The sequence below is a fragment of the Canis aureus genome, chromosome 10 (genome assembly GCF_053574225.1).
Source record: "Canis aureus isolate CA01 chromosome 10, VMU_Caureus_v.1.0, whole genome shotgun sequence".
Taxonomy (NCBI): Eukaryota; Metazoa; Chordata; class Mammalia; order Carnivora; family Canidae; genus Canis; species Canis aureus.
Window position 1 is genome coordinate 23775065 of NC_135620.1, and position 60948 is coordinate 23836012.

At 50.6% G+C, this 60948-nt stretch overlaps 2 protein-coding genes across 3 annotated transcripts; one reads left to right on the forward strand and one right to left on the reverse strand.

Annotated features, from left to right (window-relative positions):
• Window positions 1-3025: 3025 nt before the first annotated feature.
• TCF7 (transcription factor 7) lies at window positions 3026-36169 on the forward strand. Its single transcript, XM_077911674.1, is given in 13 exon segments — window positions 3026-3288; window positions 3409-3475; window positions 3979-4103; window positions 26055-26166; window positions 26971-27061; window positions 30046-30165; window positions 30585-30747; window positions 30863-30970; window positions 31445-31493; window positions 32461-32533; window positions 33654-33822; window positions 33824-33877; window positions 33879-36169. Coding segments are annotated over 13 exon segments (1500 nt in total). The 5' UTR covers window positions 3026-3036; the 3' UTR covers window positions 33996-36169.
• Window positions 36170-41900: 5731 nt separating this feature from the next.
• On the reverse strand, window positions 41901-57288 carry SKP1 (S-phase kinase associated protein 1). 2 transcript variants are annotated; one of them, XM_077911676.1, is made up of 7 exons: window positions 57129-57278; window positions 56374-56515; window positions 53844-53940; window positions 48895-48968; window positions 45372-45515; window positions 43486-43626; window positions 41901-42791 (listed from the first exon to the last, which is right to left on the reverse strand). In XM_077911676.1, the coding sequence occupies exons 3-7, from the start codon at window positions 53938-53940 to the stop codon at window positions 42756-42758; spliced, it is 492 nt and encodes a 163-aa protein (XP_077767802.1). In that variant the 5' UTR covers window positions 56374-56515; window positions 57129-57278; the 3' UTR covers window positions 41901-42755. The 2 variants fall into 2 exon arrangements, with proteins under 2 accessions (XP_077767802.1, XP_077767801.1); XM_077911675.1 differs by lacking the exon at window positions 56374-56515 and having other exon boundaries at window positions 57129-57288.
• Window positions 57289-60948: the final 3660 nt, after the last annotated feature.

Below are 60948 nucleotides of genomic sequence, written 5' to 3' on the forward strand. Positions count from 1 at the left end.
CTGCAGGGCCATGCCTGCCTTTTGTGGACAAGCCCAAGCTCCTTTTCCTATTTCTCCAAGCCGTCCAGAGGCTTCCAGGTCCAGACGAAGTTTGCCTCCTCCAGGAAGCCCATCTGACCACTCCAGCCACATTCATCTACCATATCTGAGCTCCTTCTGCCCATGGTCTGAATACATTAATAACTAACAAATATAGCTCTAATAACCTCTCTGCTTCTCAAGCAGACAATACCTCCTGGGGAAGAGGAACCCCACCACTGCCTCTCCCCTCTCTACAGCCTGAGTCAAGGGTTAAGTACGCAGTAGATTCTCCCTAGCAGGTATTCAAGCTGATTTCAGTGTGGCTATAGATGTCTGATACACAGCTTGATTCTCCCTCCCTTATTGCTCCTCCTCACATCCCTGTTCTCCTTGCTTCACCTGCCTCCTCCCCTGGTTCCACCCAGCAGGGCTTGATCCTGTAGGGTAGTGGTTCCCAGACTTTGAGATTTCACAGCCCTATAAAATGTGCAAAGAGATTTGGGAGTGGGGGAGTGAGTAGAATGGCCAACTTTTTCTTTTGCCAAATAAGAACATTTTAAAAAAATCCATTTCCACCATTACTTTAGTAAAGAAAGGCTGTTTTTATACCAATAAAGCAGAAAATCCATAATCTCTGATTATAAGCTAATACTTTAGGCTGAAAAAAATCCAACTTTATTGAGAAAAACAAACCACCTCACTGTTGCCCTGACTTCTCTGCTTTCTCCATGGACTGGAGAACACAACCCCCACTGTCCTGTGTCTACTCATGGGTGTAGGGACCTTTATCCTGGAGGAGGCTCCTTGTAAGCTGGGATCACCCAGGATCACAAGGGGACCCCCAAAGCCTATGAGTTAGGCAGATCATCTTCCCATTCAGCTTTCCCAGAAGAGGTTCATCCCAAGTCAGATCTTTATTTTTTTTAAAGATTTACTCTTATTTATTTATGATAGGCAGAGAGAGAGAGAGAGAGAGAGAGAGAGAGAGAGAGAGAGGCAGAGACACAGGCAGAGGGAGAAACAGGCTCCATGCCGGGAGCCCAACGCGGGACTCGATCCCCGGACCCCAGGATCGTGCCCTGGGCCAAAGGCAGGCGCGAAACCGCTGAGCCACCCAGGGATCCCCCCCAAGTCAGATCTTATAACCTCAGGGCTGAGGAGGAGGGGGGCATGGGCCCCTCCTCGTGTACCCTCTCCCCTCTCTACTGGGCTAAGATTTGCTGGATTCGCCCCACCACACCCCCCTCCACACACACACACCCACTGTCCAGTGGGGATCAAGTGAGACTCAGCTCACACCCAGAAAAGGAGACTGGGGGAACCTAAGGTGCAGGATCTTCTCCACTTCTCCATCGCCAGACTGAGCACTAGTAGCCCTCATCCCCCTTCCCAGCCCCCGGAAGGGAGGAAAAGTGGGCACTCCAGCCGTGAGGTAGGAGGCCGAGCCGCCCCGCTGCGCGGGCGCAGATAGGATCTGAACGCGCAGAAGGACGGCCCTGGCTCTTTGATCCGCAGCCAGCCGGGCTGGGCCTGGACCCGGAGGGGCGGCGCGGCCCTCTTCCGGCCCGGATTTGCGCCGCTGCCAGGGGTCCCTTGGGGCTCTGGGCCGGAGCGGCGTCCAAGACACTCTCCTTTCCAAATACCCTCTGTCCCTGTGCTCTCCGGAGAGATGGGAAAGTCTACAGTGACTCCAACCCTGAAACCTGCTGGGGGCTGCTGCGGCTCACTGCACCGCGCTTCTAAAGGACCTGTGTCTTTCCCAGATGCAGTGCTAGAGTCGAGGCCAAGCGTGCTGCGGAGGCCTGCGTGGACACGACTCCGGGTGCCTTGTAAAGGCGATGGAAGCCGGCTCAGGTTCCCGCGCGCTCCTCTGGCTCTAATAGCGCCGGCAGCCTGGATCTTGCCGGAGTCCGCGGGTGTCAGGCTCAGCGTCAGTTGGCTCCATGCGAATGCGACTTCCCGTGTAGAGTTGCTTCTGACGACCCACCCCTCGTCGGAATCCCGCGGCCCACGTGGCTGCCCAAAGGCTCGCATCCCTGGGCCGCATGTTCTAGGCGTAGAACTGAGTTGGGAGGGTGCGGAGGGTGGTAGAGGATGCGTGGGTGGCTGAAGGGTGGGATCCCTCTTTTCGCGCCCTGGAGATGCCACACGGCCGAGAGGCACGTCACAGACGTGTGATGCATGAGCCCCGCATGCAAACGGGCGCTCAGTAAATGTGTGAGGGCAATATGCTTGGGTTGGCGCTGCACGAGGGCAGCCTGGAAGGAGGTCCCAGGCCAGCCTAGGGTTGGAGAACTGAGCGGAGAATGGGGATTTGAGGAGTCCTAACCCTGCCAGCCGGGGTTCGCGAACAGCCTCCAACCTCTAAGAAGTCCCCAGTCTCAAGCCCTCGATGTACTAATGGCCCGGGGCGCCGGCGCATTTACACCTCGGCTTGCCTTCCAGTGCCCTCCTCCCCCGCCCCGCCCCGCCCCGCCCCGGGGCCTAGGGGACCCGCTCCCTGTGCACTCGGGGGAGAAGCCTGGACGCAGAGCGGAGTCTCTTATTGTAGGGGAGGAAGCGGGGCCAGGGGTCTCGTTTATTGGCCCCACATTTCAGAAGAAGGGTGATGCTTTTCAAGCTGGTCGGACGCCTCGCAGTAACGCCGCGGAGAGCGAGCCCTTTAAGACTGTGCGCGCGGCCCTCGCCCCAGCCCCAGCCCCAGCCCCGCGGCGGAGAGGCGGAGGGGGCGGGGCGGCCAGGCCACGCCCCCGCCGGGCCCGCCCCCGCGCCCCCGCCCCGCCCCCCGCACTCGGCCGGCGGCGCCTTTGATGTTCGGACCCGCCAGCTCCCGGAGCCGCGCAGCCTGGCGCCCGCGCCCCGCGCCCCGCGCCCGCAGCCCGCCCAGGCGGAGTCGGCCCGCGCTCCGCCCGCCGCGCTTCGGGCTCGGAGGTCCGGACTCCGGGCTCGCCGCCTGCCGGGCCGGCCCCGCGCCCCGCACTCCCGCGCCCCGCGCCCCGGCGGGCCGAGCGCACCATGCCGCAGCTGGACGCGGGCGGGGGCGGCGCGGGCGGGGGCGACGACCTCGGCGCGCCCGACGAGCTGCTGGCCTTCCAGGACGAGGGCGAGGAGCAGGACGACAAGAGCCGCGACAGCGCCGCGGGCCCCGAGCGCGACCTGGCCGAGCTCAAGTCCTCGCTGGTCAATGAGTCCGAGGGCGCGGCGGGCGGCGCGGGGGTCCCGGGGGCCGGCGCCGGGGCCCGCGGCGCAGCGGAGGTCGGGGCCGAGGTGAGCGCCGGCCCGCGCCCCGCGCCTCTCCCGGGCCCCCGGGGCCCCCGCCCCCGCGACCCCCCCCGCCCCGGGCCGCCAGCCCGGCGCCCCTCACGGCCCCTCTGGGTCTCTCCGCAGGCGCTCGGGCGGGAGCACGCTTCGCAGAGACTTTTCCCCGACAAACTTCCAGAGTCCCTGGAGGACGGTGAGTCTCGCCCGGCGCGCCTGGCCCCGCTGAGGGCCGGTGGCGGGTGGGGGGGGGGTGGGGTGGGGGCCTCCCCCCGCCCCCCCTGCCCCCCTCCCCCCCGCCCCCCCGCCTCCCGAGGCTGCAGGAGGCGGCAAAGCCCGGGCGGGGGGAGCGGGGGGCGGGTTTCCCGGGCGCCGCCGGCCCGAGTCACTTCCGGTGCCCTGACCTTTATAGGAGTAAACAGACCCCCGCCATCTCCGCCTCCCCTCCTGCCCAGGTGACTGACTAATCCCCGGTCCTAGAGGAGAAGGCGTTGGCCCAGGTCCCTTGGCCGCAGGGCGGGCTGGGGGTCACGCAGGGGCCGCCGAGGGGAGGCCTGGACCCGGGGTCCTTCACCCGAGCTGAGGCACCCCGGCCCGTGCCTTCCCGGCCACACGCTCGAGCGGGACCCCTGGGCAACTCTTCCTCCCCTGGGGAGCCACCGGCCGGGCGGCGCGGCTGACCCAGCTGTGGTTTTTCAGGCCTGAAGGCCCCGGAGTGCGCCAGCGGCATGTACAAAGACACGGTCTACTCCGCCTTCAATCTGCTCATGCACTACCCACCCCCGTCGGGAGCAGGGCAGCACCCCCAGCCTCAGCCTCCGCTGGTAAGTGGCCCCGGCACCCGGCACCCGGCGGCCTTGGGCCTGCCACCTCCTTGACCAGGTAGGGGAGGCGTGGGCAACGAGTGGCTTTCGCCTACAACAAGATAGATACTGGCGTCTTCCCCCACCCCCCCCCCCCCCACATACCCAATGGGATCTGAACCAGGAGAACTTTGCTGAAGGCAGGAGAGAGGGCCCCAGGCACCACTCCTTTCCTCCAGCTGTTGGCTTTTGTCTTCCTAGCTGGCCCACAAGCAGGTGCAGGCCCTGTCCTGGTGCTAGGGAATGCCAGGGTACAGTCTGTTACCAGAGTTTTTTGAGCTGACACCATCCGCTCCCTTCCTAAGGATGCTGTTCGCAGTGTGGTCTGAGCTGTGAAGCTTTGCAGTTAGCCTTCACCCCAAGCCTAGGTGTTTGGAGGAAAGGGCAGAGACACTAGTGTGCTTCAGAGCTCCTGGGTGTGGGGGAGAAACCGGCTCTACTTTATTCTTATTGGCACCAGTGCACTCTTGCCAGAGAAAGACCCCAAAAGCAATGTGTAGAGAGTAGGTTTTTCTGAGGCTGGTTTGCTCTCACATGCACCAGGAAGGGTTTGCAGAGGTGTTTGAAATCAGCGGTGTGGGTAAGGGGCCCGTTTAATCATTTTGCTAATTAAATATGTTCAGGCACTTTGAAAAGATCCCTCGGTCTTTATAAACCCTGCTTTTCTCCCTCATTGGCACAGATGATCTAAAGGGCGAAGAGTCTATTCTGAGTGCATTGGGGCAGTACAGCTGCACTTAGAAAAAATTGAGATTAGTGTTTCAGACTGTCCTCAGGTGGCCTAAATCAAGGGGGACTTCAGAGCTCTTAGAGTACACGAAGTGTTTGAAGAACTCTGATGGCTCCAAATGGAGGCCCAGTGCAAGAGAGGCCAGCAGGTAGACGGTTCACGTGGCTAGTTGGGGAGTCTCCCCGAGGGAGGATGGTAACTGCCAGGCTGTCTCAGACCAGGAGTGAGGGGAGTTGGTTCTGAAAGCTGTTTTCATACTGAAGCCGGTGGGAGGTGAGAAGACAGATTGAGGCTTCTCTCTAGAAACCTCAGAATGGAAAACCTGGTAAACTGTTGACTATAGAAATGAGCCCCTTGTCCCTTGGACTCCTCATTTCCTCATAGACAGAAGGAGCATGTTGGTTGAGTAGTTTTTCTGCTCTAGGGTGGCTCCATCTATGAGGTGTTTGCTTCTTTCAAGGCTGTGGGTCAGGGGGCTTGCCCTCTGGCCTGGCCACCTGGTGCAACGCCTCTACCTCTCCCCAGAGACCTCTGCCCTGCAGTAGCAGATGCTTAACACAGATGCTTTTTGGTCCAACTTGGCATAACCCTACACTTTCAAACTGCTGGCAGGTGAGCTGCTTGCACGGAACGCTGGGGTCACTGTGACAGTCAGGACTTGACAAAAGGCCCAGGCCCAAGAACAGTCCCAGGAGGGCAGGCTTCCCTCCATCCTCTTGTGATCTTCACAGTGGTGCAGGGAAAAGGCAGGGTTTCTGCATTCCTTCATGGCCCAGAGAGAATGCCCAGAGTGGGAGGGCCTCGTTCTCTTTAAGGGTGTGGTGATGGGACCATTTGGTGTCCTTAAGCTCACACTGGTCAGAGTGTAGGCGAACGGCTGGCTGGCCAACTCCAGCCATCAGCATTGGGGGTAGGGGCTGAGGGCAGGCACACCATTGTTCCCCATGGCCTGGGTCGTTTGTTTTTTCAACTTCGGCATCTTTCTCAAGCTACTGTATGTCACACCCTCTCCTATAGAGGTAACCCCCCTTGTCCTACTCCCCACCCAGCTGCAGCCTCCCACTGCCTGGCTTCTGGGAACACAGGAGGAGGAAGGACCAGTTCTGGAGCTGATGTTCGGTGTGCTGGAACCAGCTGTTCTGCAGGGCTGGGGACAGAGACAAAGGCAAGGGCCTAATTTGGGGTGACAGTGGGTGAGGAAGATGTACATGAATATAGAGGAGCCTCTTTTAAGCAAACCTGATAGTTAAAAATGAATAGCATAGGAGTAATTGCTGTTGCGTGGATATTAAAAAATACAGTTGGTTTTAAAAAGCAAAATTGGTTGACTCCAAGTTTTGGGACCACATTTCATTAGAAAAGAAACTCACAGTGGGTCAGGAGTCCATTGTAGGGGCTCTGAGGATAAACTCCTTTTGGAGGTTTCCTCCCAAGCTCTGCTTTCCTGAGCCCATCTTCAGGGGACAGAAGACATGCTGCCCAGTTGCTGCCCACAGGCCTTAGAACTAGCCCGCCTGCCCCCACTGCCCTCTGAGAGAATCTAGGCGGTCAACAGTTGTGCTGAAGAGCTTTTAAGGCCAGTCGCTTAACTTCCCCCAGACAGCAGGGAAGGCGCATGTTGGGATCCTCCTCTGCCCACATGTGGGTGGAATGCCCATGTGGCTATCATGTTGGATGCCTCAAAGCAGGCCGACTCAAACCTTGCCAGGGTCAGTGGACCAAATGACCACCTCACAGCCATCTGCCAGGGGATAGAGGGAGATTTTTTTCCCCCCATAAGGGTGCTTCTTTTTGGTACATGGCTTCTAGTGAACTCTGTTTTGGGAAGGAAGAATTAGGTCAAAGTTTATCTTTGATGTTTGTGAGGCATCTAATATACGCTTGCAGGTAGTTCCTGGCCTGGGCCAGTAGCCACTGCTTATCTCTTGTTTTGTTTGCTCTGTTCTGCTCTGAGTTGGGGGTGAGGGTTAGGGTGGAAGGGCCAGTGAGCTGGTCCTGGGCCTGACTTTGAGGAAATTCTGGGATGAATAAGGCATTGCTCCCTAGGGAAACTCAAATTCTTGGATGTGCTCTAGTGGCCCCTTCTGTGGGTTCCACTTGGAGTCTTTGGCCTAGAAGGTTGCTGTGCTTTTTGCCATTTAGATGAACTGTGCAGAATAGGCAAATCTATGGAGAGGGAATATAGATGAGCAGTTGCCAGGGGCTAAGAGAAGAGGGGAATGGGGAGTGATTGCTAATGGGTATGGGGCTTCTTTTTGGGGTGATGGATGTGTTCTGGAACCAGGCAGCGGTGATGGTTGTACAATCTCGTGAATATACTAAAGCCGCTGAATTGTATACTTTGTAATAGTGAATTTTATGATGTGCAAATTACATCTCAATTGAAAAAAATAAAAAGGCTGAGCCTTTTGGCTCTTGCAGGGACTTGGGGCCGTTCCCCAGTGCCTGACCTCCACAACCGTCCTGGTGTGTGTGCATGCCCTCAAGCCAGGGCCCAGGCATCAGTTTCAATGTGGGGGATCCCAATTAAGGCAGTGGACCCTTGCTTGAGCTCACATTCCTGGACTCCAAGGTCTGAGATAGATGAGGGCTGTGCTAATGAGCTCTGTGGGAGGCAGGAGGTACAGGTATGAGCAAGACTTGAGCAGAGGAAGGAAGTGCTGCTGACACACGGCCACCATGTCCAGGGAAGCTCTGCAGAGATGCATCCACCCAGCCCTCTGTAGCTTCAGAGAGAGGGAGCAGCCAGGGCTTGCTGGGGAGGGTTAGTGAGGGTTGATCACCAGCCCTGCTTGGAGGGGTCTGGCACCAGGCTGGGCACTGGACAGAGCATGACCAGTCTCTGCCTCTGGGAGTGCCTAGCTGAGTGGAGGAGACAAATGAACAGGCTGGAACCAGGTCCTGGTTGGACAAGTGCAGTCACAGCAGGCCCTGCTGGGGCGTCCTGGTTGGAGCTGGCCCCCATGTGGGCTATGGAGGAGGGTCCACCGAGCAGCTTCTTGAAGGTACAGAGTTGGCCAGCAGATGAGGACAAAGAGTACCAGAGCTCCCCTGCACACATGCCACATCTCCCACTTCTCTACGTCTAAAGCCCAGGCCTCCGCCATCCCTCACCCAGAAGGTAGTAAGGGCCGCCTCTAGGCTCCCTTTTGGCTGCCTTCTTGGCCCCTACCTGAACCCCTGCTCTGACCCCCGATCCAGACTCCACATAGCAGCCCAGCATCAATCAGATCTCTTCTCTTGTGTGCTGAAACCCTGCAGTGGCTTCCCCTTGCTCTTGGAGTAAGCTCCAAACCACTCACCACAGCCCAAGAGCCTGGGTGGCCGGCCCCTGCTGACAGCCCCTCCTCGTCTGTACCATCCTCTTCCTCTCTCCCTGAATAGCAGCTACTGCAGTGTCCCTATCTGTTTTACACTCATCCCATTCTTTTCCACCTCAGGACCTTTGCACTTGTTCTTTCAGTTTGGAATTCTCTTCCCCAGCTCTCATATAGCTGACACCTTCTCCTTTGTCATTTAGTGCTTTATATTATTTTTTTAAAGATTTTATTTATTCATTTATGAGAGAGAGAGAGAGGCAGAGACCCAGGCAGAGAGAGAAGCAGGTTCCATGCAGGGAGCCTGATGTGGGACTCGATCCCAGGTCTCCAGGATCACGCCGTGGGCTGAAGGCAGCGCTAAACTGCTGAGCCACCGGGGCTGCCCTCATTCAGTGCTTTATTAAAATATCACTTCCCCCCCCCAAAAAAAAATAAAAATAAAAAAAAAAATAAAAAAAATAAAAATTAAAAATTAAAAAAATATATCACTTCCCCAGAGACACCTCCTGTGAACATCCAAGTGTGGCCCTCTGTCATTCCCCCAGACCTCTGCTGCCTCACCCACCTTGGTGGCTCTCACCACGGTGGGTGGCACTGCTTTATGATGCACTCACTATACTGAGACCAGAGGCTGCCCGTCTGTCAAAAGTATCTCTCTACCTTAGTCTCCTCATTTGTTTATCCAAGTGGTAAGCACCCCCCTACCAGAGTTGGGAGTGTGGATGAGAGGCAGCAGTGCCAGCGAGGTGCCCAGGAAGGTGCCAGCTTGTCCTGGGCTTGGGAGGTGGGGGGTTGGCCATAATTGATCCCTTCTCCCTTGTTCTGGCTTTTTTGAGGCTGGTGGTGGCTCAGTGGTAGACCCCACGTAGACTCCCATCTGGAGGGTTGTGTCTCTGCTTTGGGCAACCGGAGTCTGGAGGTCTGAACCCTGGGGGCCAGCTCTGGGGCAGGGACACAAGTGTACAGGCCCCTTCCCCCCCTCCTTTTTTTTTTTTTTTTTTAAGATTTATTTATTCTCAGAGGCAGAGCAAGCAAAAGAGCAGGGGAGAAGGAGGGAGAATCTCAAGCAGACTTCCCACTGAGTGGGGAGCCCAGACGGGGCTTGATCCCAAGACCCCGAGTTTATGACCCAAGCCGAAATCAAGAGTCAGACACTCAGCCGTCTGAGCCACCAGGTGCCCCCACCCCCACCACCCCCAGTGGCTCCTTTCTTGCTGCTGGACTTCACCTAGGGATTCTTGGGAGGGGAAGTACTATACTTAGAGCCAGGATGGGAGCCCTCACTATTCACTCCATCCTACCACCCCCAAAGATTTATCTGAAAGAAGTCCCCCTTCCCTAGCCATGTAGAAGCCCTTTATGTAAGAAGTGTGGGGCTGAAGCTGTTTTGTAAGAAAAGCTAGGGAAAAGACCCATTTGGTTGTTGGCTTCCATACCATTCTCAGACCTTTGCTCACATGGTCACCCCATGCATGCACCCCATTGTGCCTTGCCCTGGTTCTTCCCCTGCCGTGGAGGTGCATGTTTGCAGGCCCCGAGACGGTGCCCACATAAAGCCTCTTTATTCTCTCTCATATAGCTTCTAGTTTGCTCATGGGTTGCCTTCGTTGCCAGTGGGAGTGATGCTATGTACAAATGACTCCTCAGGTTCCTTTTCGATTATTTTCTTGGAGCAATATGCTTGAGGAGAATTACGAGGTTAAAAGAAAGAATCAGGAGTGCTTGGCTGGCTCATTCAGTAGAGCGTGCAACTCTTGATCTTGGGGTGGTGAGTTCGAGCGCCATACTGGGGGTGGAGACTACATTAAAAAAAAATCTTTTTTTTTTTTTTTTTTAAGATTTTATTTATTTATTCCCGAGAGACACACACAGAGAGAGAGGCAGAGACAAAGGCAGAGGGAGAAGCAGGCTCCATGCAGGGAGCCCAATGTGGGACTCGATCCTGGGACTGCAGGATCATTCCCTGGGCTGAAGGCAGACACTCAACCGCTGAGCCACCCAGGCGTCCCACAAAAATAAAATCTTAAAATAGTAGGAAGAATCATAGCATTTTGCTCCCCTGTGAGCCCTGTTTACTGCGGGTTCCTTGCATGCAAACTCCAACATGGAGTTTCTTTTTGGTTCATTTAATAGGTTCATGGTGGGAAATAGGACTTAAAAGTTATTTTGACTTGCATTCCTTCCTGACTTAGAAGGCTGTGTGGCATTGGCTGTGGTATTTGGAAAATCTGTGGCCCCCAAGGTGCATCTTAACCTTCAGACTATCCTCTTGCTGCCTTTCAGGGCCAGGGAAATACCAAAAGGAGGCTCATCCTGCCGGTCCTGCCCCACCCTGTCCCCAGGGGCTGCAGTTCCAGGACCCCTGCCCATTCCTCTAGCTCAGTGGGCTGAGGTCACCAAGGGCCAGGTGTTCCTCCCTCAAATGTATCAGGGTTTCACCGGACCAGCTTCCATAGCTCTATCCATCTCCCCAGGTACCCTGAGACTGAGTAGGGTTGAAGAGGAGAGAGCTTGGTGGTTACTTCCCGAAGCTGCCAGCAGCCCATGGCCTCCTGGGTTTCTTGAGGCTACCCCCCACGCCTTGCCCCGGCAGCAAAGGAGGTGTAGCTGAGCTATGAGAATGGGCTCTGGGGGCCTGGGTTTCTAGTCGTGACTGCTGAGGTCAGGCTGGATTAGGGTAGGTCTGGCTGCAGGGAGGGGCAGGTGGTGCCGTGGCCTCCTCTTCCCCGTGAGCCTCCTCAGGGGCCTGTGGTCCTGGAGCCGTAAAGTCACACTCCCTCATGCCTGTGACTGGCTGCTTCCTGCCACTGTGTACAAACAAGACTCTGGTGGAGGAAACAGGTGTTTTATCAGGTCACAGGGCCTCCCTTCCTCAGCAGTACAGTGCATAGATCTTTGGGTAATCACCTTCCTTCCACCAGTGGGGACAGGAAGGCCAGGTCAGGGAAGGGACCTTTCCAAAGCCCCTTCGAGGCACGGAAAGGGAGGAAGATCCACCCTCGAATACCGTATCTGTCTTTCCTTGGCTGAGAGGCCTCGAGTGAGTTCCTTAACTGCTGGGAGGCTGTTTTCTCATCTAGAAATGAGAAGGAGGACTCCGACCTCTTTGGGTTCCTGGGGCATGGAAGGAGGCAGTGTGTCTGGGGTCCATGGTCCACGGCACATGCTGTGAGTGCAAGCACTGGGGGCGGGTTGCTAACACTAGGGTGAAAGAGCTCCTTCAGAGGGTGGTTGGGTGCTCCTGAAGCTGGACTGAGATACGACCACGACACCTGTTCCTCCTCAGCTCCGCAGCCGGCTCCCCTCAGCGGCGTGGAGCCAAGCTGGCCAGCCTGCCTGGCCCCAGGGCCTCACGTGGCTGGTGACAGAGTGGCTGCTGTATCTAGAACCCTGGTTCCAGGCCCCTACTGGCATTTTCTAGCTTAGCCTTGGCTCAGCACAGAGGGGTGGTAGTCACTGCCTCCCGGAGCTCAGTTCTCTTGATGCAAAGACTCCTGGGGGCTCACAGTTAGCTTTGAGGTTCTGCCCAAGTTGGTGAAGGGCAGTAAGGAAGGAGAGGCCAGTGGCGGGCAGCCAGAAAAGCTTCCTGAAAGGACCAGCTGGAACCCTGCACAGGTGAAATGGGGGAACGCTCTGAGGGGGCAGGGGCAGTTTGAGCAGAGAAAAGCAGAAATGAGTATGTTCTTGGTCACTAGAAGGGCAGCCCGAAGCCCAGGGCCGGCAAGGAGTACCAGGTGAGGCTGGGGAAGAGCCAGCAGGGAGGGCCCAGCACGTGACCTTGATAGGCCGGTGGCACTAGTCCTAGAGCCTGGCAGTGGCTGGCGAGCACACGAAAGACCAGGTGGTGACTATTGGCAGATGGTTTGAGTTGGACACGGAGGGAGAGGCAGACAGGGCCAGCAGCTGGAGCAGGGTGGATGCTGGGAGGCCCAGAGCTGGTGGGAGGAGCACGAGCAAGGCTGAGGGAGGGGGTGGACTTTGGGCAGGGGAGACCCTGGTGTGTAGGCACAGGCCAGGCAAGAGAGCTTCAGAGGTGGAGGTTTGCATCTCCATGTTATTTGATGCTCAGTCTGTCTCTAGGGTCATGCATTTAGGGTCTGTTTACTGAAAGGAACTGCACCCCCAGAGGTTGAGTCCCTCGGCCCAGCAGTGATTTAGTCAGGGCCTCTTACCAGCACTGTCTTCAGCAGGACTGGAGTCTGGGGAGAGTCTCTGAGAACCTAGGACATTGTTAGCTTCTTCCTTCAGGCAGTTTGGGGCCTCCTCTTACAGATCTGTGATGCTTGGGGTTTGGTCTGGGCACCACCACCCCGCCTTACAAAGATGTGGCCTTAGCATGCAAAGTCTCTCAGGGGTGTCCCAGGTGGGTTTGTCTTGGTCATAGGGTTTGGCCTATTCTGGTCCTGCTAGAACCTTGGGCTCCCCATGCCGCAGTCCCCTTGTGCATGGGTCCCTGCTGGGTAGGGGCCATGGCTTGGGGTACGGCCAACATGGGTGTGAGTTGGGCCCCCTCCTGTGGGGAGGCTGCCCACGTAGCTTGTCCCATGGAGCCTGACTGCCTGGTTTTTGCCAACAGACATGGCTTTTGTGCCATAGCCAACTCCAGAGCCAGAGCTCCCTGGAGGTCAGAGGAGGCAGACGTTCTGCCAAATAAGCTTCCCCTACCTCTCTCATTAAAATGATCAGTTGTTTCCCTCTCTAGAGACAGGAGAGTTGTCAGAGCATTACACTATGTGCTTCTAAATGATGAGTGTATGGCTAAGGCACAGACAGGCAGGACGCGGTCCACCCCAGGAACTTGGGCTTTGGGGATTTGCATAGTTAGAGGGCCCCCTCCCCACAGTATCTGGGCTGGCCTAGCCAGGGTTGGCATGAAATAGCCCACTAGGCCCATGAGGGCAGGGAGCTGTGATGGAGAAGGAAGCCAGAGGGCAGGGCCACTTTCTTCCCTGGCTATGCGATCTCTAGCAAATCTGTTAACCTCTCTGGGGCTTGGTTTCCTTCACTAAATTGGCAGTGGGGAATCCCTGGCCAGGGAGGATTTCTGAGGTTCAGGTAAGTGTTGGCTGGAGACACCTGCAGCTCCTGTGGGCCTCAGGTGGCTCTTGTTGGGCATTGCCAGGACTGCTCCAGGGCCAGCCTCCCCATCAGGCAAGGGAGATGGGATGGAGGGACAGGTGATGGGAATCCAGGCAGAGGGCATTCTGACTAACTCTGACCTGGCTCTGGTGGCAGAGGCCCAGCCTCCCGGTCTGCTGGGCCGCCATCTGAAACGCATTACTGATGCTTTGTAAATTCCACATCATTTGGCCACATGAAAGCCTAGAATCTAAAAATAGCCACTCCCAGAGGACGCCCCGCATTGGCGGGGCTCAGCTGACCTCTGCACGCACACCCACCACCAGGCCACCTCCCTTGATGGGGAGCCCCGACTGGCAGGGCCACACCCACCCACCCTCCCAGTGTGGGCAGCCACTGCCTGGAGTCACTTTATCTGGGCACAGATCTCATCCAGCTGGTCAAAGCTTCAGGCCGCAAGGCTTTCCCCGGAGCAGAATGTCTGAAGGAACCAGGCGGGAGGCAGCTCAGGGTGTGTCGGTGGTCCCAGGACCACTTTCCCAGCTCCATACATGTCTGGAGTGTCTGTGGGACACGGATTGGGAGGCTAGTGGAACCATTTTACAGATGAGAAGACTGGGGCCCTGTAGGGGGGCAGCTGGCCACTGGCTGATGTGGTGGCCTGAGAAGGGCAGGGGGCCTGCCCAGGGCCCCACGGTGTTGGTGGAATGCCAGCCCTGGCAGGAAGGCAGGGCAGCTGTGCATCTCCAGGCTGCTGGGGTTGACTCTTTGCCCTGCTTTTCTGTGGGTTCCCTCTCCCTATGGTCTGTATGACCAACTGCAAACCACTCTTTTCCCTAAAAATAAACATGCTTATGGGATTGGGGGAAGCTTTGTAGCTATCAAAGGAAATAATAGGGTGTTTAAGAAAATTACATTGCGTTTTAAATAACCAGCATGAAAGTCATTAAGTTTGAAGTTTCATTCAAATCAGATGGCTCTGTGGCTGGCCCAGTGGCCAGGCGGGCAGAGGGTGGGTGGGCCCTCGGGGACACCGAGGGACAGCCTGCAGAGAGCTCTGTGGCAGCAGCAGCGATGTCACTGCTGGTACAGCCGGGGTCCAGGCAGGGCGGCTGCTTAGTGTGTGCCAGGCTGTGGCAGCCGCCCCACAGCTTGCTGGCCAGCTTGAAGCAGTGTGCTGGCGGGAACCGCCCAGCTGTGGTGGGTAGCTCCAGGGGTGGGGCTTGGGGGCGACCCCAGTCTGCAGGGTGTAGGGGCAGATGAGGCCAGGATTGCCAAGGCCACAAGGGTTGATGGCTGTGTTGAGGTAGGTTTTCAGGGCTGGTGGTTTGGGTTAGAAAGGGCTGGAGGAGACCTATGGGGCCAGGGCCACATCTGTCCTCTTCACTGCTGGCATCTTAGTGCCCCGCACAGCCCTGCAGAGCAGGTGCTCAGCAAACCGTTGTTGAAAGAGTGACAGCAGGGGCGCCTGGGTGGCTCAGTGGGGTAGGCGTCTGCCATCAGCTCAGGTCAATCCCAGGGTCCTGGGATGGAGCCCCACATCCAGCTCCAGGCTCAGCGAGGAGAAAGAAAGAAAGAGAGAAAGAGAGAGAGAAAGAAAAGAAAGAGAGAGAAGGAAAAGAAAGAGAAAGAAAAGAAAAAGAGAAAGAAAGAAAAGAAAAAGAGAATGAAAGAAAGAATGAATAACAGCAGCTTTAGTGGTGGATGTGTCGAGAGCTTCCCAAGTGCCAGGACTGTGCCCGGAACTTGGAGTCCCAGAGTTGGGATCCTTATAGGACGCTGAGAAAGTGGTTACTGTTACTGCTCTCATTTTACAGATGAGGAAGCTGAGGCTCAGAGAGGTGAAGAATGTGCTAGGACCTGGAAGAGTAGGGCTTGCACTGAGGTTTCTTTTGTCCCAAGATCCATGCTCCTTGTGGCTCTGCCCCTTAGTTCTTAAGTGTGTGGAGGCCTTAATGCTGAGTGGTACCTTCACGCCTGTTGGGTTTGTGAGCTGGAACCAGCTGGGTGCTCTGGGCCCGAGGACACTCTTGACCCTCAATGCCCCTCCTGGACATGACCTCACAGCTCTGGGCCTAGGTCAGGGCTGGATACTTTCCTCCCTGGACATCTGACAAGTCAGGGTTGTGTTTTGTGGTTGGAAGCAGGAGCTCAGGGTTTCCAGAATAAATGTTGCCCTGGAACATGTTTCCAAATAACGTTTAAGATAGATCAGGGCTGGCGGCTGACGGAAGCATGGTCTGTTAGTGGACCCTTTGCTCTTTCTAGCTCTGGTCGTGGTTTGGCTTCGAGCTCAGTGTGGGGCCTCTCTGGAGCAGGTGCCCTCCTCTGTGTGCTGTGGGGCTGGGCTGGAGGTTGTCCTATGCCCCGAGTCACTGGGAATGGCCGTGTCCCCAGGCATGGTGTATCATGTCTGTTGGCATTGTGTCGCTCCCCTCCCCCGTGGGCAAGTCCGGCTGGGGCATTTTGAGAACAGCGTTTCCTTATACCGCTGCCCTCCTTTGCCTCCCATCCCCTGGCTCTGGTCACTGAAGGCCGGTCAGGAGCTTGGCCGTCGGGCCTGATAGCAGTCAGGCAGGAGTCCAAAGGAAAAATCAAGGGCCAGTGGACCTAGCCTGACCCAAAATCCGGCTTTCCTGAAAAGCCTGGTTTAGGGACGGGCTTGCTTTTGTCTTCTTTTTTTCCCTTTTATTTTGTTCTTCATTAATTTAACCCCAACATCAACCTCCTGAGATATTGACAGTCATACCTGGATTGGGAGCCCAACAAGGCTTGGGGAGACCTATACCTTCCAAATGCTGGAGGAGTGATTTGAACCCAAGCCTCTGTGTTTCCTGCCCTTACCACCAAGCTTCCTGGCCTCAGACAACATGCCTATATACTCCTTATTAAAAACGTGGGTTTTGTAGCCCCAGCTGGGTCCCCCTGGGAACCCCTTCCACCTCCGTCCCCACTCCTTACCCCCCAAGAGTTTGGGATTTCCCCCTCTCCCTTGTGTTTTTATACTGGTAAACCTAGGTGAGTATCTGTCTGCAACAGCTGTCTGGTGTGGTTTTTGGAACCCCCTAACTCAGCTTCCTCAGGGGGCTCTCTTTGGAGGGCCCCTGTGGCAGGTGGAGCAGCCCTGCGCTCCTCTCTCTGTGGACATCGAGTCTGAAGGGCTTGGTGAGGGCGCTGAAGCCTGGGTCGGCTCCTTTCCGCTCTGTGCCCTGCCTGCCTTGGTGTAAACTGCTGGGCTCAGTCCACGCAGAGCCCCGGGGCCTCAAGTGGCGGGAGCTATGAAGGTGAGACCCAAGTGAGTTTCCTGACCACGGCCCCAGGGAGGAATGGTCCTTCTGGGTCTAGTACAGACAGCTTACCAGAGACACCCGTCTTGTCTTCGCTTCTCAGAAGTTGGCTCAGATTAATCAGGGCAGAAGTGCAGTGCTGAGATCTCCAGGTGTCCCCCGCCCGGCCCCAGGGGTCCCATCAGCCCCCCTGCCTTTCTAGGCTCTGCCTGGGCTCTCTGGGCTCTCCTTCCTAGGCAGCCTGCTTACTCGTCTAGACAGGCCCCAGTGAAAGCCACCCCTGTTGCTGGCTGCTGTCCCGAGCCCTCGTCGCCTGCGAAGGGGTGAGCACAGGCCAGACCCCATGGGAAGGATGACCCATCACGTTTCCTTTAGTCATTGATGATGGAGAAACTGAGTCACTTGTGAGGACAGGGCGAAGGCACACTGCTGGTCAGTCAGAAAGGTGCTCAACAGGGGTCATTGGCCAAGTCAGGGGTCCTGGGTCCCTGGCGGGCTGGAGGTCTGAGTGGGGAGGCTCAGAGAGAGGGAAAGGGAACCTGGGAAGCCCTGGCTTCGCGTGCAGGGTCTCCATGCTGGTCTGAGGTCTGTCCCTGAGTGGAGAAGATCTCTGGCCAGGACCCCCACAGGGCTGGATTCCAATCCCAATCTGTTGCTACTTGCCATGAGCCCTTGGGCACGCTATTTAGCCTCTCTGGGTTTCCCATTCCCTGTCTGCAAAGTCTGTACGGGTCATCAGGTGACAGGGGAAGACTGGTCAGATCCTGGCAGGGGGTGGAGGTCTGCTGTGCGTGCCTGGGGACACAGCGGGCTGTTAGCAGCCCAGGCTGCCGTCTCTTCCTGCCTTTCCTACAGAGCCTGTTGGCTTTCCTCCGGGGAACCAAATCTCTGAACTTCCCTGAATCCCCCCATCTGCAGAGCCTGCTCTCCCTCCTGCCAAAGACAGGCTGAGCTCCGAAGCCGTCCTGGCCTACTCGGCTTTTGGCAGGCTCCTGAACAGCCGGGCACCGAGGAGGAGCCAACCAAGACCACCTGCACCGGGAGGGTGGAGAGGGCAGGGGTGCCCTGCCACAGGGCTGCTGCAGAGTCCCCACCCGGTGTGTCAGCAGCATCAACTAGCAGCTCAGCTGCAGCAGCTCCCGGAAGCTTCTATTTTCCTCTAAAAACATCCTGTCCTGAGGGGCGTTCACCTCAAAGAGGAGGAAGGAAAACACAAGTAAACGAATGCACAGAAACCACTGGAGGCTATGGGCCAGGCCACTCAGCTCAGTGAGGTTCAGCTAGCTCGGAGGGTGCCTTGGGGCCAGGCTGGGTCTAGAGCAGGCCTGTGGTTTGCCAAGGCCTCCTGCAAGGGCTCTGGTCCTCACCTCTGCTGTGGCAGGGCCCCGTTATCTGATGTTGAGGCCAGGCAGCTGGTAGACTGGCCACACGCACCTGGCAGGGCTCTGTGCAACCACAGCAACAGTCCTCTGCTGGCAGGTGGGACCGAAGCCTCCTGGTCCACAGGGTGTGGCCCAGCCATCCCCCAGGCCTCCAGCTCGGCCAGCCACACAGCCACGGCTCCGTGCTCTGCGGTGGGTGGCGGGCACAAGGCGTCCGGCACGCTGTGGGTGGGGAGCTCTCGGGCCGTCCTCTGGAGAGCACCGTGTCCTGGGCAGTAGGGCCCAGAGCGGGGGCTGAGGATAATATGGCACAAGCCTTGCTAGGGTATGTCTGCAGAGGTAGGGTCCGCCAGGATCGCCAAATCTAGGCCCATTTGATATGCAGACAAGTCCCACTTGGAAGGGCTTTGGGGGGCTTGCTTTCTTCTCAGAAACTCATCCCCGGCATCCCAGGCCTTGGGGCAGCTTCCCACTCAGCAACTGGCCAGACTCCTTGGTGCTTAAGCAACCACTGTTGCTGGACAGTGGGTCCCAGTTCTGGACACAGGTCTGGGGGAGCTGTGGGGCTACCTGGTGGGCCCTAGAGGTGGGAGAGGAACCACAAGGGACTGATCCAGGCCAGAGTGGATGGAGCCTGGCTCTTGGCAAGAGTGGGGAGAAGAGAAGTGAGAACCAGAGGGGACTGTTGAGCATGGCCAATATGGGGGGTTATGTGGGGGTGCTGAGCCTGGGAGCTGAAGCTCAGCCCATACTCATGCCGCCCAAGCCGTGTGCCCTTGTGTGGGTCCAGGTGTCTGTCCACAGAAAGATGTACTTCTTCTAATTAGTACAAAGGCTCCATATGAATTAGCAGCAGCCCTGGCTTTGGCTTTCTGGTTATTCTGACTGCCAAAGTACTGCAGACAGGAAGAGACTTGGGGGGAGGGTGGGTCGGAGGCGACGTGGGGTCTCAGATGTCAGGCAGGATGTCCCTGACTCTAGGCAGTGGCCCCTGCTCTTTCCAGCTTCCCGAGTGCTGCTGTGACCTTATGTCCAGCTCCAGCCAGGGTGCTTTGTCCAGCACTGCCACATTCTCCCTAAACACTGGCTCATGCTGGGATCCCTCCCCATTCCTGCTAGAGACCCAACTTGGAGGGCCCAGCTTTCACTCAGGCAACAGAAACCGTGCAGGGTGCAATCTCAGATCTCAGGGAGGCAGTGAAGACAGACAAGTGAACAGACACTTCAGCGCAGTAGGGTCGGTCTGCGTGCTGCGGTCGGTGGGCCACAGTAGGGGACCCCTGCTCACACGGGGAGGGTAGGAAGGGCTTCCAGGGCGAAGTCTCATTTATGACAATGTCTGGGAGATGGATGGAAATTGGCCAAGCCAGGTAGGGGGGGGATTTCTAGAGGTAGATTTAGTGGGCCCTCCCATGGCTGGAGCATAGCAGGAGAGGGGGGGAGAAGAGATGTGGCTGTCCGGTGTCACCAAAGACCCAGAGAGCCCACCAAGGGGTCCCAGCACGGACCTGTTAGAAGGCCGCATGGCCACAGGCAATCTTCTCAACCTCAGCCTCATCTGCCTCGTGTGCAAAGCGGGGAGAATGCTTTTCTCAAATGGGTTGTCACAGGTGACTTTTACAGTAAGTACTTCGCATCCCCTCTTTGCACCTGCCAGCAGCAAACAGTAACTGTGCCAATAGCCCACCTTCCTGCCCTGGAAGAAACACGAGGCTCGGGGTATGGATCTGCTCGTCCCCATGGGGCTCTCTCCAGCTCCAGCACAGGCCAGAGGGAACAGGGGAGCCAGGAAGCAGAGACGGGAGTCCGATCCATGGTGGATGAGGGAGTGGGGTGTGCAGAGGTTCTGGGGCACCAGGGATTCTGGAGGCCTCCCCTTAGCAAGTCTTAGTGAACGTGCCGAGTACAGAACCGAGCCAGGCCTAGAGGACTACAAGCCCGTTGTGCCCTCTAGGACCCCCAGGCTGACCTCTGCACCAGGTGGGTACCTGTGCTTGCTGGGCTGGGGAGCCCCAGTCAGGTCACAGTCCCTTCCTGGGAAGTGACCCGTAGACTGAGGTCAGAATAAGAAGGAACGAGGCATGCAAAGAGCAGGAGGAAGCAGGGAAAGTTCTGAGAGGACAGAGGAGGGGTGGGCAAAGGTGCTGAGGCTGAGAAAAGCTAGGCTCCAGAAGAGCTAGGCACCGAGGCAGGTGAGGGACGGAAGAGGGGCGGGCCTGTGCGGTGGGGCCATCAGGCAGGCAGGCAGCTGGTGTGGCCAGAACCCCAATCCTAATGGCCCTGGAACCTGTGAAGAATTTTTAGAGTCAGGGAAGTGCTGGCTTGGATACCTGAGCCACCAGTGTGAGGAAGGGAAGCTGGGGTGGACAGGTATCCCCTCACATGCGCCCTCTGGTTCCATCCATGACCACCATAGGCCTCGGGAAGAGTGGGTAGCGTCACAGCTCAGCTGCTTACTGTGTGTTTTGCGCAAGCAGTACCACCTCTGTGTGCCCGTCTGCTCTTCTATCAGATGGAGAGAGTATTTCTGCCTCTCGCTGAAGAGCATAGGAGTTACCCTCTGGAAGGTACTCAGAACTGGGCCTGACACATGGTAACCCCCCACTTATCATTAGGAAACGCTTTTCTCTCCCCCTGAAACATTTTGGCCTGGCACCCAGGCGCTCAGTGACCCAAGCTGACCGACCATGTCTGTCGCTGGTGATCAACAGAGCATCTGGATGTGAGGGCCGGGGACTGGGGGCGCTAGGGACATGTCCTTCCTGGCACAGCCCCTGCCACAGGGAGGCCGCTTTGGGGGGGGCCTGGCCTGGCCTCACGCACTCCCCCCACCCCGTGTGAGGCCAGAGGAAGCGGCAACTTTCTTCGCTGGGAAAGTGTGAGAGGCTAGCGCGTGTGGGGGTTTTCAGAGTCAACCGTCAGAGGCGAGGGAGTTTTGTCTGCCGGTGGCGGCGAGGGCTCTGAGGGCGCACAGGGCCTGTGAGCGGACCCACAGGCCCGCTGCGGTCTGCAGGGAAAATGCAGACGGTGTTTATTTTTCACCGGAGCCCGCAGGAAGTAGGGGGGCGAGGGGGTGAGGGAGAGCAGCCCAGCCCTGCCGGGCCCAGCCTAGGAGCAGAGGAGACCTGCCCCGGAGCCCCTCATTTCCACCTCCTCCTGGCTCCAGGCTCCGAAGGAGAGGAGCGGTGCTAGGGCAGCTCAGTGAGCAGTTTCGAGCCGTGGGCTAACGAAAGTGTCCGGAAGGCCACCGACCACCTCTGGGATGGGGCATTTTGAGTCGGAAGGTGAAGAGCAGTAAAAGCCATGCACCGGCAGGAAGGATGGCCTCCCGGCCCCAGGGTCTCTGAGTCCTGGCCCTGTCCTCTGGTGCTGTAGCCCCGGGGCGGGGGGCATCCGGGCGGAGGCAGAGGGACGGGATCCTGGAGTGTCCTGACCGAAGAGTATGGACTGCTGTTGAGCCTTCTGATTGTGTGCGTTCCACCACGCCGGGAACGCAGGGCCCAGCTCTGTGCTTGGCACTCTGCCCCCAGGTAGGAGAGGCGATCACGGATGTGCCGTGGAGATCCTGAGAGCCTGATGAGGACGGTCAGCCCCGGCCTGCCCCTTGCCTTGGAGGCCGGCGGTCATCATCAGAGGAGAGGAGAGGGGTAGCTCCAGTCACTGGGCTCCCCGTACACATGCCAGGCCCCAGGCAACCCCAGCTTGCTGTCTGGGCAGCCTGGCCCTGGGACAGCCTTGTGCTGAGGCCGTGGAGCGGGACGTTCCCCTGGCTGAGGGGCGTGTGGGGCACTGGGCCCTCCGCCAGACGGTTCCCCCTGGCTACCATCGCAGACGTGGAGGGGGGCAAGGGCACGAGGCTGAGGGGCAGCCTGCATAAAACGTGGGAAGGACTGGCCAAGTCCTCAGTGCCCTGCCCTGGAGCCCTGGCCACCCAGGGCCTCCAGTGAACGGCAGGCTCTCTGTCCCACCCCTGCCCACCTGGCACCTCTCCTGTGGTTTGGCTGCAGACTCCGGTTTAATTAGAGGCTTTCCCTCATTTCCCAGGGAGGGCTGGTGGACAGGATGAGCCCTCTGACCACCGGGCGGTGCCTTCTACCTCCCACCCCCTCAATACCTTGCTCCACACATGCATCCCAGGCCACGGGCTGTAGGCCGAGCTGGTTCTGGGGTTTCCTAGGCCTGGCTTTGCTATACCCTGGGGCTTAGCGCCAGCCTGGCCTACAGCAGTCAGCTCTGGTCCTCCCATCAGGTCAGAGGGTTCTCCCTGGTTCCCTGGCCAAAGCTAGCCCTTCGCAGGGATGGGAGGTTTGCTGGGAAACATACTGTGGAGCCACCCTCCCTTCCCTCAGAGCAAACCCACCCTACCCCCTTCCTGGGCAGAGTGGGACTCTGAGACCATCTTCCTGTACCTGGCACATTGGAGCCCAGGCTCTGGTTCTAAGACTTCCCTCCAAGGGTATCCCCCTCCACCCCCCCCGCCCCGCCAGCCAGGCTTATAGTCTTGGGGGCCTAAGAGCCAGAGTCAGGGCTCAGATGGCAAGGCCTTCTCTGAAGCGGGGGTTTACATTCAAAAATCCCTAGGCTGGAGGGACCTGTGGAGGGTGCTCATTCCACCCACTGGGCAAGGGCTCCAAGCGTTTGTACCCTTAGGTGGCAAATGGTGGGATGCTTTCCACCAGAGTCCCAGGTTCTTGAGGCCGTGGCCTTGTCTGTCACAAGGCCCGGTCAGGGCTGATGTCTGCCTTTCACTGTTTTGGGGATCTATCAGAATAAAAAGGCCCCAGAGACCTCCAGGAAGCTTCCTAGGCCGTCAGCCACTGCTCCCCAAAACTCTGACATGAGGCAGAATTTTTGGATCTGTGATCATTGAGGTAGTCAGGGCTGCTTTTCTCATCCTCTTTATTCAAGGGGCAAACTGGCCCAGCATCCTGTAATGAGAAGGTTCATGTAAAGGTCAGAGAGCCTTGGAGCTGGGCTTCCAAGCCTGCTTCACACTGTGGCACACTTGAAAGTTCCCACTAGACTACCTGGAGGAGGAGGCCGGACACACATGGGAGGTGCTGGCTGTGAGCTGGGAGGAGAAGGTGGGGTGGGGGGAGGGAGAGTGGGGCCTGACCACACAGTGCTCCGCAGGCTCTCTAAGGGTGTTGGCAGCTCCAAGCAGAGGAGAGCTGTGATCTGATTTACACTCTTGCTGGCTGGAGGCCTGGTGGAGGAACAGGGGGCCCCTGGAGTCGTCCAGGTGAGAGGCGACTGTGGCTTGGACGGAGTCAGGGACAGGGAGGAAGAAGCGGTGGAGTGCCCTCTAGATTATTTTGAAAGTAGAGCCAGTAGTACCTGATAAATTGGAGGTGGGATGTGAGAGAAGAGTCTAGGGTTACTCCAAGGTATTTGAGCAACTGAAAGAGAAGAGCATTTGGGGCAGAAAACCATAGGCTCTGCTTTGGACGTGTTGAGTCTGGGCAGCATTTCAGACTTCTGGGTAGACTTGGTGAATATACACTGGGGGAGTGGAGTTTCCCAGAGGAAGCAGGGGCTGACGTGGAAACAAATGGCAGTCATCAGATGAAGACATGGAGAGCTGTGCCCCCAGATGGGAGCACTCTGGGCGTGAGGGCAGGTGGAAAGCCAGTGCCCGTTTTGGGTCAGGTCAGGAAGATGAGCACCAGAAGGTAGGCCGACAGAGCAGCCTGTGAGCCTGGAGGCAGACCAGGCCAGTGTGGCATTCTGGAAGCAAAGCGAAGAAACTATTTCCAGGTGGATGGAGGAATGAGTTGTGTCCACTCCTGCCTAAGCATTGAGCTCTGTGGTGTGGCAGGCACCGGGGACCTTGAGCAGGGCCATCTGGCGAAGTAATGGGGCAAGGACGGCTCTGCTGAGGTGTGCAGCAAAGGGGAGTGAGAGAGACAAGAGGTGGTGGCCGAGGAGGATTATAAGGGGGAGAAATGGCAGCCTACTGGTCCCCTGCTGGAGACGCGGCTGGGCCCACGGCAGGCGCTCAGTAGGTGAAGGATTCCGCAGGTGTCCACATCCCCCACGGCTGTCCCACCCCACTTCCTCCGCAAGCCTGAGGATCCTACATTGTATCCTTTGTTCCCACACGCACCCTGATTCTGTCCCAGAGGTGTCTGGGGTCAGTCTGGGGGTAGAGAAAGCCAGAGTGCAGCATGGGCCCCCAGCTTGCTCACAAAGCCCGGCCTCAGAACAGCAGCAGGAAAGTCGGCAGCACCCAAGGCCTGGAGCCACCATGGCCCGGTCACCAGCCTTCTGGGCTGATGTTGCCAGTGGGCTGCCGGGCATGGGTCTTCCCCGTCTAGGCAAATCCTCTGCGGCAAGTCCATTGCCAGGCGGGGACTCCGATAGCATTGCCTCGGTGCACGGGAGGGCCTTTCTGCATGTCCCTTCCTCCCAACTCAACACCTGAGTCCTTGAGCTCTTGGGTGCTGTGTGGCTGTACCCTTACAACAACCCCATTGTCCTCTCCATTTGACAAGGAAACAGATACTCAGATCCTGTAGTAGTTCTTAGAGGCCACATACGTCAGAACCAGGACCTGAACAGGCCAGCCAACTCCTCATTGGGTTCACAGAGGAGCACCCTATGGGCTGCCCCAGGAGGCCAAGGGAGGGCTCCGGTTAGAGGTGCTCACAAATCCATGCTAACCACAAAGGAGCCACTGCCACTGGGACATGAACCTCATCTGCCTGAGGGAAGGCTCATAGTCCTGGTCTGTGAGACTCTTCCCAGTGGGCAGATGAATGGGCAGGGGACTGGACAGGTGGCAGTGTCAGCACCTGCCCCACACCCCTGGGGAAGGTGCTGCAGCTAATAGCCCAGCCTCAAGCCCCTTTGAAGGCAGGAGTGTGGGGCAGAGGGCAGCCAGGGCTGCTGCTGTGAGCCTCACACTAAGTACACTAAGTAGCAGCTCCTACCTGGCCTTCCCTCTCAGCTCACCCTGGACCCCAAACAGCCAATCCCAAGGGACCTGTGCCAGGCCTCACCATGAGCTACCCTGAGCTTCCCCAGGCCTGGTGATGAAGGAATCATGAACCCCACCTATTACGCAAGAGAGGAAACTGAAGCCCAGAGATGTTAGGGAGTCTGGCTCAATTCACCCAGTGGGAAATTTCACCCACAGGGTAGGATGGAACCCAAGTCACCACCTCTCATTGCTGTCCTCCAAAGATGTCCTATTTCTTCTGTGCATGAATCAGAAGTCACTTATCTGTGCTCCTAGCATCAGAATCCCCACAGGTGAACTTCCCAAGTGGAAGCTGAGCCTCAGTGGTAGATGGTGTTCCCAGGATCCTGGCCTGTGCAGGTGTGCGCTGGGGATGTGCAGAGCTGTGCCTTGGCCCCAAGCAGCACCTCCCTGTGGCCGGGTCGTATGGGGAGCCCCCTTCCCAGCATGAGTCATCTCATGACAGATCCATGTGACCAGTGTGAAAAGTAAGAGTCCTGTGTTGCTGAGGAAACAGGAAGTGGGGGCACTGGGTGGGTTGGCCCTAGAGAAACCCTGGCCCCATCTAGCCCACCTGCTCTGAGTTAAAGGGCTGATGGGAACTTTCCCTGTACCCACAAATCCTGTAAAGTCTGAGGTGGAATAGTGGGTCAGATGCGGGAGCCTAAGTCTGGGGGCTGGAGGAGGAAAGAAAACTCTAGGCTGTCCTGGAGTAAGCCTGGTCTTCTGACCATTACCTGCTGTCCACGGCTGGAAGCCTTGACCAGCCCCCCCAGACAAGCCACAGGGCCGCCACAGAGAAATCCGGGAGGAGGGGGCAGGAGTGTCTCAGATCCAGAGGCAGAAAGAATTTCCTGGACAGGGGAGGGAGAGGTGCCTCCTGGAATTGAGTGTACAGAAACCAAGAGGCTCTCGAGGCAGTAGGGCTGCTTGAGCCAAGTCTGGGAGGCTGTGGGCAGGGCCGCTGACTGCACACAGGATGGTCGAGTAGTGCCCCCTCCCAGAGGCCTGTGGTTTTTAACCACCCCCACTTTGCTTTGACATTTGGGCTACCCACACAGCTAAAAGAGGCTCTGTCTTCATGTATACCCCTAGCCCCGGGCCTCCCTCCTTCGGGTCTCCCCACATTCACACCCCACCCCTCATTTTTCAGCACAACAAGGCCAGTCAGCCAGCCCACAGCGTCCCACAACTCTCTCCTCTCTATGAACATTTCAGCAGCCCACACCCTACATCTGCACCAGCCGACATCAGCCAGAAGCAAGGTATGGATGGGGGGAAGGGGAGGGGCCTGACAGCCCCAGGGGGGTTCTGAGTCCAGGGGGCTAGGCCCTTTTCACAGCCGGAGAACCTGGGGCTGCGCAAAATCCAACCCCAAAGACAATGCTAGAAGGGTGGATGGGGAGCCTGAGGGCAGGTGGTGCCAGGTCAGATTGGAAGGCTTCAGGTTGAGGCCGGACCCTACTCCTGAATGGCCTCCCAGGGCCGGTATGTGGGAGCAGGCATCTGTGTAAAGCTGAGGACAATAAAACTTGTATCCTTTCCCTCCCCCCAGTGAGAAAATGGAAAGTGGTGGTTGTGATGGCTGATTCACCTCAGCCTCAGGGAAAGTCATTCTGAAATCAGCCATTGTCGGCTGTGGGAAACCTGCTGACTCAACCGTGGGGAGGAGAGGGGGTGGGTGGAACCCGGGCTGCCCAGGCCAGGGGGCCTGCCTCCTGCACACAAAGCCAGGCCAGAACCCCCAGCTGAGAGACCCCAGCTGAAGACCCGTGGTGGACCGGGGCATGGTGGGGCCAGCCTTCCCCATCTTGAATGACTCCACCTCTGCCCCTGGCCAGCCGGTATCCTTAAGGCTGTCCTACCCAGCCTCTCTGCCCTCGGTTTCCTAGCCTGGAAGTGGGGCACTGTTCTTACGCTGGCATGGTCCTGAACAAACCAGTATGTCTGGTCCTCTAGCTGATGGAGGTGGGGTCGAAGAGGCCCCACAGGAGGCGCTAGGATGCAGTAACCAGCCGCAGTGGCTTCCAGGTCAGGCTGGATCCCTCACGCAGCCCCCTCTCCTGTAGGCGTTCACAGGCCTCTGCAGACCCCTGACCTCTCCGGCTTCTACTCTCTGACCTCAGGCAGCATGGGACAACTCCCCCACACCGTGAGCTGGTGAGTGTGGGCCCCGTGGGAAGAGGGCACCTTGCGCTCATGAGACCCACACCTGCCGTGGCACTTTGCTCTCCAGCCTACTCTGCTCAGCATTCTGCCGCCAGCCGTGTCAGTCCCACGGGCCGCCCAGCAGCTCGGTCCGTTCCCCAGGTAGCCAGCCCGTCACGCTCCCCTTGGCTCCTGGCCTTAGCCCCACGGCACCTGAACTCTGCCCCCGTGTGAGATATCTGGATGGCTTGGGGGTGGGGGACACCGAGCTGCCCAGGGTCATGAGCGTGTAAGGAAGAGCTAGACCTGCCCGAGCAGGGAGGGGACAGTATGTGTGAATGGCTATGGGACAGGCTTTTGCCTCCCGGCCACATGGTAGGCACGGGAACACTTCCTGCTCCTCGCAGTGCCTACTGTTGACTAGTCCCTTGGCTGCGCTCCCTGAGGAGCAGAGTTCTGTGCCCCCTCCGTGCCTGCTTGAGCTCAGGCCCCTGGCCAGCTGCCTGGAGAGCCTGCTGCAAGTCTGTGAAGGCTGGGCCAGCAGGAGCCAGCCTGAACGTGAAGTCAGTAGGCCCAACTGTAGGCCGGAGGGCCCGTCTTCAGCTGGAGCTAGGTTGCAGCGGGCATCAGCCCATCAGCCACAGTGTGATCTGGACAGGTGTGTGGCCTCTGAGCTGGGGCAGTCACCCCGCAGCAGGGAAGCGTGGTTTTCCCAGGAAGGAAGGGAAGCCCAGAGGCCTGCCCTCTTCTATGTGCTCTTTAGCCACGTTCAACTCATGCCTCCATTTTCAGATTCTCCCTGGGCTGTGCACCATTCTGAATACCAGTCAGGGCTGTACCTCTTAATGCCCTCAGGTTTGAAGTTGGGTAGGCAGGGTTCTGGACAGCAGAGTGGCATGGCACTGCTGACGCTGGCCAGCCCTCAGGCCACTGCCCTCTTGGGACCTGATCCACCTGGTGCGCTCCCCAGGCCAGAGGCCTGACAGCACAGGACAGTGTTAGCACTGGGTACTGTACAGATTCAGAGGGGTGCCTCGTCCTGCTTGGGATTTCAAGGGCTTCCATGAGAAAAGGTTGTGTAGCCAAGCAAGGCCTGAAGGAAGATGAAGAATGAAAAGGAGCAGAACCACCCAGTCGTCCTGACAGTGTATGCAGAAGCCCTAAGAGAGGTGTCCAGCCTGTATTGACCAGGAAATTTCAGGAATTTCAGGCTGGAGTGAGCAGGATGGGCTGGGGCTTCCTAAGCTGAGTCCTAGGAGAATGCTGCTATTTCTGCTCCTGAAGTGCCAGAAAGCTGCAGAGGGAAATAGGAGCAGCACAGGTTGCCCTCTGGTGGCAGAGGCCGAGTACAGACACCGAAGGCGTCCTAGCAGAGGCTGATACCCTGCACACTATGGGTCAGGCCCAAGCAAGGTGGGGAAGTCCTTCCCCACATCTGGCCAGTAGCCAGACTGCTAACGGCTGTCTCTCCTAACCACAGGCCCAGTCCTCCTCTCTACCCCTTGTCCCCTTCCTGCGGATATAGACAGCACTTCCCTGCCCCCACTGCAGCCCCTGGCGCCCCCTACCCCAGGTGAGTCCCGTACCCTGCAGCCAGGCTCCTGCTTCCTGTTGCCCAGGCTTCAGTGCCCACACGAGGCCTTGCCCAGGCCAGTGCTTGCCCTGTGCTAGTTGTTTGTCCATCCGTCCGTCTGTCATTCTGCAGCCCCTTGCTGCTCTGTGCCGGAGAATGAAGCCAGTGGGAGAACGAGAGGCCCAGGCCCAGGCCATACTGTGCAGCCAAGTACCCTAGAGCAGCCAGGGAGAGGGCACGCACACGCATGCTTGTGCTCCTGCCTGTGCACATGCAGGCGTGTGTGCACTCGCCTCTGTTGTGCATCCCTGCCGAAGGGCGAGTCAGGCATACTCGCTTGCTGGGCATTCCGTGAACTCTGCCCAAGCTGAGGCATCATCCCTTTACATGCGTCTCCAACCTCGGACCCTTGGGGACTGCCTGCTCAGAGAAAGGAGCAAGGGCATGGTGGTTTCCACAGAACAGCAGAAGAGCGAAGTGACAGGTGTGTGTATTACGTTTGTGTCCCTTCCCTTCACTCACGCCCTCAGAGGGGACAGACCCAAGCCAGGGATGGAAGAAGGACCTCAGCAGACATTTCCAGCCCGACTGGAGTTCACAGCCCAGGGTGGGAGGTATGGACAAAACACTAACAGGCCAATGGGCTATCTGGGGTGATGGGAGAGCCCTAATCAGATCTCGGCCAGGGAGAACTTCCCGAAAAGAGAAACATGTCCAGAGTAAAGGGGAGCAGCACTAGTTGGGGACGGCTAGGGGTGTCAAGTGATGGAGCACAGGGGTGGGGCAAGTGATGTTCCTGCAGGGTGGGGCAAGTCCCATGGAGGAGCCTGGGTTTTATTCTGTGGGCTCTGGGGGAATTTCAGCAGGAGTGGCCAAGAGCACTCAGGAGTTTTTAAAAGGTCCCTCTGGGTGTTGTGTGGAGAGAGGCCTGAAGGGCTCAAGCAGGAGAGGAAGGAAGCTCCCAGGGCAGAGGCACAGGCTCAGGAGGCTGAGCTGATACAAGCACAAGGTAAGGGGACAGATTCAAAAGCTGTTTATAGAGGATCCCTGGGTGGCTCAGCCTTTTAACGCCCGCCTTTGGCCCAGGGTGTGGTCCTGGGATCAAGACCCGCATCGGACTCTGCATGGAGCCTGCTTCTCCCTCTGCCTCTCTCTGTGTCTCTCATGAATAAATAAAATCTTTAAAGACAAAAACAAAAGCTATTTGAGTTAGTAGCACCTGAGGGACATGGATGTAGATTTTTGCAGTGTGTCTGTGTAGTATGTTGGGTGCAGGTATTTGTGTGTATCTGTGTACCTGTGTGCAAACCACTGGGGGTGGGCTGTCCTCACCTGTCTTTGTGTACTGTGCTGGAGCCTCCACGTGTCCAGGGCTTTGGCCTGTACCTTCCTGGCTCAATGTTAACTCTCCTTCTGCCTTCAGGTTCACCCATCCATCCCTGATGCTGGGCTCTGGTGTACCTGGCCACCCCGCAGCCATCCCCCACCCGGCCATCGTACCTCCCTCGGGGAAGCAGGAGCTGCAGCCATATGACCGCAGCCTGTGAGTGAAAGGGCACACAATGTGGAAGAGGGAGGGGAACCAGTGAGGAGACCTCAGGATCCCCTCAGCCAGATACCCATTCCTCCCCTCAGGCTCTACCCTTGCTGCCTAGAAACTCAAGGGACTACCAGGGGCAGCCTCCGGTCAAGCCATCTTATGATTCTTGCCACTGACCGGTGTTTTATTCTATTCTTTTCCTTATTTAAGCAATCTCTTCACCCAGTGTGGGGCTCGAACTCACAACCCCAACATCATCAAGAGCTGTACGCTCCTCCAACTGAGCCAGCCAGCTTAAGAAGATACCATTTATGAAACCCTAGTTTCCACGCATTTACACACCCACTGCAAACACACTAGAAGGTAGTAGCATTAGGTGCACACTGGAGGGCTACTGAGTGACCTGGATTTGTGCCCCGCAGGAAGACACAGGCAGAATCCAAGGTGGAGAAGGAGGCCAAGAAGCCAACCATCAAGAAGCCCCTCAACGCCTTCATGCTGTATATGAAGGAGATGAGAGCCAAGGTCATTGCAGAGTGCACACTCAAGGAGAGTGCTGCTATCAACCAGATCCTGGGCCGTAGGGTGAGGCCAGGGGCAGGTGGGCTGGTGGGGGGGGGGGGGTCCCTGGCCAGCTTCACCCCAGTGGTGCCTGTTGACTCCCCGATGCCCCCCATCTATCCCTTCTTTCCCACTGCAGTGGCATGCGCTATCTCGGGAAGAGCAGGCCAAGTATTACGAGCTGGCCCGAAAGGAGAGGCAGTTGCACATGCAGCTGTACCCAGGCTGGTCAGCGCGGGACAACTATGTGAGTTGCCAATGACACAGTAGGGACGAGTAGGGGAACCTTTAAGATGCCATGCCCCAGACCACCGTCCTGAAGGCAGAAATGAGGTGGCCAGGTGGTGGCATGAAGGGCCCAAGGCCTCACAGGGCTAGCCTGGAGAGAGCTAAGCAAGGGAATCTGCCCCCACGGTAGGCCTATGTCCTCTTTTCCACCTGGGATGTGCTCCCCCTCAGGGCTGGCGCCTGATATTTGGCCACCTAAGTGGAAAGGGAGTGCGGGGCCTTGTACATCTCCTCCATTCAAACTGCCCCGTGGTAGGTACTCTGGCAAAAACTGCCATCAGGAAACACTAGGCCTTGTGGGGAGGAGGGAACAGCGTACCCAGAATCTCAGCAACAGCCAGGCTAGGCTGCAGATCTCCCAACCATTCAGTCACTGGAATTAACCAAGGGGCCACTTCCCAGATCTGAGCCTCCCTCCCTTTGTTCCCTGCAGGGGAAAAAGAAAAGGCGGTCACGGGAAAAGCACCAGGAATCTACCACAGGTGAGGCCTTCTCAGCAGTGGTCATGAGCACGCTGCTCTGGCCCCAAGGGAGGGTAGAAAACGCCCTCAGCCCCAGGACCTTGGGGCTTGGCCCTCCTAAGTCGCGTTCACATGGTGCTGCAAGTGTCCACAGTGTAACGCTGTGTTGTTGTGCTGCCTCCTGTGCCCTCCCCGAGCTCAGCCTCTGCCAGGGAAGCTGCCCCTGTGCTGCGTGGAGACAGGCACATGGGCCGTGCAGGTGGGGCCACCTCGGCCCGAAGTCATATAGCCTGTTGGCTGCTGCCCGACCATCCCTCAGTCACCCCCGCCCCCCTTAGCTCAGCAGTGCAGAGTGCTCCGATGGAAGACCCGAGAAAGCCACACTGCTTCAGGTCTCCTTCCTGTAGGTGAATTCTTGCCCCACGTCTGATACTTCAGACTCCATGTCCATGACCATCTCAGCCACGTTGCCCACCCCCCCACCCCCCCAAATCTCGAGGCTGGGACTGAGGCGGAGCAGAATCCTTAGCCCTTTTTCTGAGGTTGAAGCGTGGACTCCACCGTCTACCTGGTTTAAGCTACAGCATGATGGGGTTAGGGGTCAGGCAGATTGGGCACTGGCAAAAGAAGAAAAACTAGATGAAGTGGGCTAGATCCCTGTGGGCCCCCCAGCTCCTCCCACAGCTCCGTGGGGCAACCCGATGGAGGACGTAACATGATGGGATCCCCTCCCTTCCTCCATCCCCCACTCTTTCCCACTGCCTCTCCTGCTAGCTAGGCGCCCGCCTTTCCTGAGAACTTGGCTCTGGGTCCTGGGGCTCCACTGGGGCTGGCTGTGCCACAGAGAGGCCCTCTGCCTATGGGGCCTATGGGGTATCTGTGACTGGCTGACACTGACGTTACCTCTTCTTTCTGGGCCCTGCTCTGCCCTGCTGCCTGCCTGCTCGCCCTCTGCCCTGCTCTGCCCCTCTGGCATGGCTGTGAGCAGACCCTGGCTCGCCTAAGAAATGCCGTGCTCGCTTTGGCCTCAACCAGCAGACGGATTGGTGTGGTCCGTGCAGGTGGGTTTGTCCCCACCACCATCCTCCCTTTGCTTCAAGCTGCTTCCCTGACTCTGCATATGTTCTGCTGGGCCTGTAGCCCTCCTCTGGTCTCCCAGCCCCATAGCATACCCACAGATCAGGGAGCCCATGCCTCCTAAGAATGAAGTGGAGGAAGGATGTTCTAGAAAGGAAGAAAAGCAGACTCAAAATAAGGTAGTTCTGATGCCTAGGGTCCTCTGTTAAGGATAGTCTGATGCTAAGGTTAGCAGGCTCTCAGCCGACCAGTCTTTGTGCATCCCAGTCAGTGGCCTGAGCCCCTGCTACCAGGTCTAGGACTCACGATGGTCCACCAGTTCCCTCACTTCAAGTTAGGATCCCTACCTGTATTATCCTGAACCCTTGAATCTAAAACCAAGGTGCCCTAGGGTAGAGAATAACCTCAATGCCAAGTGTCCATGTATCTTATCTTGTACCTGAGACCAGGAGACTGCAGAGGTAAGCAGGGAGGAACCGGCGGTATCCCTAAGCTGTCCTAGCGAAAGGGCCATACTTAGGCTCTATGGCACTAAACTTGTGCGTCTCCCTGTACAACAGAGAAATGTGTATGTGAGGAGAAGGGAGTAACTCACAGACTCTAAGGAATACTGTCCAGCCCATCAGAGTGCCCACCATGTTCCCTCTCCAAGGACAAGGGCATTTGGGTAGCATGTAAGTGTGTGCACGTACACGTGGGGAGAGCATATTCATGTTACTCTGCCCAAGCACCTCTTGGCCAAGCCACAGGCATTGCAGCCCTTCGCCTTAATGCAAATAGGAGCCCCTCCCCAAACACGTGAAACCGGCTCAGAGGCCCAAATTAGGAGATGGCCCCTCTGGAAAACGAGGTGGCCCACAGGGCTAGCCTGCAAGCGGTTCCTGTGCCACCCGCTGGCTGTGCAGGGAACTGCACCTGATCCAGGTCTGGGCCGGCCCAGCAGAATTGCAAGGCTAGGTTTGAAGGCACAGGCCCACCACTCAAGTCCTGGGGAGAAGGGAACAAGAGGTCAGCTAGGCCTGTGCAAGGACAGCATTTTCTGGTTGTGGTGTATGACTATGAATTCACCCTCTGTTTACAGATAACTCTCTTCACTATTCCTAGGAGGAAAAAGAAATGCATTCGGTACTTACCCGGAGAAGGCCGCTGCCCCAGCCCCGTTCCTTCCGATGACAGTGCTCTAGGCTGCCCCGGGTCCCCAGCCCCCCAGGACTCGCCCTCATACCTCCTGCTGCCCCACTTCCCCACAGAACTGCTTGCCAGCCCTGCGGAGCCGGCGCCTACATCACCAGGTCTTTCAGCCGCTCTCAGCCTCCCAGCCCCCTGGACCCCCCCAGATCCCCCCCAGCACCCTGCAGAGTACACAAGTGCAACAACAGCAATCTCAGAGACAGGCAACCTAGCATGCACGGGACACCTGGCTACCTCCAGAGGCCCATCCTCTGAAAGGAAGCGACAGAGCCCCAAAGCACGTGGAAACTGGCCAGGGGCCCCATTACCTCCTGCTCAGGGACCAGGCCCGGGAGACTTCCGAGGCTGTACAACTTCTGCCTGAACCTGGAGCCATCAATTCCAAGCGCTCCAAGTGGTGGGACTCAGATCTGTGTTGTGGTATCTGATTAAGGGCATCCCTTGTGCCTACAGCAGCCTGCATTGACTCTTTTTACCACCTGTCTTGCTGGCCAAATGTCCCAGCCTCCCTTGCTTTTCTGCTATAGGTCACAGAGGGGTGGACTCAGCCCAGCTGCCTGCCCTACCCTACACCTCCCTAGCCCCACCACTGCCATGCCCTCCCCATACCAGACACTTCATGGACCAAGAAGAGCTAGTTTATGAAACAACACGTGAGCATGGTCACAACCACATGCTCAAGACCATGCTCTCAAAAGGGGCTGGAGAAGCCCTGTTGATAGAATGCAGTAACTATTCATAAACTAGACCAGAAGGAAGCCTCTTACCATGTTCTCAAGAGCTTGTAAGACAAGGAGGGAATGGAACAGGCTAAATCTAGGCCTATCACCGTAGGCAACAGGAATAACCTGACACTACCTTATCAGGCAAGTATGGGCAGTGAGAGGTACCTGGCTCTAGTTCACATTACTTAGAATTGTTTCCAAGAGAAACCCAACCTCCCCAAAAGGTGATACCAAGGTCCCAAGTCTGTCTCTAGTGGCTGAACTTAACAGCTGAGAGAAACGATGTCCCCAAACCTGGTGTGCATCCCTCCCCAGTCCCAGAGCCTTTGCCACAGCTCCATTTCCTGCTTAGCCGTATCAGTCTAGGCAGCCCTTGGGCAGTTGTGAGAGGGAGCCCAAACTTCACAACAGCCAGTGCCTACCTTCCAGCATGAAACAGGTCAGCTTCCTTTCCCTGATGGGGCTGCAGGAAGGTACCATCACCATCAAAGCAAGGAGTCCAGAGAACCTCCAGTGGTAGTCAGTGGGTTTTCACCACAGCCTACTTTAACCCATTTCTGAGCCAAGCTTCAACCCTGAGCCTTAAAAAACAAAACTTTTTTTTTATTTAAAAAATTTTTTTTTGCCTCTTCCTCACTGTACATAGCCTGACTCCAAAGAAAAAAGGCTGTTCCTATACCCATGTACCCCTCAACAAAAGCCTTTAGTTCCTACTTTAGCCACTGGCTTCTCAGAATCCAAAGAACGTATATTCTAGTTTAGTGTTGCAAGAAGTCTTGAGAGAAAGAAAAGACTATTGTAGTATTCAAAATATTTTTGTATTGTTAATGCATCATCATACAAAAACTTTTTTAACATGAGAATAAAGATACTTTTTACTGGGTTTCTTTTTCAAAACTTGACCCTGAGGAATAAGCTGTTTCAGTAATGGAGCATTACACTCTCCTTTTCTTATCCACAGCTTAGAACTTGGGGCTTATTCTCGATCATGGGACACATTCTTGAGACTCAATCTACAGAAGCCAAAGATTACTTTCCTCACTTTTCCCATAGGGGGGCTTAGGCCTTGCTCCAACCACAAGAGCTAAGCTCATTCTATGTGTAAACTCCCATTCCAAGCTTTGCACCTAAGTCCCAAATTGTGGGACCTCACAACTGATGCAGGGCTAGGCTGCCTGCATATGAGAATGGGCACAAGACCACTAGGCTCCATCTTCCCCTCCACTATCCTTCCACAGAGAGAAAAGACCAAACACTCTGGTGTACATCCTATTTTGAAAAAAATGAGCAAACTGGAGTTTTTTGGAATGTGGTGTCAGAAAATTTGAAAGGGCATTTTAATAGTGCTCTTTCCTCCCAAAAGCTAATTAATTAGGTGAAGTATCTTCATTATTTTTATGTAAATCCTCTCCAGTTCAGTCTGCAGGTTACTTTTTACACAGGGGTTTCCATCATGTTTAATAGCGTTAACTCCTCAAACCCATCATGAATGTAAAAGGTGTAAGGCCACTTCAGTAGGTCAAACATTAGATGCAAATGCTGGGCAAGAAAAAAAATCACAACAGCCACCCACTGGGTCACTCACCATCATGCACTGTAATTTTTACTGAGTCATATTTTTGGGATTTTATGTTTGAAAATATTTATAAATAAAGTCATCTTCCAGAGTAGTGCCTATTTAAAGTAGGCCACTGCAAGCTGTAATCCTAGACTTGCTTTTTTTCTGGAAGGGTACAAGAGGAGACCATTCTCTCGACGTCTGTCCCATTTAAAGAATTCCACTCTGGCTACTGGCCTAGATGTTTCAAAAACTACACTTTAAGGCTCATGCAAGAATGGGTTGCTGCATCTGATCTGGTGTCTAATTCAGAGCACACTGGGTACAGGAACAATGCACCCTTTGTGTATGTGAGGGTAAAGAGGGGGGCTCTGGCAACTTCGTTAAAATCCAACCAGCCTCTTAAAAAGGTAACTTCAAAGATGAAACTCAAATCCTCCCAGGTCAAACCAGCACATTCCTCAGGCCACAGGTGACTTGAGTGAAGGCCCAAATTCAACTTCAAATAGCACACCAGTCCCACCTCACTACAAGCCAAGAACTAGCCCTGTTTCTAAGACCTCATGAGACCAGATATCCCAACCTCCCTTCCACATTCCCAGAAAACAGGCAAACTGACTTGGCATCCGTGTTGCAGCTGCTCCTCCTGGGCTTAGAAATATGGTGAGGACGCAGCTCACCAGCTGGCAAGGCCTGCCAAGTCTCTCAGTTTGAACATGTTTCCCCTTTTAATGTAAGAAGCCCTGTGGCTAACCTCTTTTCTAGCTGTGACTATTTTTTGAATGTCCCCAAAAGCACTGCTGCCCAGCTTCTACTGAGTGTATGGTTTAAGTCTGGCAAGAAAGGCCACAGGTGCCAGGAAACAGGCTGATTCTTTTTATTTTTCCAAAAAAGAAATGAAATAGGTTTCTGCACACATTTTTAGAAAAACAGCCTAGAAAGGGTAAGGGTAATCAAGACATGTCAGACTTGTCAAAGTAGAAGATTTGAGGACAAGAACAATTCCTTATATAAAAAAGCTGATTTGGGCTTTGAAGTTAGAAAGCCTACTTTATCATTACTTTCTACACAGAGCTTTAAGAGTTCACCAAGGGCGGGCAACCCAGGTGGTTCAGTGGTTTAGCGCCGCCTTCAGCCCGGGGTGTGATCCTGGGGACCCGAGATTGAGTTCCACATCGGGCTCCCTGCATGGAGCCTGCTTCTCCCTCTGCCTGTGTGTCTGCCTCTGTGTGTCTCTCATGAATAAATAAAATCTTTAAAAAAAAAAAAAAAAAAAAAAAAAGGTTCACCAAGGGCCCCTGAAAGCTGACCACTCAAGCAAACCCTGGTTCCTAGGCTCCATCAATGCCAATTATTCCAATCCCCTGTGTCCCAGATCTCTAACTCAGGCTCTCTAATGGCCCAGAGCAGCTAATGGATCTTTGCCTACCTGCCCACAATGGGCCAGAGGGGTCTGAGACCAGTCCTAACTTAAACAGCAGGGGACATAGATGGGGACATTCCCAGTCTGTTGGCTAGAATAAAAGCCTAGCTCAGCTCCCCTCACGAGAGATTTCAAAGTTAACAATAATGTGGAATCAGGCACAGAAGTAGTAAGACAAAGCACATTCTGTCCTAGTGGTAGAACTATCCTATCTCTAGCAGTTCTCAGGAGTTCAGTCAGACAAGGTAAGAGGTATTTCATCAGCTATAAATTACATAAGAAATAGTTATTAGTTCAATCTGATACTTCTTTTAAGTTCACCTGGGGCTTTGGAACAGATCTTCCTTTTTTCATTCAGGTGTTCTTTCCTTTATCTGAAGACTTATTTAAAGTTATGTGGTCAATAGGCGGGGGATAGAAAGGGGAGAAAAATGGAGGAGGAGGAATTAGGTCAAAGGAACAAAGAAAGGAAACCAAGCAAGCCAGCGAAGACTTCTGGAAACTCTGACCATGCTGCTCTGTAGTCCCACCCATCCTATAAGACTCCTGGAGCAGAAGTATCTGCAAAGCATGTGAGGCAGGTAAGAGAAGTTGTAAAAGAGCACACTCAGCACAATGACAAATGTTAATTTGTACAATATATGAGGTAAGTGCTGAAATTGAGAGCACTTTTATGGACTAGACTGATCCTCAGAGAGAAAGAAGAGGGAGCTGGCATATAGGTCAAGTGCCTAGTAAATACTTCTGAAAATTTCAAGTTAAGCAGTGTCAGAAGGTCATGAGAACCACAGAATGTACAGACAGATATTGTTGTAAGCAACTATATTCTATATTCCTCCCACAAAATGCCTCTCGGTATTGGCATGCAGACCAGATGTAGCCAACAGTGTAAGATGCCACAAGGCAGCAAGTATGTATGTCATCCATGAGTTAAACTATCACTCAAGTCCCACAATGGAAATCCATCAAACGAGAGCACCCTGACCAACACCTTTATGCCAACAATAATGTTCATATCCACTGACCACTCAAAAGTAAGGACAGCATTCAGTCCATTCTGCTTAGGTGGCCAAAAGGTTCAATGCTGGGCCAAAGGATACGTTCTAAACTTCTCACATCATTTGTCTTGATATGCACATCCAGTTCTCTTACTCATTCTGCCTTTTAGAGTGATTTCTTTTTTTAAAAAATTTTCTATTTATTTCTTTGACAGAGAGTGAGCAAGAAGCAGACTCCTTGCTGAGCAGGGTGCCCTACAAGGGGCTCAATCCCAGGACCCCAGAACCATGATCTGAGCCTAAGGTAGACGCTTAACCAATTGAGCCACCCAGGCACTCCTAGAGAGTGATTTTTAACAAGAGTCAACAAAAGCATCAATTAGAACTCCAACTATAAAACCCCCTGTCACAGTCCTTTAGTAGAATACTAAAAAATGTTTTTGTTCAACCATTCAAGAACTGCACTGCCTGACATGGGATTGATGAACTCTCTTCCTGGACCATCACTAAAATTCTATCACTAATCCAGCACTATTTCATTCCAGCCTATATTCTCTAGCCAACCAACTGATACTCAACTTTTTGCTGGCAGTTCCAGACTGAGAACTGCTTCCCCCCTCACCTTGGCATTCCTCCATTCCCAACCAAAACCAAAATGACTTCTGAAATCAAATTAGTTTCTTCTCACAAGTAGTGGCAGAAGTTATGCTTTAAGGGACACCTGGGTGGCTCAGCAGTTGAGCATCTGCCTTCGGCTCAGGCTATGATCCCAGGGTCCTGGGATCAAGTCCTGCATCAGGCTCCCTGCATAAAGCCTGCTTCTCCCTCTGCCTGTGTCTCTGCCTCTGTCTCTAATGAATAAATAAAATCTTTTAAAAAAAAACAAAGAGCTTTAAAAGATAAATGCACTTCTTTTGCCACGGCTAAGGTGAACAGTGCTCAGATCAAGAGGTCAGCTGCTCTTTCTTTTTTTTTTTTTTTTATGATAGTCACAGAGAGAGAGAGAGAGAGGCAGAGACACAGACAGAGGGAGAAGCAGGCTCCATGCACCGAGAGCCCGATGTGGGATTCGATCCCGGGTCTCCAGGATCGTGCCCTGGGCCAAAGGCAGGTGCCAAACCACTGCGCCACCCAGGGATCCCTCTCTCTGTTCTTAATTCATGGAAGTCACTTCCTATATCTGTATAAATTGACCTGTTAAGAGTCTAGGTAACCTACCTCGTTTCTTAATTTACCTTGGGATCAGTAAACAAACTACAGGATGGCCACTGTGTAAGCAAACTAAGAGACCATGTCGTTTAGAGTATCTGCCTGCCCTGAGTCACATGCTCATTGTGACTGCTACTAGCTGCCTTCTTCAGCTAGATCCAGTCTAAACTCAGCATTACCATTACTTCATATTACCAGGATGCGGTCCTAACAGTCCACCAAATTAAAGATCTTGTTTAATTCCAGCAGCTGGTGTGTTCCAACAGGTGCAGAATCAACATCACAGCTATAATGCTGTTCAGGAATCTTTAACTTACTAGGATGAGTTTGTGAATCTTTGGAAAAAATTTAAAAATTGCAAAGCAATACCCAAGGCACCTCATGAAGGCAAGCTAATAGAATGGCACTTCAAATATAAAACTTGCTTCTACAATGTAAGAATTATTAGAATCTGTTTGAGGGGGCATATGCTTAATCCATGATAATGTGAGGGAAAAAGGAATAGACTAACACTCAGGAGTTTAGTTTACTCTCAATTTTAAGTGACAGTCAAAGAAAAGCTGAGAAGCCAAAGAACTGTCCCAGAAGAATGTTCATCACCAAAAGCACCACTCTGCATGTAGCTACCATTTCTAACTTACCCCAGGCCACAAGGGCACTAAGAGGCAGAAGTAGGAGTCTGGCCTCACAACAGGACTTCATGCCACGGTATTGATTTAGGGCAGCTGGGAAATGAGAGGGTGGGAAAGGGTATATCTCTGGAGATAGGTCTGGCTACTGTAGATAATGGCAAAGAGCCACTTGCTTTCCCAGGGTAAGGTGAGGGCCTAGAAAACTCTTGGTAAGTATTAAAGAAAAAGTGAGCATCTAGCAGGGAATAGGGCAGGCAGGGAATAGGCCTGTGTAGCCAGCCTGAAGTGCCTCTTGACACCCCATCTATGACTTACGTGGCACATGATGTCCACAAATGGCCTATTTTCTCTGAGATGAGCTGTCAGAACTCTATAAAACCTGAGAGTTTAAGACTATCAGGATGTCTTGTTTAAAGCTTAGGGCCACAGTCTATAAGGAAATCAGGAAGGGAACAAAAATCTTAACTACTATACTGTCTGTCCGCTCAGTCTCACCCATTTATCAAAAAGATCCCAGTGTCCTTTAAATAGGGGTAATGCTATTTAGTCCTGTAATTCCAACAATTCTTGGGGGTTATACAGATTGAGAACTAACAGCAATAGGTTTTGTTCCTTTCTAAACTAAATGAGACATATGTTAACAATCCTGAACTTTCAGTTAAGAATTTGGTTTTTCATGATCTTGCTAGAGATCTTGCTGGGGGTGATTAAGTTTTTTCAAGAACTGACCATGATGGTGGGAATTAGCCGATAAAGACACTCCAGCTAGGACTGAATTCTGCTACCTCCCCAAGTGAACCCAAGACAAATGGAAAACAAGCTTAATTCCTGAGAATAAAAGGAATCATGGATCCAGAAGTAGTCATAAGGGTTGGCAAACTTTTTCTGTCAAGGGCCAGAGGGAAACATTTTAGGCTTTTTAGTCAAATACCATGTCCTGCATTGATTTTTAAATAATCCTTTAATAACATAAAACCATTTTAAACTCAGAAACTGCAAAAACAACAGGCTGTGTGCTGGATCTCACCCACACAAGGGCTGTAGTTTGCAATCTGCAATCTCTGGTACAGACCACAAATAGGAATTCATGTGAGACAGTATATGGGACTTTATTAAATAAGATAGATTTGGAGCAAATGAGAGGTAAAGTATAAAGGCAAACTAATGTCAGCGAATAATCTGAGCTGAAACAGTTCATAGTAAACATGAAGAGAATGCAGTAAGACTACATGTGAACACAGATGATGCTAAATGGGAAAGCAGGAAAAAAGGAGCACAGAGGACAGAAAAAAGAACAATTTGTGGGCCATCTTAAGCCACCAAGAAAACTTAATTCTACTATAGGGCAGAGGCTGGAAACAATGGCAGGGCCATTCTGTGAGGCCACGTACACCAGTTAAGAACTGAAGCATTGGCTCCAGTGAACTGGATCATGACAATCAGGAGACAGAAGTCTATCAGAACCCAAGTGTTAGGTCAGCAGCCTCCAGTGAGCTCATACATGAACTTCCTTGCAAGCTGTCTCCAGCTACACAACCATACATATATATTTAACTCATTTCATAATAAGTGAAGAGACACAGTTAATTTACACAAAAGCAAACCATTTACCACCTACTGTGTAACTTACTTTTTATTGAATCTTGCATTCATGATGGATACTCCTAGGTTTTGCCAGACACTTTAATGTTAAAGGTTAAATTAATTTTTTTTACATGCAAGTAGTGTGAAGTTTCCCCCACATGGGATAACTGATGATAAAAAGATGACATACTACATGGGTTATTTGCCTTTTTTAATTGAAAAGCTAACAGACTGGCTAGTTAAATTTCCCCCAAAACCACAAACTGAGTAGTAACTGAGTCTCTAGCCAATGTATTCAAAGCTAAGGATTAAAAATGCAAAAACAAGTCTTTAGATCCAATTAAGGGAGCCCAGCTACATACAGGCTCATCAATACCAGTGGTACTCCTTGACTCCAGGAAGTTGGAAGACATCCTAATAACCCCACTCAAAACATTTACCTCAAGTAGCCTTTTTCCAGTTTCCAACTCATGAATAAAGATAATACGTTGTTAATTCTATTTCAGAAAACTTTTTTCAACTTGTTTTATTTACAATGCCAACTTTTAAAAGGTCATTAAACTAAAGTTAACCAGACAATAAACTAGGCAGAAATCGCTTTACAAAGAGAGGGAAAGCCCAAAATGCCACCTTCTACAGAGAACCCACAGTTCAGTTTATTAAGAGCAAGGAAAAAAAGAAACTTTCGATCATACTAGAAGAAACTCAGCCATAAGTTTGGAATCTGTACTCAAACTACACATGCAAGGAGGACAATATTCTGCTAAAACAACTGATTTGCTGCTGCATTTGTCTACTGTTTGTCTAATATTAACAATTATAAACAGAGCAGTGCAACTAGTATTTGGAACAATCCTTACAGTGTTACAGTGTCAGGCATAACATCTCACTTCTCTTCACACCACTGGTTCTCTTTGCGTACCTAGAAGAGACAGATATAAGGAAGTACCTTAAGCCGCCTTTCTTAAGACTACTACCCTCATGATTCATTAAGAGCTTGTGAGGAGGGTTACCAAGGGACAGACGGAAAACTAGAAAAATACGAGGGTACAAGTACACTTCCTTACCCTCCTTTGCCTCCCCAGGTTTTTATTCTGCCCTGCTGAAATTATCAAAAAAGCAAAGGCAATGGGCAATTAAAACTTCAGTCACCAGAACTAACAGCCAATTTAAATACTTTCAGTTTGTAGCTGTGTCAACATTCTGATCTACTCTTTTGTTTCTTCCCCCATTCACTAAGTTGCTTTCTTTCAAGTATCCTGGCAGTACACTAGCCACAGTGCTTGCTTTTCTGAAGTCAAATATTTATGGCTTACACGTAAGCTCCAGGTGACAAAACTAGTAACTGTGAAGGAGGAAGTATCAAAGAACACCTATGGCTGCTAATTGTTCTTATGCTCATACAAGAATGGGAGCATGCAAGTATTTAGAATCACAGACAGACCAGTCTCTCAACAAGAATATTTTTATGACACAGAGGTACCTAGTTTATCATCTTTCAAGTAAAGTCAAGACTCCCTGATAGAGACACATCCTCTCCAGGTACGTTCTGAGTTTTACTCTTTTTTTTTTTTTTTTTAAAGCATGTGATTAGAAACAAGCTGTGAGCAACCTACCTGGGCTTCCTCTTCTTCAGTAAAGTCATTTTTGATATTGAAGGTCTTACGGATCTCCTCAGGAGTTTTCCCCTTGATCATATTGGCAACAGTCTTGCATGTAACATCAAGCAAACCTTTGATGTCTAAGTAGTTCGCAGCCTGGAATGTGATGGTTGTTTTCATTATATAGTTGATGTTTTCAACTAAATCCAAAGTTAGCAACTGCCAATCCATATGTAATTAAACTTAAAATGCTAGTTAATTTTGTGAAATTAAAGGGAAAATCAGATGCTTTTGTGAAATATTTTCATACAACCCTTTGTTACACCTTCTGTAATATGGAGTCCTGCTGCTGCCTTAAGTAAACCATACACCACCTCAAATGCTCAAGAATGGTCACTACTTGTGGGTGTGTGTATGTGTGCGCTCTGTGCACAGAAGCACCACATAGCAAATCTTGACAAAAATATTTAAAGAAACAGAAGCAATAACATTACATTTTACTGATCTTCTCAAAGAATGAGCTTTTGGATTCTTTGGTTTTCTTTACTATTTTTTGCTTTACAGGTTTCTGCTCTTTAATATTCTCTTCTGTGAGTTTAATTTCATCTCTGACTAGTTTAAGGTAAAAGCTTAGATCACTGATTTGACACTTTTCTTCTTTTCCAATATAGGTGTGCTCTAGTGCTATCAAGTAGTATTCCTCTGAATACTACTTTAGCTACGTCTCACAAATTCTCTTGTGTTGGGTTTAATTTCCCTTTAGATCAAAATACTTTCTGGTGTAAAATTTCCAATTCTTGCTTCTAATTTTCTATTTCTTCTTTGACTCGTGTTACTGTGAAGTGCTTGTTTTCAAATACTTAGGATTTTCCAGAGAGCTTTGTTACAGACTTCTAATTTGATTTCACTGCAATCAGAAAACACTATGTGTGCCTTGAGTTCTTTCAAATCTGAGACTTGCTTTTATTTCTAACATGTCTATCTTAATTTAATAGTACATACTTGAAAAAGTATTCTGCTGTAATGAGATTTAATGTTCTATAAATGTCTATCAGGTCAAGTTGGCCAGTAGTGTTACCTGAATCTTCTATATCCCTATTCATTCTATTTGTATTATCAATTAAGGAGAGACAGAAGATGGTGGGTATATCTATCCTTTGAGTTCTACTGGTTTTTGTTTCACTTTTTGGAAATTCTGCCTTTAGACAGATAAACATTTAGGATTGTTATGTCGTCTTAACAATGGACTGATTCTTTACCATTATGCAACAACCCTCTTTAATCCTGGTGATATTTTTAACTCGGAAATCTACTTTTAACACATCATTGTAGTTTTCTTTTGATTACTATTTGCATAATTTAATCTTCTTCCACCCTCTAAAACTAAGAGTGTCATTATAGTGGGTGTTTTGGGGGCAGTGCCTAGGTGGCTTGGTTGGTTAAGTCTTGTCTCCCTGGTTAAGTGTTGTCTGCCTTAGGCTCAGGTCATGATCCCAGCATCCTGAGATCAAGCCCCACACTGGCCTTCCTACTCAGCAGGGAGTCCGCTTCTCCCTCTCCCTCTGCTGCTCTCCCCTGCTAATGCTCTCTCACTCTCCAAATAATAAAATCTTCAAAAAATAAAAATAAAACATAAAGCAGGTATTTTGGGGAGAGCATAGCTGAAATATTTTTTAATTCAAAGGTGACAATCTGTACTCTCTTTGTGTTTAAATCCATTTATATTTAATGTGATTGTTAATGTATGAATTTAAATACAGCACTGCATTTGAGTTTAGAGAATTAAAATTTAGTAACAATGAATTTAACAAGTTAAACTCTCTTAGAAATGCAAACTAAACTCTTACAAGTCTTAGAAGTGCTGAACTAGAGATATTTTAAAGTATGCATTAAAAACATACCAGAATAAGTTCAAAAAGTGTTCCTTGGTCAACTTTCAGGAATTCTTGGTCCCAAACAGGAATATCATCTGTCCGCTTTTCTTTGTTCTCATCATCCTCAGGAGGAGGGGGGTCATCCTTGTGGTGGGTGCACCACTGAATGACCTGTAACAAAGTTCATTTCTCTGTGGCACTATATCACGAGGTACTCATTCCACTACTGGGGCAAGGTTATTCCTACACTGGGCTAAGAACTAGATAGAAGCTAACTTGAATGGCCAAATTAGTGGCCAGGCTTGAAAAGGAAAACTGAAGCTTGAAGAATCTTCACAACCCTTGAGGCTAGAAAATCTTAGAGAACAGCAAACCATGCAGATAGATTACTATACGTGACCACATTAAAAAAGCTCCTGTGCAAAAGAGACATGAAGTCAGACAGGATAATGAATAGAAAATACGTGCAACAGGAACAACCAGCAATGATTACTCTCTAGAATAAATCGTAAAAAAGAATACAAAGCGGGAAACCTGGCTGGATTAGTCAGTAGGGCATGTGACTTTTAATCTCAGGATGCCCATGTCAAGCATAGAGCTTACTTAATAAAAAAAAGAAAATCACTACAAAGATATGGGCTACAGATATGAACAGGCTACTCACAAAAGAAATCTGAATACTCAAAAAAGAGAAAATGCTCAGTATTATTAGATGCAAAAAAAAAAAATCAACAGTCTAGTCAGGTCCTACTTTAGAATGACTAAAGGGGGGGGGGAAGAATCAAGATTTTGATACTCATCACTGTCAACAGTGTGAGGATAACATGAATTCTTATACTAGAGAGTGTAAATTGGCATAACCCCTTTCAAAAGTAATCTAGCAACTACCTAATGAAGGCAAGGATACAATATCACCAAGCAATTCTAAATATCCTTCACATATGCATGAGACTACTGGGTATAAGGATACCAGAAAAGCCGACATGTTCCCTTAGTAGGAGAATAAACAGATCAAGTTTCAGGAAGCTGGTTAGATCACAAGTACCATCATTAAGACCAAAATGAACACTGAAAGTATTACAAGTTGTAGAATCTAGGTGATAGGTAAATGGGTGTTTGCTGTATAATATCACTTTCTGTATGACTAAATTTTCTTTAGAGTATATAATGCTGGAGAAATAAACAAAGCTGAAAAAAAAATGGCAGAGCTGAGAAATTATACTGCCAGGATATAAAAAAAAAAAAAAAAAAAAAGGAAAGAACTATTTTTAGAAGGATAAGCCAAGCTAGGAGTTTTAAAGAAATAAACAATGCAGGGATCCCTGGGTGGCACAGCGGTTTAGCGCCTGCCTTTGGCCCAGGGCGCGATCCTGGAGACCCGGGATCGAATCCCACGTCGGGCTCCCGGTGCATGAAGCCTGCTTCTCCCTCTGCCTATGTCTCTGCCTCTCTCTCTCTCTCTCTCTGTGTGACTATCATAAAAAATAAAAAAAAATAAAGAAATAATGCCTTTTTAAGAATTATTCTAGTTGTATAAAAAAAAGCTATCAATATTTGCTTATGTAGGGATTAAAAAAAAACTCTTAAAAGAGGATGTATGAAATGAATGTTGATTATCATTACTTGAGAGGGTTTCAGGTCAGATAGAGATAAGAATGGGAGATTTTACTGTATACTTTTATGTTTTAGATCATGCAATTATTCAATACATAAGCTTAAACATTCTTAAGACTTAATAATGAAAATAGGTTAAAAAAAACTTTCTCTCAGAAGTGGCTCTATAATCACCCAGCCCATCAACCCTGTCCTTCTTACTAATTCTTTGCTTGTTCACTATGCTCTAGTCACCACACTTGCCTCCCTTCCTTTCCTCAAAAGGTAGAGCATGCTCTTGTCTTAGGGTCACTGCACTTGCTCTCATTGCCCAGAATTCTCTTCCCCTACATATTAATTAATGTCTTTGTTTAAAGATCAACTTCTCAGGAAGGGATTCCCCTACCACTTTTATCTTAAAAATAGGTAATTCTCCACCAACCAACCCACTTATACTCCACAGCTTTTCCATCTGACATATTTCTTACATTATACATTTCCCCCACACCTTTAGAATGTTAGTTCCTAAGGGTAGAGATTTAGTCTCTGGTTCACTGCTATATCGCCAGCACCTAAAAAATATCTGGCATTTGAATGAGTGCAAACATCAGATGCATTTTGCGTTAGTATAAAATAGAATGTTAACTCCAAGACAATACCCAGAAGATAAAATATAAAGCTTCTAAACCATAGAATACTATAAATGAGGTAAGACAATGCAAAGTAATAGAAACACTATATAAACAACTCTTGTAAAAAAGCCCACTGAACTACAAAATGGATGAATCCTGAAACCATTTTGCAAAGTGAAATAAGCCAGACAAAAAAAAGGCAAATACTGTATAATCCCACTTATAGGAGATACCGACAACAGTCTAATTCATATAGACAGACAATAGAATAGTGGTTAGTTACAAGGGGCTGGAGGTAGGAGTATTGAGGAGTTATTGTTTGTTTAATGGGTACATAGTTTCAGTTTGTAATAATGAAAAATTTGTGGAGATGGTGAGTCGTGGTAATTGCACAGCAATACAAATGTACTTAATGCCACTGAATTGCCCAGAGTGGTAATTTTTATGTTATGTATATTTTATAACAATTTTTTTAAGTCCATCAGAAAGATGTGCAAAGGAAAACAAAGCAGAAAATATAAATGGCCAGTAACATATGTAAAAATTGTTCATGCTTAGAGAATCACTTTTTACCCACTCGAGGGCAATTAAAAGAACTGTTAATAGCCAATCATGGTAAGATATGAAAAAATATACAGCATAGCTGCATTTCACACCAGGGTCACGAGAAAGCAGGAGATGAAACTGCATATGGGCAATGACTTCTGAAAATCTCTGAGAAAGGGGCCAAATGGAACCAACCATTCCCATCTCTAATCCTAATTTCCTCTACCTTGTAAAAACTGAGTGGTCTTTCTCCAAATGAACATCCAATTGAATAGCTGGCTCTGTTAAGGAGCCTTGTGCCCTGAAACACTAAATTTGATTCAATGTAAAGAGCCTTTTATGCTTAAATATAAGGTAAGGTGAGCAATGGTGAGGGTACATTTGTTCTCAAGCTCCCCTTGACAATTTTTTCCTTTTTGCTAAGCACATACTATTATTATTTCAGTAATTTAAATGTGTTAATCAAAAAAACTACACAACCTAGGGTGCCTGAGTAGCTCAGTCAGTTGTGTCCAATTCTTGATCTCAGTTCAGGTCTTAATTTCAGGGTGGTGAGTTCAAGCCCCATATTGGGCTCTACACTGGGCATGGAGCCTACTCAAATAAATAAACTGCACAACTCAAATATTCTCAGGGCCTGTTTAAATAAATACAACAAACATTTAGAATCATAATCCGTCTGTGTAATGAAGCTACCTATGTAGCAGTATAGGAAGATCATCAGGATGTTAAGTGACAAAAGAAAAGTACATATTCAAGCACACAGTTTGTTACCTTACCTTTTTTAATATTGCTGCGTTAACATTTGGTAGAGGAACTGGGTCATCATCTCCTTCATCATCCATTCCCAAATCTAAGAAAATTATATGAAGAGTTGCCATTATTTCCTAATTCTATTGTAAGATCGACACCAACCAGACATGTCAAACAAGTACCTTGTAAAACATTGTCTAAAAGTCCTTGAAAAGTACTTTACTAAGAAATAGTCTCTTATAAGCATTTAAAATTAGCGGTTCCTAGTAAGTGGTCCATAAACCACCTAAAACTATAAAACTGTGTTACTAGACAAATACAGGAATATTACATAAACAGAATCCTTAAAGAGGAAGAAAAGTAACCTAATTAAGTGAGATTGAGATGACTTTGGGGTGGGGTGGGGGGGATCAAAGCCAGACTCCTAGTCTTCCTCTTTATACCAAACTCTCTAGATGGGCTGCATTTAGAAAAATAACACTAAAATAAAAAGTATTTCAAGTAACAGAATCTCAGTCTATTAAAATCTGAAGCCCAAAGAGATATACACACACACACAAATCATGCAGCCACTGACAAACAAAAATAAGGCAAGCAGAGCCATACATACTGGGTATGATTCCAGGATTAGAGTTTTTAAAAGCCAGGTATAAGAAAATAAATGTTACTGAATAAAAATGGGTATACACATATATTTAAAGTATTTCCAGAAGGATACATATGGAATTGTTAACAGTATCATGTGTAGGGTTAATAATAATAATAAAAGTTAATAATGTGGGCTGAGGGACTCTGTTTCAGTGTATACCTGTTAGTGTTATTCATCACATATTATCCATAATTGTGAATCTATAGATTGTCCTGGTAAAAAGCCTAACTTTCATATTCTCAAAGTGACTGGTAAACAAAACAAAAAACAAAAAAACCCTTAAAATTAAAATCCCTGTTAAAGATTCTAAATAAGAGTGTATTTTCATGCTAAATGGGTTTGTTTGTCCTTCAGTCTCTATTATGACTAAAAAAGAGCTGCTCAAAGTTATTTGTTAGTAAGTATGAAGATTAGAGGCCAAAGTTACTTTAGCACTATATTGGTGGTAGCAGAGTACCAGTTATGCTGACATGGCCAGCATTGAGTCAAACCATTTGAGTTCCTGATGTGTAACAGGTGTCCTTGGCAGTGGAGAGTGAGCAGTGAATATAGAGGATACAAAGAATTGTTGCAATTTTAGACAGAACTGCTCAAGATGTCTCAGTGACAAGATGACACCGTAGTAAAATCCTAAAGGAGAGAAAACACCTAAGTAGAGGAAATGACAAACGCAAAGTCCTTGTGATAGGATGCTCTGGCATGTTCCAATAACACTAAAGGAATCTAGTGTTACTACAGCAGGTTTAGCAAGGGTGAAAGGAGTAGATGAGACCAGTGACAGGGGACCTGATGGTCACAGGGCCCCATGCATTTTGGCTACCGTATTGGGAAGAGATGGTAGAGAGTGGCAGAGAAAAGATGGAAATCTACTATGGGGCTGGCAATAATCCAAGCACAAGATGGTGACTTGTACAGGTTTACAGCTACGGAAGAAGAAATGATTCAATTCTGTATGCATTTTGATGGCAGAGGCAATGGATGGGAAATAGAATGTGAGTCAGGGAAGACGAAGGTTTATGACGTAAGGAACTAGATGAAACTGCCAATGGAGTTGCCAATAACTGATAGGCAGAAGGCTGTCAGAGAACTGTTATTTTGAAGGGCTGGGAATTAAGAACTCTAGCTTATTGAGTCTAGGTACCTATTAGATAACCAAGGGTAGACCAAGCAGTTAAATATGCCAAGTCTAAAAATCAAAAGAGAGAAAAAATAAAAATAAAAATAAAAATAAAAATAAAAAGAAGACACAGAATTGTAGGTAGTTTTGGGAATTGGTGTTTAGATGGCTTACAACACTATCAGGCTAGATGAGAAGACCAAAGGAATGAAGGAGTATGAATATGATGAAGACGTCCAATGATTAAGCCAGCCGTGAGGAACTACGGGCTTTAAAGATAGGAAGACACCAAAGCTCTGAGTGAAGTGACAAGTAAAGTATCCTGGAAGTCGGATGTAGAAGAGGATGATCAAATGGTGTCAATTGGTCTAGATGAGAAATCAGACTATGCACTTGACAACATGGAGGTCAATGAGCTTAACAGGCAATTTTACTGGAGTGGTAAAGATTAGAGTATATTCAAAAAGAATCCTATTTTCCTGTATAGATGGATCATTCATTTCCCCTCCTCCTTTCTACCAATGTTGTTCCTTGATCCCATCTCAATCTAAGAGTAAAACTGTAAAAATGAGTGTGTCAATTTTGACTAAGCCACTTTTGCTTTTCCTGTACTAGTATGAAGTATTTTTAATCTGGGGGAGAAAATGAAGTTACACTATATAAAATACTTATGTTTGGGAATTTGAGATAGTAGAGGAAACATAATACAGAAGACTAACTTGTTTAGATCCAAACATTATATGGAAGAAAGGCTTAAGTCACATTAAAAATAAGGACCTTACAGTACAACTGTAGGATCAACTGAAGGATCACTTCTCTAGCATTTAAACCAAGGATGTGCAATTCCTTTCTACTTTTAGACTGAATGCACAAGTATCAATAGTCATTCCTTTAAGCTATTTAGTTTCAAAGACTTCTGAAAGACACCTGTATCCTGATACCACATCCTGGACCTAAACAAATCAGTCAACTCACATGTACACATGCTGAGATTTTCACTTCTGATTATCCTGTGATTAGGTTTTATTTTTGTTTTAAGTCACAAAAAAACCCATAATCAAAAATAAGAAAAACAGTTAAGTTGCCAAATTCAATAGACGCTAATTCTGAAGAGGCTAGAATTCTATATTCTTTAAGTACCACTGGTACTTAAAGTCATTCACCTCTAATGCCCAAAGGCTATGGAAGAAAAGAATCATATAACTGTTGCTATCACTCCACTTGCTTCAGTGATCTAAAGAGGCCTGGAAAACCTTCAAGGAGCCCTACGTTCCTACATGGCAAATGCTTCTTTGAAGCAGCACAGGACAGATTAGTGTGCCAGACACCAACTAAGATGAAATAAAGAACACTTCCATTGCCAAAGCAAGAGTTCAGGCAGCAATTTTGGTATCAGTTTCTACACCTTCTAGGTAATGCCTTACTCACCTGCCTTTAGGGACACTTGGATTGCTTTCACACTCTTTATTAGTGACCATACCATAGTTCTTCATTCAACAGGTACTTGATGAACAGTGACTGTGGGATGTACCAAGGGGTTTACAACTTAATAGAAGTGATCTATTTTTGTAAGTTATCAGGATACAGGACTGTAAGTGCCACAGGAGTGGTACCAATTACCAAAAAAGAGTTACACGTTCAGCTTTTATCAGCAAACAGAAGTCACCAGCTTAGAAAACAGAAGACACACCCTCTGCAATTTAGCTTTTGCCTCTACCATACCTAATAAACGCAGTAAGTAATGCTCTAACTTACTGTGAAATCTCAAATGACCAGAGTATAGTATATGAATCTGATAATCATTCTGGTCATCTCAAAATGCCTCCCTCGTCCCTTGGTTTCCACAAATCTTACTCCACTCATCTTCCACTTCTGACTTCTACTCACTTGACACCACCTGCCTCCCGTTCCAATATGGCTGACTGCCAATCTCATTTACTCCCATAAACACTCCTATAACCCACTACACAAACTATGTATCTCCAGCAGTCCACCAAGACTGGACCAAGAGCCACATAGATTATTACAAAAATCTTCTTGGGGCAGGGAGGGGTTAAGTAAACATACCTAAGAAGTCATTTTCTTTCCATTTCTCTCAAACCCATTCTTCAGATCTACCAACTACAGTATCACAATCTCATTCTATAACAATAAACCCCAAATAAAAACCTCTACTTTCCTAGAACACATCTTGTCTACTTTACCTCAGAATCATCTCCTAAAACATTCTAATTTTACTAGAACTGAAATATCACATCACTACTGCTACCCAGTGTAGTCTCTCCACAAGCTTGAAAAGTAACATCAGCCAAGACGTTCCACCAGTACCACTTGGCACACTCTACTAACGCACTAATTACACCGTGTGACGGTTTGTGTTCTTTGGTGTCCTTCTCCCCTCCTAGTTTACAAATTCAAGAGCAAAGACTATTTCTCACTCACCTTCCTTTCACTGCACTTTTCACTTAAGTATAAGCTAAATAAAAACCTTTGATATTTGAGTACTTAACATCCTTATTACTGTTAATTTTTTTTCACTTACCAGTAAAAAGAGACTTACCAGTAAAAAATGCTAGAAATTGATTTGTAATGTCTCCATATACTATTACTGTCCACCAATCCAGTAATAATGTTAAGAAAACATTCATTTTAACTAGTAAAGTTCTGAAATGTTTCAGAGCCTGTTTTCTAACCTTAATTCTTCAATGTGCCATGTATATGCTTTGCAGCAGTTTCAGGGGAATGACAAAATGGACAAAAGGAAAAACTCGGTCAAAAAAAAAAAAAAGGACATCTCAGTTTACCATCTACTCAGCTTACTTCTCTGTTGAAACAAAGGACTCTATTTAGATATCATATAGGAATGTATCTCTTTTCCAGAGCCTTTTATTTTTCTCATTAGAAACTGTGAATCCAAATTCACTTGATAATTAGGCCATTGTCTGATGCTTAGAAATCACTTCAATATTAGCTTATGATCTTATTTATTTAGTAATGAAAAAAAATCCATTAATTCAGACAATGCAGAAAATATCCTCTATCAAAAAGATGCAGTTAATTCTTTAATTCAAAAAATGTAAACTTTACCCCTTCATACTCTTGAGCATTTAATGACAAATCGTGACTTGTTTAACTTCAATGTTCACAGGTTACCTCCAACTAAACATTACTTCCTCTTTCCCCTGTCTCAGGTTTTCTAATAAACTTACCTTCCAACATGGTCTTGATAGTCACAGACTGTTTGGCAATTTCAACATCAACTTCAAATATCTCTCCATCAGAACTCTGCAACTTAATTGAAGGCATCTAAAAAAAAGGTACTACACTGAATTTGAAATATAAGAGATACTACTTTTTTACATTTCATCAACTAGTCTGTTGTTAAAAGACATCTAACATATTAACTATAAAATCCTAACGACCTGTAGTATATATATAATCCTGTAAAACACGGCCAGTGGTTATTCCCAGGCTAGCATAGAAGTATTGCTATCAATTTTTTCAAAGTGTAACTCCTAGGAATACAAGCTTTTAATTTTAAGGCTTGCCCTACTGAACTTATTACTGGTATAAATTTTAGAGTTACATTCTGTATTTTTAATGTAAGATATATTTAAAATAAACTATTCAGCCTGAGCCTGCATTTTGTTGTTGCTGGTGTTTTTTCTAAAGCTTTTTTATTTTGGGGCGCCTGGGTGGCTCAGTTGGTTAAGCATCTGTCTTCAGCTCAGGTCATGATCCCACGGTCCTGGAGTTGAGCCCCACATCGGGCTCCCTGTTCAGTAGGATGTCTGCTTCTCCCTCTCCCTGCCGCTCCCTGTGCTGGTGCTCTGCCAAATAAATAAATAAAACCTTAAAAAAAAAAAAAAGAGAGAGAGAGAGATTTTAAAGAGAGAGCTCTAGAGGATGCATACACACACTTATGCATGCAGGGGAGGGGCAGAGGGAGAGAATCTTAAGCAGACTCTGTGCTGACAGGGAGCCCCACGCAGGACTCAATCCTACCACCCTGAGACCAGGACTGGAGTCAAAATTCAGAGTCAGAGGCTTAACCAACTACGTCACCCAGCACCCATTTGCCTGCCTTTCTGCTGTCACTGAATGCTGACTACTCTCATCTGAATAGTTAACTGTCACAATAAACCTCCTGCAAAGTCCAAAATAAATGAAGTTACCAAGTAAGATACAAATGTTCCAATAGTGAGACTTACCAGTAAAAAATGAGTTCAGATCTGAGGAGTGTTATGAGAATATTCTTATTTTATGTTTGCATCAATGTAAAATATAGAAGATAATAATATATTTAAGGACAAACAAATGTCAATCTCATCTGCTAAACTAAAAGTACTTAAATTTAACAGCCTTTTTTATCTTCCATTACTGACTGTCCAGGTGTCCAAATTTGAGTTCTCCTGCTAAAATAAAATCCTCAGAGAAATAACCTGTTACTAGCTTCAAAAATGTATTTATTACCTCAGACTGGGAAAAAGATACCTCTTAGATAAAAATTAAGCAATTAACTACAAAGGACTTGAGTTCTAGCAAAACCAAAAAACCCCACTTCTTTAAAATGAAAAGTTCCAAGCCATCAATTTCTTATCTTCAGATTCTTAGGGGAAGTAGGAAGAGCAGCAATACCCGACTCTAAACATTACTTTACAATCTCTTCAAATTTCAAATAAATATTTTACAGGCCCATGCTTCTCAGGTATTCATAATCCTGCAATGGCCCTATTAACTCTAGAGTGTAGAATTCGCCATTTAAAATATTCACTGCACCTATTTTAGGATCAAAGATTCCAAACCCATTAAATCAGTTAAAATATTCATTCCACTTTTCTTAGACAATTATCTCTATTACCCAAATAAGCTGTTAGAGAAAGGAAGCAAAAAAAGGTAAAGCTCTGTTTTAAAATCAGCCACTGCAATATCCTGCTCTCACTGGTCCAGGGCTGGAGAGAATCAGATTTCACTTTTCAGTTCACAAATATGTCTGTTCCTCCATGTTGCTTAGTGCTTGCCAATAATGCAGTTGTCCTATTCAATGGAGAAGGGCCCAGAGCAGAGGACCTTCCCTGTGACAAGACAATAACAAAAGGTATCCCTCCCAAAAATATTTTAGTGTGAATCCAATTTTTAACTACAAAACATTCTATGCTCTTTTTATATCCCATAGTGCTGCAATCAGCACTACTACAGAAAGGCAAGCTTGGCAATACAATTGATAAAATTACTTGTGAGCACAATGACCATTTCATATTGCTTTCAAGTAACTGTTGGTAAATAACCAGATCTGCTTAGTCATAGTCAAATTCCGGTATTATATTACTCTTAAGGGAGTTGAGATCTTATTAAATAAGCAGGGAGGCAATGGGTTCATTTGTAATCGAATTCACTTTGTGATCCCAAACTTAATACTTCAAAGGGTCGTTTTGTTTTCGTTTTTTACTGTCATAGAGTTGGAATTCAGGACAAAACTGTAATGATGATAATGGACGAGATTCTGATTGGACATGCTTTCAAGACAATTCCTTAAGCTTCTGATCTTGAAAATCAATCACCTTCCATTACTGGCATGAAACAGATTCTATCAACAACATAAGAGAAACCAGTGTTTTCAGTGACCCGAATTGTTGACACTTTTTTGAGAGCAGAATGGAGAACTCTACGTTGCTCTATGACACAGATACATTCTATCGTGACGCTCTGGTGAAAAATTCATGACCCCAAAACCCAAACCTGAGATCCTTATCCAGGTGAACGTCCTATCCCCGTTAAAACTTAAAAGCAGCCTGGCTTCGAAAGAGTTAGGCCTCCTAAAAGTCACACCACGATGACGAGAACATCTGGCTATTTCAACAGTTGTTTCAGCAACTCCAAGCTGTGGCAAAATAATGGAGAGAAATATTCTGAAGCAGCAGGCGGCCTGCCGGGCAAACGTGCGGCCCAAGCAGGTAGCCACAGCTTACTGTGGCCAGTCACGCCAGACACAAGGAAGAGGGAAAAAGATGGGAGCGAAAACCACCCAGCGCTCCCGGGCTCCCACCGCCACGCGCCTTCGGGACGCCAAGACAACAAACAGGCACGCACGCCCACGCCGGCCCGGGGGCCTCCGCCGAGAGCCCCGCCACCGCCCCCACCCCCACGCGGTCCCCGAGGCCCGCAGGCCCCCGGCCAACGGAGGCCCCGCGCCGCAGCCTGGGCCTCGCGGCCGAGCTCCGCGCAGGCAGGCGGACCCTCGCCCCTTGCGAGGAGGGGCCACTCTCCGGCCCGGCTCGCACCTTCTCCCGGCCGCCCCAGCGCCCCCGAGGCGTCGTGAGGACGCGCGGCCGGGAGAGGGCTCGCCGGCACCTCCCGGGAACAGGGTCGGCGACGGGCGCGCTGGGCCTGAGGGAGGCCTGGCCCAGGTGCCTCCCGCCTCCCGCCTCGGGCGGCCGCCCAGCCCGCAATCCACGGCACCACCGCCCCTTCGCGTTCGGTCGGCGGCTACTCACGGTGCTCGGTCTCGAGCCGACGGCGGGCTGGAGGCTGCCAAGAGCGGAGCACCCAGGCCGGCCGGAGGAGAAAGGGGGAGAACAAGGCCTCTACGGCGGCGCGGCGCGGCGTCGGCCTTATAAGGGCGGGCGCAGGCGCTGAGGACCCCGGGCCCGCGGCGTCACAGAGCCGGCGGGGCTGGCCGCCGAGATCGCCTGACGCAGGCGGAGACAGAGGGGCGGAGGGGCGGGCGCTACGGCGCGGGGGCGGGGCTTCGCTCTGACCCCCCCCCCCCGCATTCCACCCCCGCCCCGCCCCGCCCCACCCGCCTCACCCGCCTCACCTGCGCAGCCGCGGCTCGCGGTCCTGCAAGCAGAACCGCGGGACGGGTTGGGGTGCTCCGCCGCCTGCAAGGGTCCTTCAGGCAGGGGCTGGCCTCTGCCGAGTTAAAGACTCCCTCCGTGGAAAGCCTAGAAACTGCTAGTGAGCGTGTGGGCGCCGAGGGACTGGTGTCGGGGAGGGGCTGCGCACCCCCCCCCTTTCAGGACGGGGAGAGGGGCCCCGCGGGAGGAATGACATCCCCGAGCCCAGCGTGCGGTAGCTCACTCTCCGGGGTAACCCGTGAGGTTGAAGGGTCGTTGCCCTCTCCCTGCTCTGGACCTCCGAACACGTGCAGACCAACGCAGCTTAGTGCTCTTCAGCCTTGCGTCCTACCGTTGTTTTCCCGAGAGGCCTCCAGGCCGGAGGAGCCATTGTTGCAGAGGACCCCCGAGTCTGGAAAGGAGGCCTCTCTGGAAGCAAATTCGTGTACTGAGCAGACGTGCGTGTGAGGCAGGGCAGCAGGATTCTAGGGGTGAACCAGGCAGCCTGGGAGGGTGCTGCCTGCACAGAACTCTTGCTGTGGGATGTTCCCTGAAGTCTGCTGGGTCCATAGGATGAAGCTAACGCTAAAGGAAAGGGAGTTTGTGACAAAACACCGCCCCCCACCCCTCCCAACCCAGCCCCACGCCCTGCAGTCAGGGGCTCTGCGGGACTCCGCTGTGTTGCTGCTTGGTGAGCACTGCCGCCCCTCTCGGGCCGACTAAGGCGCCTGGCTCACCTAACCACCGAGCATGTGATGGGATTCCTGACGCCAGGGAGACAAAAGACACTTCCACACAGGGCCCCCTAAAGAAATCAGAGGCCTACAGCTCTTCTGGGATGGGACTGGGCAGGGAAGCCAAGCAGCTTCTTGGATTACCAGGTCTTTGTCTACAAGCTGTGGTATCCAGTGTCTGCCAGGTGCCACAGCTGATGGCAGGGAGATGAAAGGACCTACACATCTCATACTTTTTTTTCCACAACACAGCCCTGCCCTCTGCAGCTCAGGACTCTGGTCCCCTAGATAAGGCCCACTGGAGCCCCTTTGCTCCCTTGCCCGTGGCATACAGGTGACACCTTGCAAACTCCTGTTAAACATCCTGAGAAGGAAGGACTGAGCAATAATAGGTCATGTGTCCAGCCTGAGGACCCAGCATGGAGTAGGTGTATGCTTTTCCAAATATGTCTGGGGACCACCAGTGTTAGAATCACCAAGAGATGCTTGTTTTTCTTTTCTCTTTATTTATTTTTTAAAGATTTTATTTATTTATTCATGAGGGGCAGAGACATAGGCAGAGAGAGAAATAGGCTCCTTGCTGGGAACTCGTGTGGGACTTGATCCCAGCACTCTGGAATCACCACCTGAGCCAAAGGCAGACACTCAACCACTGAGCCACCCAGGTGCCTGAGATGTTTGTTTTCAAAATGCAGATTTCATTTATTCATATCTGGTCTATTTTTTTTAATTTTTTATTTATTTATGATAGTCACAGAGAGAGAGAGAGAGAGAGAGGCAGAGACACAGGCAGAGGGAGAAGCAGGCTCCATGCACCGGGAGCCCGACGTGGGATTCGATCCCAGGTCTCCAGGATCGTGCCCTGGGCCAAAGGCAGGCGCCAAACCGCTGCGCCACCCAGGGATCCCTCATATCTGGTCTATTATATTCATAGATTATCTCAGGAAAGTTACATAAGAAATTGCCTCATGGCAAAGGGAACCAGGTGACGAGGTTTAAGGGGCTGGAGTGATTTGTTCACTTTATACCCTTTTCTACCTTTTGGATTTTGATCCATATGAATATATTACATATTCAAAAATGTTTTACTTCAAAAAATAAGTTGGCATCAAGTCAAGAAAAATGCAGATTCCTGGGTCCACTCTTGATCTAATGAATCTGATTCCCTGGTGGCAGGTTTTTCTGCCTTTTTTTTTTTTTTTTTTTTTTATTCATGAGAGACACCGAGAGAGAGAGAGAGAGGCAGAGACACAGGCAGAGGGAGAAGCAGGCTCCACGCAGGGAGCCTGATGTGGGACTCGATCCTGGGACTCCGGGACCACACCTGGGCCGAAGGCAGACACCCAACCCCTGAGCCACCCAGGCATCCCGGTTTTTCTGCCTTTTAAACAAGTTTTCCAAGGGATTCTTAAGCTGAGGGTTAGTTGAGAAACCACTGTAGTAGGGTCTCAGTGATGAATTACTGCTAAGAAGGGCCCAGCAGTGTCTGTCAAAGGTGACTCATTTAGGGGCACCTGACTGGCTCAGTGGTTGAGTCTCTGCTTTTGGCTCAGGTTGTGGTCTCAGGGTACTGGGATCGAGTCCCGCATCAGGCTCCCCACAGAGAGCCTGCTTCTCCCTCTGCCTATTTCTCTGCCTCTCTCTGTGTCTCTCATGAATAATTTTTTTTGAAGGTGACTCATTTAGCCCCACACTTTCTGAATCAGCCTTCAAACTCTCCTTCTAGGATGGACAAGGCAATTGGAGGACTGTCAGGTGCAGGCTGGTGATTATTCATCCCCACTCATTTATCCATAATCACCAACCCAGGTCAGAAAGGACTGGCCCCCACAGAGTCCCCTTGCTGGGTAAAAGTGCGAGGAAATAGGGATTCCTCTAACTTCAAAGCTGGCCCTGAGAAGGCTTAGGTCTTGTCCTTACTTCAGCCACTCCACACACCATGTAATCAAAGCTCTTTGTTCTGCAGAGGAAGGAAATAAAACCAAAGAGAAGGGACATTTCCGTTGTCAGAAAGCCACTGTGTGGAACAAGGTTGAGGCTCCAGTCCCAGCTATGTTGCTGCCACCACAGCCCAAATACTGAATTGTAGCTACATCCCTCAAATGCTAGGAATATTTTCTGATTTACTACTGTTTCCAGCATACTACTTGCAGAGAAGCTAAAGGGCTCACATTCAAGTCCAGGTGGGAAAATCTGCTTTTTATGGTGAATTCATTTCCAGGGATTATCTCACTTTGTAAATCGAGTTTCATTGCTATAAAGAGTTCACAGGAGAATTCCTATGAGGACCAGTTCTCTCAGTGCATCTAAAATGGGACTTTGCTGCCCAGAATTCAGTTCACACTCCCTTTGTCAGGCACCTACCCTTGGGACTAACTGAATCTGAAGGTGTGTTCCAGCCCATAGGACAGCATGTAAGCGGAGAAGTAATCCAGTTCCCAGGAGATCTCTGACCTTCTTTCTTCCTTTTTCCAAACTCTAAGCCTTCCATCTAAAAGCCAGACTACCTTATTACTCCAGAAGAGAAAGGGCTGGATGTAAAGAAAAAAGTCAAATTTTTGGATCTTGATTTGCAAAATGAACTCTTAGAATAAATGGAATCTTTAGAGCAAGAAGGTTTTTTGGAGCAAAAAGCCCAAGACGCTGAAGGACTCAAATCTTAAATGGTATAACAGCAACAGCAGTGTTAGGAAAAAGAAGGTATGATGATACCAGAACCAATTTTCCCAAAGGATAGGGGTGGG

Bases quoted from the DNA above. Each gene is read 5' to 3' on its own strand.
- SKP1 (XM_077911675.1), bottom strand. From the start codon at position 53,940: ATGCCTTCAATTAAGTTGCAGAGTTCTGATGGAGAGATATTTGAAGTT. The intron at 43,627-45,371 runs GTATGTTTTTAA...ATCACATTCCAG, and splicing joins CACTTTTTGAACTTATTCTG to GCTGCGAACTACTTAGACAT. The intron at 42,792-43,485 runs GTAGGTTGCTCA...TGTCTCTTCTAG, and splicing joins CTGAAGAAGAGGAAGCCCAG to GTACGCAAAGAGAACCAGTG.